General features: G+C 40.5%; 1 protein-coding gene across 2 annotated transcripts; it reads left to right on the forward strand.

The window, feature by feature from the left end:
- The first annotated feature begins 846 nt into the window (after positions 1-846).
- On the forward strand, positions 847-25,459 carry Rsph3 (radial spoke head 3). 2 transcript variants are annotated; one of them, XM_071612874.1, is made up of 9 exons: positions 847-1,211; positions 6,858-6,945; positions 16,098-16,239; positions 17,850-17,995; positions 19,010-19,213; positions 21,595-21,757; positions 23,739-23,825; positions 24,182-24,530; positions 24,878-25,459. In XM_071612874.1, the coding sequence occupies exons 1-8, from the start codon at positions 1,096-1,098 to the stop codon at positions 24,505-24,507; spliced, it is 1,272 nt and encodes a 423-aa protein (XP_071468975.1). In that variant the 5' UTR covers positions 847-1,095; the 3' UTR covers positions 24,508-24,530; positions 24,878-25,459. The 2 variants fall into 2 exon arrangements, with proteins under 2 accessions (XP_071468975.1, XP_027795288.2); XM_027939487.2 differs by having other exon boundaries at positions 848-1,211; positions 24,182-25,459.
- Positions 25,460-72,089: the final 46,630 nt, after the last annotated feature.

Consider the following 72,089-nt stretch of genomic DNA (forward strand, 5'->3'; position numbering starts at 1 on the left):
AACTTCAAATGAGAGGAAAGCGGACATCTAGCAGCCACAGTTCTGAGTAGTTTACCTTCATCAATGTTTTTAATCTTCAAATCGAATCCTAAGAAACCAATCCGATTTTCCCCACTTTGCAGATTAGGAAAATGAAGGAAGACATTAAACTTCCCCGGAGTGTTGCGGGGCTAATACACTCGAGGTGTAAGGTGAAGTCCAAACGCATCCTGGCCACGAGGGCTGCACTGACTGCATTCACCGAGACGCAAGATTTTTAATCGCTGGGGCTAAACCCGAGGCACCTGCGTTTCGGGGCGCAGACCCTCCCTACGTGTCCCGGGGCCTGGCGGACTAAGGGAAGGGAACCGGGCGTTTCTCCTACCCCACACCCGCCCACCCCCTGGCCAACGTTGTGTCTGCGGGGGCCTCGCCGCTCCGAGCACCCACCACGAGCGAAGGCCGGCGGGGAGAAGCGCCCGCTGCGCGGCCCGCGGGGGGCAGGCCCGGAAGCCCCTCTCCGCCCCGGCACGTAACAGAGCCGAGCGCCGGCCAAGGGCGTGTCGGCGCTGGGCTGCAGAGAGCGCCGGGGCGCCGCCGGAGAAGGCCGAGAAGGGCCCTGAAAGAGCAGGTGGGCCCGCGAGAATGGCACTGGCACCAGCCCTGCTTCGCCGCACCCCAACAACGGCCCCGAACCCCTGCCGCGGCACCCCCGGACTCCGCCGAAGCCGCCGTGCCCGCCCCTGGAGCCGCAGGGTCCGCAGCGCGCCGACGGGACGCACGTGGGCGGAGTCAAGAGCCGGAAATGCCCCTAGCGGTGGACCTTCCCGGGAAACCCGCCGGCCGGAACTGTCTGGAGACCCCGCCCCCAAGCGGAACCCCCGGTTGCTGAGCAACCGGAGCCGGCGCCGACGACTGGCTCTGCGCTACCCCGAGCAAGTCGAGTGCAGCTCCCGCCTCCTGGTCCGGCAGCCTCGCGTCGCGCCCACCTCCCGGCCCGCCGCCGCTCCTCGCCTCGTGGAATTCCTGCTCTTGGCACTACCCGCAACTCTCTGGCTCCGTCGCCTCCCTAACGCCCACCTGCTTCACCGAAAGCCGGGCAGCTAGACCCCGGACATGACCTCCGCGCTGACTGACCGCACCTCCGGGGCCATGGGCACCTACACCTACACCAGCAGGCCCCGGGTCCTGCCCTGCCAGCGCCGCCGTTACCGGGACAACCTGTTGCAGCCGTGAGTGCCCAAACCAGCCCCTGTCCGATCACCACTTTCGCCCTGGCAAAAGCTGTCCGTGCTGCTTTCGTTTGCACTCTGCCAAAATAAAATTTCTGAGTAACTCCCGTGGTGTGAAGCAGTGAAGCCGAAAGGGACATGTGTGGACTCTCTTAGTTTACTTTAGTGACTCTAGTTGCTGACACGATCCATAACACGAATACGAATTTCCCTATTTCCCAAACTAATGCTTGTTGAGTCAGTCATGTACCAGACACTTCACTGGGGAAGTGAAGTGAAACATTTTTTGGATGCACGGTGCTGTGAAATTGGTTTCATAACTTCATTATGCAAATGAGGAAACTGAGGTATAAGGGTGACAAACACGATAGCATTTACAAAATCCTTCCCACACCAGTCTTTGGGCAGGACTTAGGTTGTCTTTATATGCAGAACTGCAAATTTATGATGAATTTTTGCAAATATTCAAACAACCGTACATAGAAGAGACCCTAAACTTATAGTTCTATTAAAATTGTTTACATAAGCCTCAAATTTTGGAATCAGCAGAACTTCACACAAATGCAGGCTGCATGGAAGCAGGAATCTGCATCTTTTGTTTATCTAGGACTATTCCTAGCACTAGTAAGCACTCAGTACAAACCGTGAATGCACTATTGAGCATCAGCAATGCAACTCTTGATACTTATTTCATACCCTGAGTCTAAATTTATAATTATCTTTTTTAGGACAAAGATTTCAGTAAAGATTGCTATCACTTAAGAGAAAAATTAAGACAGAAAACATGAATTTGAAGGGAGATATAGATGTTATATAAGGATTCAATATAAAAATGACTCCAAGAACACTTTCTGGTGAATTTAACTGATTTCTCACGAATCATTACTAGTAAATCAAACCAATAAATTAGGACTGAGAGTCAATGTTGGTTTATTAGGGATTATTTTTTATAATTAGTTGATTTATATATTGAAGTAATATGTATCAAAGTAATGCAGAAAGCACAGTAAAATTTTAATTTCATGTAAGTAGTTGCTTTCAGATCTTAATCATTGATATCCTTGTGGATAAGGCTGACATGATATCCTTATGAATAAAATATTGAGAAAGTGTCCAGAAGAATATTGTTAGCTAAATTTGCTGGTGAATGACAAAATGACCATATTTGAAAAGAGTATGCTATTATGTCACTCTTGTCTCTATTCCATAAAATCTTTAGTCCTATTTTGTTCAAAATTTTATGTTGAACTAGGCAATTCGTTCAGTTTTCCGGATGACACATAGCTGAAATGGATATCTTAATAGGCTTGAAGTGAGTTAAGGTTACAAATTATCCAACTGGGTTTATAACTGGGTTGAAACCAAAATATGAAACTTAATTGGATAGGTTTAAAGTTCTGTTTCTTGGGACTTCATGAGACTAACCAAATGCTGACAAAGACAAGTGGGCAGTAAACAAGTGTTAGTGCAATGATTACAACAAGAGAGAAACACAGCATGCAGTGAGAACATACAAGAGGGTCCCTAGCTAGGGGAAGAAGGACATGTCTATAGAGAGACAAGAAGAGCCTTTTTGAGAATATGACATTAAAGTTAAGATCTGAAGATAGGAAAGGATGGGGACAAGAGGAAGGGGAGGGATAGTTTCCAGGAAGAAGAAATAGCATGTATAGAACCCCTCATAGGAAATGAGTCCGGTTTGTTTGAGGACCTTATAAAGTCAATGTGACCAGGGAAGAAACAGACCTATAGGAGAGCAACAGGAGCTAGATACACCACATTCAGGCTTGGTCTTTGTTTTAGTTAGCTTTTTCATCTCTGTAAATACCTGACATGAACTTAGAGGAGGAAAAGTTTAATTGGGGCTTACAGTTTCAGAGGCCTCAGTTCATAGATGATTCAGAGTCCATTGCTCTAGGCCCAGAGTAAAGCAGCTCAACATGGAGGAACGGCCCCGTGGAGGAAAGCTGCTCCCCTCATGTCAGGGTCAGGAAGTAGGGCGGAGGGAGGAGCCATGTGGAAGATGCATCCTTCCAGGGCATACCCCTAGAGACTTATGTCCTCCAGCCAGACCCCATCTGCCTATAGTTACCACCCAGTCCATTCAAACTAAGATGGACTTACTAGGTTACAACTCTCACCATTCAGTCATTTCACCTCTGGATATTTCTGCATTAACAGAGGAATTTTGAGGGGACACCTAATACCTAAAACCCTAACATTCTGCCTCTTACTCCCAAAAGCTCATATCCGTCTCACAGTACAAAATGCATTTAGTTCATCTCCAAGTGTTCCACAGTCTTAACAGTTTTAGCATTGCCCAAGAGTCCACCTCCAAAGTCTCATCTGAAACTCAGGGCAAACTCTTTGTTGTGAGCCCCTGCAAAAATCAAGAGAAAGTTACATATATCCATGTACAGTGTAACAGTGCAAACATTCCTACCCCAAAAGGGAGGAATAGGATCATAGAAAGGCCAAAACAGGACCAAAACCCAGCTGGGGGAACAGGTCCAATAACTCCACATACAGCATCTAGGACACATGGCTATGATATTTTATTTCCAAAGGGGTTAAGTATCCCCCCTGCTCCTTTGGCCTTGCCAGTTGAAGGGCACATGGGCTTTCTTTTAGCCTGGATCTCTGCAGCCAACAGCTTTTCTCCACAGATGGTCCATGTTATTGGAACTCTTAATTCCCAAGATTTCCATTCCAGCTTCATCTTCACAGCTTCATGTGTTGCCCTCTCAGGAGTGGCCCACAAGGACTCTAACGCTGATACACTTTGCCTCGCCTCCTGGGCCTTCCTTTGAAATTCCCATGGAAGCTTCCGTGACCCCCTAACTCCAGCAACTGCATTCCTGCAGAACCTATACCATGTGAATGATGCTGAAATCTGTCACCAGCTCACACAGTACCTACACCACCAGGAAGAATGGCTGCAGTGACCTCTGAGTGCCTGTGCAGTTCATCATGGTGAAACAGTTTCCCAAGACCCCTTATATGAGCAGGGCACGCCCATGATCTCTTAAAAGAATTTTCCCTCCTGTGCCCAGGAGCCTGTTGTGGGTATGGGTGAGCAAATTTCTGAGATGCTCTTTCCTATTGTCTTGTGTAAAGTACTTGTCATCTCTTTAGGGACTATAATATCTTCATTAAGCACAGCTTTCTTGGCCCCAGCTTTACTCATACTTTTCTGGCCTAACAAGTTTTTAAAATACTTCAGCCCTGCTTTCTGCTCCTTATTCTCACAGTAAATCTGACGAAAATCTGCTGGCAACATCCAGCAGATGTTGTGCTGAATGCTGTGCTGCCTTGAAATTTCCTGCACCAGATTAATTAGCCCATCACTTTTAAATTCAGCCTCACACAAAGTCTAAAAACATGGGCAAAATGTAGTCAAGTTCTTTGCCAGAGTATAATATCTAGTCCAGTTCCCAATGGAGTCGTCATTTCCATCTGAAACCTCATGGGCACAGTCCGCATTCTGTCATCATTCTGGTCTTCTGAGCTTACACTAGAATCACCCATTAAACTCTGCTTACAGCATTCTAAAGCTCTTTCAACTTGCATCTCTAAACTTTTCAAAATTTCTCCTGCAAATCATTTCCAAAGGCTTCTGAACCATATGGCCAAATTAGTCACAGCAACAACTCACTTCTCAGTACCAATTTCTGTTTTAGTTAGCTTTTTCATAGCTGGGACCAAAATACGTGACATGAATGACTTAGAGGAGGAAAAGTTTATTTGGGGTTCATGGCTTCAGAAGTCTTAGTCCAAGACAGCTAAATCCATTGCTCTGGGCCTGAGGAGAGGCAGCCTGTCAGGCAGGAAGGGCCCAATGGAGGAGAGCTGCTCAACTCATGGTGGGGACAAGAAGCAAAGAGCAGAGAGCTAAAGAGGCCACAGCAAAGAGGGACCCTTCCAGGGCATGCCCATAGTGGCCCACCTCCAGCCCTGTCACAATTGCAGTTACCACCCAGTCCATTCAAACTAGGATGGACTTATTAGATTACAACTCTTACAGTTCAGTCATTTCACCGCTGAATGTTCCTACAGAAACACAGGCACGTCAAAACCATAACAGTCTTTATTTTAGTTATATTATAGGCTATTGGAAGGAGAGGGAGAGAGAGAGAAAAGAGAGCACATGTTTTCCATTTAAAATTATCTTTATTGATGGTTTTTAATTTATAAAAGTAATATATGTTTCTTGAAGCAAATGAAAAAATAAAAATACAGATAAATAAAAACAGTTAATCATCTCCTGCCTGCCTCTACTCCTGTTTCCCTGCTTTAACCAAACCTAAGTCTTTTTTCTTCTTTTTGTACACACATAAATGAGCACATATGTATATATGGAAGAGGCTTCATTTCTGAAATAAAGTCATACCAGCATATATTATTATGCAATTGGCCTTTCCCATTGTTCAACAATTTCTAATTCCTTTCCCCCCCCCATTTTATCTGCCCTATTTTCTTATGTATACATGCACATACATATTTAATTATATATAAATGGACTCACACTCATGCTTGAGGCCATTATTAGGACAATCTGATACCTCACCCCACTTCCCTTGCAGCCTGCTCACTCACCCCTACCCCAAGGTAAACCATGTTAACAACTATGTAAATTCTTTGGGACTTTGCTCCTTCCCTGAAAGAGTGGCCAGCCGAGCTGAAGTAACACTCAAGTATTTTACAAGTTGGAAAGGAAGAGTTGTGAGCTAAAAATAAAGTTAGTATATTGGTCATAACAGAAACTGCCAATGGAAGAGGTCATCTAAGGACAAGAGAAAGCAGAGCCCTGATGAAATCCTCCAGACCAGAAAGAGCTGCAAACAAAGGTTGAAAAAGAGCAGCCAGAGAAGAAATAGGACATCATTTAAAGAAAATACCCACTGTGTATTCATATTTCTTACTAGTGATCATTCCGACCCCTGAGATTAAAATTGTATTAATTTTAAACCACACCTTTTAAAAATATCTTTAGGTTAAAAGAATAATGAGAAATTGGACTTTTTTTAAAATCCAAAATTTTTTTTTTAACAGAGAGAGAGAGAGAGAGAATTTTTTTTTTTAATATTTATTTTTCAGTTTTCGGCGGACACAACATCTTTGTTTGTATATGGTGCTGAGGATCGAACCCGGGCCACACGCACTCCAGGCGAGCGTGCTACCGCTTGAGCCACACCCTCAGCCCCCAAATTCTTTTATACATATAACTTTTCAGTCCTCAAATCAAACTTTTTTTAGTTCTTCAGAGCAGGCTCTTTTTAAGATGGGCCATTTTCACATTTGTTAAGTAGTCTTACAGATTTACAACTGAAGCTAGCTCTGCCATTTACTAGCAAGGTGACCTTGGGCAGATTCCTTTCTGTTTCCTCTCCTGTCAGATAGAATCATAGTTCCCAACTTGAAGCTTATTGTGAGCAATAAATAAAATAGTACATATGAAAGAATCAGGCATATAGTAAGCTCTATATAAATGGCAGCCATTTGTCTCCTTTTTTATGGGCCATAGTAAAACAGAAATCTGTTTTCTTAAAATGTTTTTATCTTAGTCTAAATACTGTTGACAGTGAATTTATTTCATAGACATCAACACTCTATTAAAATATTTATTTAGAATTTGCTGTTTTACAGAGAAGAAGAACCTATGCGGTATGGAAACATAATGTATGACAGAAGGGTGATCCGAGGCAACACTTACGCACTTCACACAGGGCCGCTGGTAAGCACGATTTGTGTATTGTAACTCAGAGCTCTCAAACTGTGCTGAAGGACAGGTAGCACACTGGAGATGACATTGGAAACAATCAGTGAATTCAAAGACAAATCAACAGAAATTACCCAGTTTAACAACAAAGAGAAAACATACTCCAAAAAGAAAGGCAGCCCTTGAATTTGTTGTTTTTGTTTTTGTTGTTGTTGTTGGTAGGTTGGTTTTTGAGATGGGGTTTTACTGTGCTATACCAGATGGTCTTGAATTCCTGGGCTCACATGATCTTCTTGCTTCAGTCACCTGAATGTTGGCATTACGGTATGTGCCACAGCACCTGGCTGAATCTGGAGTCTTCATTGGTGCTGGGAATTGAACCCAGAGCCTCACATGTGCTAGGCAAGCGCTGTACCACTGAGCTACACCAAGCCTTTCAAGGAGATTTTTTTTTCAGTCCTGAGGCTTAGACCAGGACCTCGCACGCACGTGCTGAGAACATGCTACACAGTGAGCTTCGTTCCCAGCCCCTGAATTTGGATGTTTTTTTGTTTTGTTTTTGTTACCCAGAGGGGTGCTCTACCACTGAGCTGCATCCCCAGTCCTTTTTAGTTTTTATTGAGTCAGAGACAGGGCCTTGCTAAATTGCCCAGACTGGCCTGAAATTTGGGTTTCCCTGATCTCAGCACCCCACCCAGTAGCTAGGAATGATCCCCATACTCAGTTAGATGGGGGATTCAAAGCAAAACCCAGGCTCTTCACACTCCAAAGCTCCTCTGCCTGAGATAGGGATGGTCTTGTGTGTGTGTGTGTGTGTGTGTGTATGATAAATATTTGTAACAAAATTTATCATTCTGACCATTTAAAGTGCAAACTAAGTGCTATTAACTACCATCACAGAATTTCGCAAGCTATCACATCACTATTATTTTTTAGACCAGAATTTATTATATGCTATTGCATTTAGATAATGAAATACAAAATTATATAGAGAACGTTCTGCTGACATTTTATTATGTATTGAGTTTATATAGCAGGGGAAATAAAAGGTTTATTTTATAACTTAAAAGAAAGAAAGAGAACCTTTGGGATCTGAAGAATGATTTAAAAAAAAAAACTACATTCATGTTGTCAAATTTCTAGGAGAGGAGGAACAGTGTGGGATGAAAAAATGTTGGAAGATAAAATGCTTGAAAACTCCACAAATTTAACAAAATGCGTACAGATACAAAAAGCTAAGTGAGCCTCAGTGATAAACCCAAAGAAATTGACACATCAAATTTCTGAAAACTGAAACAAAAACTCTTGGGAGGAATGGCATGTTGACTAAAGAGGAACACTGGTTGAATGACACTGCAGTTTCCATCTGGACATGGAGGCCAGAGGGAGTGACACAGTATTTTTCAATCCTGAGAGCAGAGGACTACCAAGCCCCAATTCTAATCCAGTGAAAATATTCTTACCCAAGACATTCTTAGATGAAGGACTAAAAATTTGTCATAAGCTGACCTACCCTTAAAGAATATCTACAGGAATTTCCCTAACAGAAAAGAAATGGTTACAGCAGGAGACTTGGGACTTCCGAAGGGAAGAAGGAACAAAATTGTAGGTAAAAATAGGGGTAAATGTAACAATTTCTTTCTTATGATTTTTTAAAATTATGTTTGATGGTTCAAGCAGAATTATAACATTAACTGATGTAGTGCTTAAAATACATAGATGAAATATTTAAGATGATTACATTTTTAATTATATATAATTATATTTTAAAGTGGGGATAATAAAAGGATTTTAAATGGGGGTAGTAAAGGGAAGTAAGGTTTCTATACTTCACTTGAAGTCGTAAAATGTTGATAGACTTATATGTTACATATGTATTGTAATACCTGGAAGAGTCATTAAAAAATACACAGATATACATTTAAAATTTTTCCAAATAAATCAAAATGGAATTATAAAAATGTTTACATGTTCGAATGATACTCTGAGTTTCTCTATCAATTTAGCATCCACCAGACACACAAGATCCACCTGCATGAGTCTCTTTGGACAGCCTCACCATCAAGGTTGGACTGCAGGCACAGCTTCAGTGACACAACCACAAATGAAAGTTTAAAACCCCTGGAAAGTCAGCACTGTATGTCTGTACACACAGAGGGAAAGAGAAAGAGAAAGGGCCCTTATACCTATACTTCCTTTTTGATCTCCCTCAGTAGTGAAGATTGAACCCAGGGACACTACCACTAAGCTACATCCCCAGAACCCTTTTTAAATTGTTGCCCATGATTACCTCAAACTTGCAATCCTCCTGCCTCCGTCTCCCAAGTAGCTGGAATACAGGCTTATACCACCATGCCTAGCAGGCCAGTGCCTTTATGGGGTCCAGGGCATTATCCAAACAGTTTTCCCAAGGGGAGCTTTAATTAATCAGTTTAGAGCATTTTAGTTGATGGGTTTAAGCCACTAATTCCAGTAGGTCATGCTGTGACTAAGAGCTGGTCACTTTAAATTCAGGGCAAATGTTTGAATGGTCTGTTTAAGTAAAGCAGCAGGAAAGCAGGGAGTCTCCCTTCCCTTGCCAGCTAGACAGGAGAGATGCCTCTATGTTTATCTCTAGTCACTGGATGGAACCATTCAGGTAGGGTATAATGTTAGACATTGTACCAAGGTTTGTCACTGGACAGGGGTCCAAGGAGGGCCCTCCAAGTGGACAGTGAGAGGTAAATTGGGCATGGACAGGTTCTTGTGCCACTGAAATTAATTTCAGGACACATGGAAAACAAGGCACAAGCAAATGTTTATTAAAAGACAGCAAAGCAAAGATAAACAGACCCCAACACACACCAGCAGCAGGTGCAGGTGCTCCTTGACTCACAGAGGATAGAAGGCTAATGACACAACCAGGGTCCAGTCCCCTGACTACATATAGGATTTTTCTAGGAAGAAAAGTACAGGTTCCCAGGCAAGCTTTTGTGAAAATTGAATCTTATCTCAATCAGTTCATACTTGAGGTTCACAATGTCTCTTCGTGGTTAAGCAGTCTAGCCATAAATCAATTCTGGGAACATTGTATAGGTCCTTGAATCTGGTGACATTTAAATAGATTGTTTTTGTTCTAGTTGATCTGATACAAGAATATGCTGGAGGTTTTGTCTACTTAACTAAAGAGACAAGCATGACTGGTCATGCTCATAAATGTGGCTCTCCCTCCCTCCTCTAAAGGTCTCTTCTCTCTCCCTGAGAGTTCATCTATCTCAGGGTGATTGAGCACTGCTTCAGGTATAAGAAAATTATAATTAAAACGGGGCACCAATTCATTCCTGGATTTTGGCAAACACATACACAAAAAAAAATTTGGATGCCAAGGCAAAATAAAATTATATGTACTCACCATGCCCACAGGAAGGCAGGAAAAAGAATATACAGAAATGAGGGTGAGGTTGTAGCTCAGTGGTAGAGTGCTTGTCTCACATGTGCAAAGTCCTAGTTGTGATCCCCAGCCCTGCAAATAAAATAAAGTTGCATACAATTTCTGTGTGCGGCTTTTGTCCTGGGAGCTTAAGCATTCAGACCTTTTGTCCGCCCAGGGACGCCAATTGCTTGGTTGCTCGTGGCTAAAACACTCAGGGGTCACTCCAGGGGAACTGGGCTGATTGGGCTGTGCAAAGTAACCACACAAGGACAGAAATACCTTTTCCTTTGGGGTTGCTCCTCTGACCTTAAGGGTCTGCAGAAAGAGAGAGAACATGCTGACCCCTTTTATTGAGGAGAAGCTATTCAAATGAGGCAAAGGGTCAGGTTTCAGGGGGCTGAGTCTAGCTAGCTTCAAGATGTCTGCTGTCAACAGGTTGACTGACATCTAGGTAGACCACACCCAAGGGCACAGTAAGATAAGGGATCACACAAAAAGCATTTCCATGAAACATTCTATCCCAAACAGGGCAAGGGGTAATATTACAAAGGAATAGCAGGTGAGCTTAGCTCCACCCATGGGGCTGTAGGATGACACGCCCATGCACGAAGACACTGTCCCAAGAACCCAAGAAAGGTGGGGCAGTCTAGTGGCATTTCTGCTACCCAACCCTCAATCACTCAGCCAGGAAGTGACTCAGTCACATGCGAGGTTGGTCTCCCACATCTGTGTGAATAGTGAGGCCTATGTTCATTAAAAGAGAGATGAAAAACAAGAACAAACAGAAAACAAAAAGTAAGATGGCAGACTAAGCCCTAATATATCAGTAATTACTTTAAATGTAAATAGTCTAAATAATTAAAAGATAAAAGTTGGCAGAGGGAAAAAATAGTGACCTACCTATATCGGTCTGTAAGAATTATCATTTCAATTCTGACGTTTTAAGTTGACTGAAGGCAAAAGGATGGAAGATACATCATGAAAACATGAATTTTGAAAAGGTAGTTTGAAGAATCATAGAAAAGAAATTAAAAATAGGTACAAAAGACAAAAGGAAAGGCAAGAAAGTAAAACTTAACTCTAGAAACTTTGTGCTGAAGTCCTTCAGGTTTTGGACCATCATTCCTAAGCCAGTTCTGTTGCTTGTTCCTCCCTTGCCCAAATTTCCCCAAAATCTTCACTCACAATCTTAAAGTTACTGGAAATTCACCTGTTTATGAAAATTGCCCTGTGTGCTGTAAATTAGTCCACTAATACATGTATTTTAAAACAGATTGGGCAAAAGGAGACATTTATGATATCTATGATATATGACACTTTCTAATGTTATCTACTAACCAGATAATAGAGACCACATCAGCCTAACATCCTCAGAATTGCCGGACCGCCATGAATCATCTTGTGATACCAGACTGATGTCATCCCAACATAACCTCCCAAGTTCCTAGAACCAAGTCTCCTTTAAAATAAGAGACTAAGAACCTCTAGATGGTTTGCGTTCTCTCTTGAAACTGTCTCTGCTTTCATAGTAAATCTGTGTGTCTCTAACTGATGTGTTCTTAAATTCATTTCTGTGATTTTGTCAAGAACCCTACTCATCCTGAATTGTGGTCCCCCTCTCCAGGAACTCCTCAGACCTCCTCTGGTGATAGTTGTGGCTATATTAGCATCAGAGAAAGCATACTTCAGAGCAAACAAGACTATGAAAGACAAAGACATTATAGAATGATAAAAGGAACACAATTAAACCAAGATGATGTAGCAGTCCTAAATTTGGATGTCTCAAAACAAGATGTATGTTTGAAATACATTCAGTAAAAACTAATAGAACTGAAAAGAGAAATACAGATATCCACAATTTTAGTTTCTCTTAGAAAAAAAACAGCAAGATTATTGGAGATTGGACAATATCATCAACCAATCAACAGGTCATAGCAGTCAGGAAGATGTTCTGTAAATGTGAACAGCAGAATATGAATGGCTCTCAAGCACCCGGCAATAGCTGCATGACATATCTACCATATGCCCCATGAACACCTGTGAGAGAACTAAAATCACACAGAGTATGCTTCTCTGACCATAACAGAAAAACTAGAAATCAGAAACAGAAGATAACAGGAAGATGCTTAAAAACAGGAAAACAACCAGAAAGTAAAACAGATTTCTGAATAATCCATAGGTTAAAGAAGAATGTCAAAGGAAAATTTAAAAGAACACTTATAACTGAAAAAAATATAGCACATCAAAATTTATGGGATGGAGGCAAAACAGTGCCAAGAGGGAAAGAAGAAAGGCTTTGAATCAATAATTAAGTTCCTACCTCAATAAACTAGATAAAAAGAACAAAATAAACCCAGAGTAGGAGAAGGAGGAAAATAAAAGATAAAAGCCAAAATCATAAACAACAGTGAAAAATCAGTGAAACCAAAGTTGGTTCTCTGAAAAGATCAATAACATTGATGAACCTCTAAAGACTGACAGGAGAGAAAACATAAATTGCAAATATTAATAATGAATATCAGAGGATGTAACTACAGGTACTGTAGCCGTTGAAAGATTGAAAGGATGATAATGGTATTCAAAAGTGCTTTTGTCTACTATCTCCTCTCATGCTCAACACAGTGCTTTACTTCTGTGGCCCCAAATGTTACTGGAATTGAATATCCATACTGCCCACTGCTCTGAGTGACCAAATATTTGGGAGCAGAAGTTGGTGGAAAGAATTCTTTTTATTGAAAGCTGGCCCTGAAGAAAATAGAGGGGGCTTTTTGTCTCAAGTCTCTATCTTAGAGGGCTTCAAAGCACAAAGACCTTTTATAGGAGAAAAAGCGGTACAGCAAGACAATGGACAAGAAATCCATACCTCTCTAGAGGAGCAGGTCTCCTTTTCTTCCTTCCCAGAATTTAGCAACAATGGACCTTGACCTCCTGGGATCAGCACCTGCATTTTCTTTTCAGACAGACATATTACTTTTCTGCAAGTTAATCCATATGCTTTACCCATAGTGGATAATACAACAAATACTGTGTACCATGGAACTGAAGAAGGGGGCAGTGCGTTACAGAGGCCTTTCTTTAGAATTTAGAATACCAGAGAAAGGGATGGGACCTTAAGGATTAGGTAGGCCAATAATTCTAAGAACAGCTTCCCCAGTGAGCTGTTGTTACACAGATATGTCTGGGGTGGATGGGTGTGGATTTCTACACACATCAACCAAGTAATTCTCCACATTTTGCAGAGTGTCCTCTACTTCCACCAAATTCCAAAACTATCCCTCTGAGGATTGCATCAGATTCAATAGGTTAAGGCTCAGTCCCACAGGGCGGCCTCCCCTTCAAATGCCAATCTCAAGCACAGGTTGTGGCCTGTACTTCTGACCAATTGCTATGAATTAAGATTCCCCTGACCCTCTCCTTGAGTTTGATTAATTTGTTATTGCCACTCAAAACTCAGAGAATCAGAAACTCAGAGAATCACTCTGTTACACTTACTGGTTTATTATAAAGGGTATTGCAAAGGATACAGTTGAGCAGCCTGACTGGAAGAGATTCACAGGGCAAGGTGCATGAGAAGGGGTATAGAGCTTCCATACCCTCTCCTGTGTGCCACTGTCCTGGAACCTCACTTGTTCAGCTATCAGGAAGCCCATCTGAACCCTGCTCCCTTGGGGTTTTATGGATGCTTCATTATGTAGGTATGACTGATTACATCATGGGGCATTGGTGATCTATTTAACCTTCAGCCTCTCTCTTCTTCCCTGGGATTGAAGGGTGAAGCAGAAAGTTCCAACACTCTAATGCCACATTGGTCTTTCTGGTGACCAACGCCATCCTGAAGCTATTTAGGGACCTTTATTCACCACCCATTTCATTAGCATACAAAAGATATTCTTATCACTCCAGAAATTCCAAAGGTTTAGGAGTTATATGCCAAGAAATGAAGATAAAAGACCAAATATATTATTTTAAATGAACCACAGTATTACAAATACAAACAAATATACACATGTAAATTCAGCAACATAGATGAAAAGGACCAGTTCCTCAAACTACAAAATTCACTAACGTGAAATAGAACTTCTGAATTCTCATAACTCCTAAAGAAACAATTTCATATTTAAAAACAATTTCATATCTAAAAAGAAAAAAGAAATCTTCAGGTCCAGATAGTCTCACTAGAGAATTCTTCCAAGCATTGAAAGAAGAATTAGCAACAATTCTAAACAATCTCTTCCAGGAAATAAGAGAGAAAGGAGCATTTCTCAACTTGTTCTATGAGGCCAGCGTTATTGTCACAGGAGAGTAGAGAGATGAAGTTCCAAACCTTTGGCCTTGCGTCCCAACAAAAGAAAGTTTAAAGTCAGACATGAAAAGCAAAGCAAGAGAATTCTATTATGAGTGAAAGTAAAGTCTGGCTCAAACAGAGAATGACTGTGGGAGAGAATGGGTTGTCTCCAGGCAGAGAACAAGGAAGGAAACAGGCTACTTCCAAATTTATTGCTGTTTGGTGTTTGCCAGGAGAACGGGGTTCCACCGCCTGCAGTCTATACCAATCACATTTTTGACTCCTCCCACCTGGGAGTTTTTGACATTGGTCCTCATGGGAATGGTCATGGTTACCATCCCATTCAGGGGGGGTCTTCATCTACAAGTCAATCCTATGTCAGTGCTGATGCTGGGTTCAGTGACTGGGTAGACTTAGCGCCCCTGAGCTTTAATGAAATTTCCCTTTGAAATACACAAGAAACCTATGGCATAAATCCTAACTTTACAGTGACTTCAGTAGAACCTGTTGGAGTTAGTCTCAATGATCTTTCTTGATAATTTCTTAACTGGCTCCTTTTGTTTCTACCTGTTTATTCTCAGTATTAGTGTACCCATTGTTGTTCTATAAGTTACTTAATTGTTTATTAAAGGCAATTCAAGTAAACCCTGTGATCCTGCTAGGTTCTTGGTTCACAATTCACTGCTCATTACTACTACCTAAAATTATCACCCTGTTACCTAAAACAAATAAAGACAATACAGGACAAATAAAGAAAAAAGAGAGCCATGTTACCACTGGAGGTGCCGAACTGCTGGGAGCAATTAATCCACTTGTTCACCTGGAGAGACTTCATTTGGACTTAGAATGTTTTCTTTGTGAGCTAATGAAATTTTTAAGGAAATTCTGTTCAAATGAAATTTAGATTTTAAAAAATCATAGTGCTTTTCAGTTTCTTAACCATACATTAAAATTTATTGTAACAAGAATAGTTAAATCAGTTTTATGGAGCACCCAAGGAAAGGTGTGTTATTCCACAGGATTCTGCACCCATTTGTTCTAGTTAGCAGGCAGACTTGGAAGGTCCTTTTGTGCTTTGTCAGATACCTTTTTTGAAAGGTGTATTACTCAACAAAGTAACAATAAAAATCTTCATTATCAAGTCACTGATAATCAAGAAGCACTATTATGGGATGCATGCTTTTTATACTATGCAGAAATCACTTTCATTTTTTGGTTTGGTTTGGTTTGGTTTGACTTGGTACTGTGTATTGATTCAGAAGTGCTCCACCACTGAACTACATACATCTCCAGCTCCCCACACCACCCCACACCACCCTCACCTTTTTTTTTTCTTTGCAAAATAGGGTCTTGCTAAATTGCTCAAGCTGCCCTTGAACTTAGAAGCATCCTGCCTCAGCCTAGGAATCACTTTTGGAATGCCTTGAGAGGTATTTTCTAACTTTTAGAAGCTTTTTCTTTCTCTCCCAGTCTGGGCAGACTGATCCTCTAGAGCTTCAGAGAGCACAGGCAGCTAAAAGGAGGGCTCTTGCCAGGAAACGAGCCCAAGAGCAGCTCAGACCACGGACACCAGAACCTGTGGAAGGCAGGAAGCACGTGAATGTGCAGACAGGTATGTGACCATGCCATTGACACCAGGGCTCCTTTGTTCACTTAGCGGTCTGTGTCAGTTCGTTTTTACTTGGTCTTTATATCATGTATGTATCTTCTGTGCTCACCAGTCCTTCCCAATCAGATGTAAGGAAGCCCATTCGTTAAGCAAAGACATATCTGTACTATTATCATATTGGACATGGGTGGAAGTGTGGGTTGGGATTTTTTTAAGACAAAAAGGGGATGGATTGTGGCTCAGTGGTGGAGTGCTTGCCTTGCATGTGTGAGGCACTGGATTCGATCCTCAGCACAACATAAAAATAAATAAATAAATTAAAGATATGGTGTCCATCTATAACTAAAAAATTTTTTTTAAAGTTTTATGATCAAACTAATTCTCTCTTAGCCCTTTTCACATATTTTATTTTAACCTCTTAGCCCAACATGAATCACAGTTCTTTTCATGAGGAATTAATACTATAGGACAGCAATGTAGTCCTGCTTGGCCTTTTATCTATCTTTTGAGAAGACAAAGCCCACTCATATCTGATCCTCTGCCTTCCATACCAGCCTCTTTTGCTGTCTCCTTCTTTTCTCCCTTCACTTTTCATTGCCTCCAGAGCCACACAGATCTTCTGAGGCAGGTGCCAGGATTTTCTACTTGTCTCACTGTTACCTGGACCCAGAGGGTTTGGCTGTCAACAGTATCTTGGTGATCTGACAGTACCTGGCATCTTCCTTGGGCTAATGTGACTTCTTAAAGATTCATCTTGTACCCTGCCAAAATGGGGAGCAGATTCATTCAGATTGTTTTTGTAGTAAAGATTAAAGGAAGAGATCCATTCACACTTTTCCCCCTACCTCCAAGCCAAATCTGGCCTAGATTTGAACCAGTGATCAGTCAATATAGTCTAGATTCTATGGTAGCAGAGATAAGGTGTTGGTTTGTACCACCAAAATATTAAGTGATATAATAGCCCCTTTTCCTCAGGGACTACACAAGTCCCATACCTGTGGATCTCCTCTATTATTGCAGAGATTCCATATGACAGTAATTATGATTCCTTTTACATATGAAGAAACTGAGGATCCAGAAGATATATCTTGGCTAGGTCCTGTGTTCTGGCTAGTGCTCATGTGCTTCACATGGTACCACATTGTCCCTGTTTCATATAAGTTATTTCTAACTTAAAATTTGTTTTCATACATGTGTTTGTAATCTGTAGGATAGAGAACATTAAATAACATGGTGATTTGATTCATGATTTATAATATCTTGGAATTTTCAAATCTTTATACATCGACTGTGTAGGAACTCAGTTGCACCTACACTTTATCAACACACCATCCCCTATTACACTTTGCATCTTATACACACCTGTGGTCTCATATTCTTCAATTCCATTACCTAGTACTTGTAAATAGTCCAGCCTTACTGACTCTGTGATCTTCCAGATACATAAAACTCTTAATCCAGTGTGTAAATCAAAGCCCACATTGGCACTTTCATTCCAGGACTTATTTTCTAAACCATTTAATTCTGTTTTGAAGGAGATAAAGTTTCAAATATATATGTATGCTTGAAATGTACCAGAATTTCAAATTTAGTGTATATGGTATTCTTCTTAGAATTGTACCTTGAAGAAATTGCTGATCGTGTAATAGAAGTTGATATGGAATGCCAAACAGATGCGTTTTTGGACAAACCACCGACACCACTCTTCATTCCTGCCAAGACTGGCAGGGATGTGGCCACCCAAATACTAGAAGGAGAGGTACAGTATATTCTTTCAGCTTCCCTCTAACATCTTATAAATGATATAAATTTAGGTTTAGGTAAGGCATAACATAGACCAGAACCACTTTCACATTAAGAAGGATTCTGCTTTTTGGATTGCTCTCCCAGATGTGTCTAAAATAGTTTGTCCTATAAGTACCCAGAAATATTTTTAAATAATATATTCTGACTTATCCTCTTATCAGAAATAAAATCATCAGAAATATTTTAGAATACTTATAATTTGGTTTCATTTGTTTATATATGTGCTTAATGTATGTACTTAAGACAGATTTGCACCAAATAAGGAAGACGAATATTCCCGATAGAAGAGATTCTACTCTTAACTTGTGGATTATATACATTTTAAGAAGATACTCTCCCTGTTTAGAAGAGTCTTAATTACATTTTCACATCAATGTGGAATGCATAAGTAGACCAGTTTATGATACTGAAGAAAAGAAGGCAATGATTATATGCATAAATGAGATTTAAGACTTGAAGGAACTTGAAAGAACTGTCACTGACAGTGGGAAATAAATAAGTCTTCAGAAGCTACAGAGGAGGGTGTTTTTGCCTCCAAACCCTAAACATTAATTACTTAAAATATTCATATTCTTATTCCTTTGTTCATCAGTTTTAATGAAAAACAGCCAGGAAAAAATGAGCAGGAAAGGCAAAGAATAAGGACAGGATAGAATATTCCCTTTGGCTCCAGGACAGAATATTTCCTTTTGGCTTTGATCTTAAAGTTACTGAGTATCAGGGTTTACATTGATGAATGTATACTTTTTTCATAATTTGACTTACTAGATTTTTGCCTATTAGCACAATGCTGTGTACCTTAAGGGTTATTCTGAGAATTAGAAATCACAAGTACCAGCACTCTGGCACACGGACAGCATGACAATAATACCCTGTTGTTAATATTTTTTTATATTTTCATGATGCATTTAGTTAGTAACTACAATTTTGTTTACTTTTTGTGTGTGTGTGTGTGTGTATGTTTAAGCTTTTTGACTTTGACCTTGAAGTTAAACCAATGTTAGAAGTTTTGGTGGGGAAGACAATTGAGCAGGCCCTTCTGGAAGTGATGGAAGAAGAAGAGTTGGCCAACCTGCAGGCCAGTCAGCATGCATATGAAGAAATACGGAATGTGGAACTGGCCGAAGTTCAGCGACTGGAAGAGCAAGAGAGACGACACCGAGAAGAAAAAGTATGGAATTCTATTTTTCTTTGTTAGCCAGTTGTGTGTGTGTGTGTGTGTGTGTGTACTAAAGCAAGGGCCCAAGGGCCTTGCACATGTTAGGTGCATCCTCTACCTTTGTGCTATGCCCCCAGCCACTCTTAATCTTTTGACTCTTTAATGTATTATGTTCAAAATTACATGTGGCATGTTACAAAGCTAAAGACATTTAAATATATTTTTTAAAAATCTATAGTATTTGTTGCTCAAGTCTTTCCTTTAGATCATAAATATTTCTTGAACTGACATTTTAAAATTTCAGTTTACATAAATGTATCTAAATTGAGATTCTAGAAGTTCCCAAATTAATTGAAAGTTCATAAATTAAATGTGTCTGAACTGGAAGGTACTCTTAAATATCAGGAGTCAGAAAGATATTGATTTGCCGTAAGTCTATGAATTCTGGGTCTTTTTCTCAGTGGTCAGTCCTTCTCTGTATCCCCAGGGATATTCCAGAATTACTTGGATCCTTACTGAATATTTTGCAAATTATAACTTTAATAAAAGAAATTCTACAACCCAGTTTTTTAAAATGTACCAATAGCCTGCTATTAGGTAACTCTAGATTTAGTAATCTTTACGTGTCTGTCCGATTCTGACAATAATTTTATACTTATGAACACCTTCTATTGTATATTAATGAACAAATTAAAAAGCAGTGCCCGAGTACCTAAACCAGTTAAAATAACTTCCCAAAGGGCCCAGTTTACGATGAAGAACAGTTTGTTGGGAAATTCTTCTCAGTAGTTAATCAGCTGGACCTCAAGTTTTCCTCCAAAATGCATAATTGCTAACAGAGCACACAGTTTATGGTAAGGATCGTGCAAATGCAAAACTTTTCTTATAAATAAAATAACACTGACAGAAAAAAACCTTTATGGAATTAATTAGTGAAATCTTTCTCAAAAATTTTTATTTATTATTAGGAAGTGTATTATGGAAAAATCAAGAACATAAATCATCTAGATCTATAATTGCTGAAACTTTGGAAATAAACTTAATTAGAAAACATATTATTGCTCCCACTCCCACCTGGGAGTAGAGAAGTGTGTTCGCTGGTTTTACAGATGGTATATGATCTAAAGAAAGTAACAACAAAAAAAAGAGGCTTTCAAGTTCAGAACATTTTAGCTTTGTGGATTGAATTTTTACACATGAGTTTATTCATTGATCTATGATATTTAATTTAAAATTATAAGCAATTATAATTTTCCTGTCAGTGTTATTCTATAATACTAATTAAAAATATAGCCAGGTGTGAGGCATGGTGGCACACACCTGTAATCCCAGCAGCTCAGGAGGCTGAGGCAGGAGGATCACAAGTTCAAAGCCAGCCTCAGAAACTTAGTGAGGCCCTAAACAACTTAATGAGACCCCGCCTCAAAATAAAAAATAAAAAGGGCTGAGAATGTGGTTCAGTGGTTAAGTGCCCCTGGGTTCAATCCCTGGTATCAAAAGAAGAAAGAAAAAGAAATATAGCCAGGTACTATGTAATCCAAGCAACTGGGGAGGGCTGAGACTGAGGATTACAAGTTTTAGGCCAGCCTAGTCAACTTAATGAGACACTGTCTCAAAGTAAAAAATAAAAAGGGCTGGGGATATAGCTCAGTTGTAGAGTCCCATTGGGTTCAATCCCCAGTACTATAAAAAATTAATATCATTTTGATAGCATCTGTACAGTCAAGCAAGTTTATTGTTTTGTTAGCTTTCATGCTATGACCTAAATATTTGGCAAGAACAACTTAGAGCAGGAAAAGTTTATTTTGGGCTCGGGGTTTCAGAGGCTTAATCTGTAGTCAGTAGACCTCATGGCGCTGAGGTGGTGGAACATGGCTGAAAGGTTGGGGGGAGGAAAGCTGCTCAGCTCCTGGTGGCCAGAAGCAGGAGAGAGATCAAGGGGTTGGGGAGGGAATGTCCCCAGGGACCCACTCCTCAGAGTAAGTCTCACTGGGCCAGAGTTACCACCAGCACAGGAGCCCTTCCAAATTAGGATGGATTGATTAGGCCACAGATCTTATAACGTGATCATTTTACCTCCAAATATTTCTGCGTTAACACAGGAAATCTGGGGGGCATCTCATAGCCAAACCAGAACCATCATGAAATTATTTTACTTGAATAAAATAATCATAATCAGGAAATGAGTTTTACTCCGTCTTTCATATCTTTCTGAACTCAGTACCCACTAGTTGAAACTCATTAAAATCTTGATGAAAGATCTTTAATAGATACCCTGCTGTCCACTTTTTGGTAAGTCCAAATTCTTTCACTTATTGATTTCACTAAATTCAATGTCTCGGGAAGACAGAATGCCTAAATAACCATCTTTGATGATGTTTTTCTCTTGACAGGAACGTCGTAAGCAGCAGCAGTGGGAAATAATAAACAAACATAACGAGACAGCACAAAAGATTTCTGCCCGTGCATTTGCACAGCGTTATCTGGCCGACCTTCTCCCATCTGTTTTTGGCAGTCTCAGGGATAGTGGCTACTTTTATGATCCTATCGAAAGAGGTTTGTGAAGATTTTTGTTAGATTAACTCTGTTTTAATAAGCATCCTCTTAATGGTTCAAATTTATTTCATGCCCATTTTTTATTTTGAATTAGGATCTATTTCTGAAACAAAAATGTTAATTATAGTTGTTTTAAGTGAGCATTATTACTGATAAGAGGTGTATTATAGTACCATGCAATTAAGTAAAATTATGTATCAAAAATTAAAATAAGCCATCTTAAAAAAGGTGTACTATAAAGATCTTTATTGTAGAGTGTTAGCACTTCTTTTTTTATATATTTATTTTTTAGTTATAGGTGGACACAATATCTTTATTTTATTTTTATGTGGTGCTGAAGATGGAACCCAGTGCCTCACGCATGCTAGGCGAGCGCTCTACTTCTGAGCCACAACCCCAGCCCTAGGACTTCTTTATTAAGAAGCAACATTGTATAGTAGAAATGTGGACTTGATGTCAAAAATTTAAATCCCAGGTTCATCATTAACTACCTCCATGACTTGAAATGAGGACCTTTCAGGAATTATATCATAAAGTATATGAAACTTTGTGTAAACTATAAAGCACTACATATGTGCAAATAGTTTTTATTATTAACTTTTTCCCAGCTGATTCCCTATTCCAATCAGAAACCCTTTGGGGGCCGCTACAGAAGACACCCTTTCATTTAATTAGGTGCTTGCATTGCACTGTTTTAGGTATTGGAGACAAAATAAAAAAGTAACAGGAACTCCAGTCTCTGGCTTTCAGAGCCTATAGTGTGTGGGCCATCTGTTGGCCTGTCCTCAGAGCCTACTGTCCTATACAGTCCTGCCTCGGAGAGATACGGCAGATATAATGGCCATTTCTCAGAAGTACAGATGGAAGCTCAGGAAAGATAAAGCCTTGTTCCTGGGAGCTTACTATGGCTCTCACACTGGCCTGAAACTCCAACTCCGACCCACTGTTCTCTCTGTGCTGCCGTCCTGCCTTTTGGGCTCATGTCAGGCCTCCTACTATTAGTCACAAAAAACAGTAGCTTTTTTTCCCTATCATGGGTTGCCGTAAACGTCGGGTAAAATTTGCAAATGAAATTCATGCCTGAGATTTCAATTATTTATAATAGCAAATATAATAGTCTAACAAACTCTCCACTGTCATACTATTGAAAAATACCAATTAAATGCCTGCCTCCCAAAAAAGCTGTTTTCAAGGTTTAACATGCATATTATAATGGACCATATTTTTGAAATGCTTACACAGTATATTTCAATTTCAGTCAGAACAAACATATTATTAATGCAAACACCTAATTTCTTACCCATTTCTAGATGGCTGCCCTCTGACCTGCATCCTCTGAGTTCAATCAGCTTCCATTATGCCAGGAGTCTCAACTGGGGGCATTTGTTTTACTGGCAATGCTCAATCCCAGATGTGCATCACATTTCACTGGATTCTGCCAAAACCACATTTTCCTGTGCCTCCTTGATCTGTCTGACATTGCACCTATTAAGCAAAGTTTAAATTATGTGACTCCAAGAAAGGCCTCATAGTTTTTAAAATATAACTTCCACTTTGATAGAAAGGAAACTGACCAAAACACATAGCCTTTGCAAAAGTTATGCTGTATAAGTCTATTTAATATTTTCTATTGAGAAAACAATGGTGATAAATCTGTTACATTAGGGGAAAAGCACTTTCTTCCTATTTATAATGATCCATAAGGCTGAGGAAGAACAGAGTTACTTTAGGTAGAGGGGAGCAAAGAGAGGGGGAGGGGTTATGGGGTAGGATGGATAGTAAAATGAGTCAGACATTATTACCCTATGTACATATATAACTATAGGATTGGTGGGATTCTGCATCATGTACAACCAGAAGAATGAGAAATCATACTCCATCTATGTATGATGTATCAAAGTGCATTTTACTGTCATGTATAACTAATGAGAACAAATTTTTAAAATTTTTAAAATGACTTCATGCAATTTCCTTTTTACAGATATTGAAATAGGATTTCTCCCATGGCTAATGAATGAAGTTGAAAAAACCATGGAATATAGCATGGTGGGAAGAACAGTGCTTGACAGTAAGTTCTTTTATTGTTTTTATGAGTCATCTCTAAAATTTTCAGTGGACAAACAAATGAAAGAAATATTCTAATTTTATATTACTTAAACTTTAAATCTATTCATTATATTAACAAAGGCCCAATTTTTGCCCTTAATTTTTTGTGTGTAATTTTATTAGTATTAATATCTCCTGTTGTCACTGTTTTATAAGTGGTGTTCTGTTAAAACAAGCAAAGAATATAACTTATATTCAGTATATAAAATGGTGAGGAAGTTAAGACTTTAAAGGTTATGATATAGGAAGGAGGGGGCCTGGTGAATGTTTTATACTCATCAAAAATATAAAAATCATAATGACTTCTGAACTTTGCAGTGTTGATCCGGGAAGTGGTTGAAAGGAGACTGAATACTTATGAGCAGAAAGACAACAGATATCCTTCTCTAAGATCAGAGGGATTTTATGATCCTAGAGTAATGGGAGAAACCCTGGGGAGTTATGATCCAAACATACCACAGACCCAGGAGCCATTGCTGGGCACAGACTACCTACAAGGAACACAGTATGGAAGAAGGTCCTATTCCCAGGAAAGGAGGTTTATGGAAGAAGGAGTGCTCTTGGAGCCGGAGGAAGACACAGAAATGAGGAAAACCTTAGGGAAGGAAGACCCATCAGCAGCAGGGGGAGGTTGGGAGCCATGAAGCAAGTCAACAATAACAATCAGGTAATGATGCACAGGCCCCTCGGGAACTAGAAATTACGTTGTATTTAGTCAACATGTCTTTTTGTCTAATGAACTGAGCAAGTGAATTGTGATAAAATAATAAAACAAGTAAAGATAACACTTTAACTCATTTATTTAATAGAATATTCAAAGGCTATATTGTAATCCTTGATTACTAGTTTCCCGTTACCACTATATGTATCGAAAGAATCTATTTTTCCTTAATCCTTCTAACTTGCGGGGGGTGGGGGGGTAGTATGCTATCTAATGTGTAATATTAGATATCTAGATCATAGATTCTAACTACATATCAGTGCTTTCACCATTGAGTTTTTCCTTCTCTATAGGGAAACTATTTCACCCATTCTATGAAAGAATAACTAAATGTGGTGATACTGAAGACAAAAGTACTTCCTCCCTGCAAGAACAAAAACTCTCTCCCTATTTGTATTAAATTAAGCAGATCATTACCCTTTATATATTAGGGGATTCTCTGGATGGGTGATATGTTCTCATCTGTCTTTTTTCTCATTCCTACTATGAGAAAATTCAGGCAGCACCAATAAAGCAAAAGTCCTTGTTTACCCTTATGCAGTTCATTCCCCTCTCCAGAAGAAAACCACTGTTATTAGTTAGGTGAGTATCATTAAGGCCTTTTCCAAGTATTTATATACATCTATGTTATATACAAATTTATAGGTTAATTTTTCTTTTTATATATATATATATACATTAATACATGTAAATTGCTTATCTTTTAAAAACAGGGTATGATGTTACATATTATGGCTGTTATAGGGAATTCACATTTGACTTTTTTATCTGAATTTGTTTAGAGAATTTGCCTGTGGTATTGAAAAATCACATATTATTTTATTTCCAAAATCTTGTTGATATAAAGCAATAAAGGTATTCTTCTGATCCTTTAAGTGGCCTACTTTTTAGAATATTTATTGCCATATTATCTGTAGTGATTTGAAATAATTTATGATTATTAAAATTATCAAGTAACTTTCAATTATTAACACATTTACTTCTTAAAATTTCTTAAATTAGGTACCAAGGATATAAATGTGGAGAGTGTACCCATTTCCCCAAATATCACTCTATCATTTAAGACCTCCATGGTCTTCCAGGGCATGTGTGATAGTGCTCACATTTTCACTTTCTAATGTTAGTGCAGTCGGCCAGTAGACGTCAGTGGAGGGCCTGCCATGTCGGGAACTGGCAGGAGGCTGCAGGTGAAGTGGGCACCAGACCTGAATGCTACATGCACGTTTTTTACAGCCCAGCAGTGGAGCCAAACAAAATAAATGATATACATGGAGAACTCAAAGCTCAGGAATTTTAAGTGATTTGCAGTAGGTGACTAGCCTAGAAAGTTAACAGGACTAACACTGTAATACAAATCTTCTTATCTGTAATCCAATGTACTTTCTTCTAACCAACCTGCTGTCCTTGTGAGGTACAAAGAATGATTTTAAATAAATTATTGCATTAATGGCATTTTAAAAATTGGAATTACACCTGTTATCTATTACTGGGATAGTTCCATCTTGTTAAACAGTGTTTATGCTGAGCGTGGTGATGCATGACTGTGATCCCAGAAACTCAGGAGGCTGAGGCAGGAGGATCACAAATTCAAGACCAACCTTGCTCAGCAACTTAGCAAGACCTCATCTCAAAATAAAAATAAAAAGAACTAAGAATGTAGCTTAGTGGTAAAAACACCCCAGGTTCAATCCTTAATATGAAAGGAAGGAAGAAGAAGGAAAGAAAAAGTTTTATGATCATTCTAAAATTTATAAGATACTAATTATTTTTTTTTTTATTTTTGGTACTAGGAATTGAACCCGGGGGCAGTTAACCACTGAGCCACATCCCCATCCTTTTTTTAAAAAAATATTTTTTATTTAGAGACAAGGTCTCGCTGAGTCGCTTAGGCCTTGTTAAGTTGCTGAGGCTGGCTTTACACTTGCAATCCTCCTGCCTCAGTCTCTGGAGTCACTGGGATTATAGATGTGTGCCACAGTGCCCAGCTACAAAATATTAATTTTGGCAAGAAGATTAAATAAGGGTTGTCACTAATTATTATTATTACTTATTTAAAAAAATCTACAACCAATTTTTGGAAACCTTAAAATGGATTTGAGACTGATATCCTCTATGATTCTAATTATTCTTTATAATTATCCAGTCGACTAAACATTTTTCAGATATTTGCTAAGCATCTAAATCTATGTTCTGTACTTCCATAAATTAATTCAATTTATTAAATATGTAGAAATCTGTAGACCCCACATTGAAACTGATTAAACAAAAATAATTGGAAGATTAAGGTATTGCCGTGTGAGAAAACTCCGAGAAACTGGTTTTATATTATTTGGAAAAAAGAATATTAAATGGAAATTTTGAATTTTCTTAAAATTTATGAAGAATTTCTTCAGGCACATGAAGAATTTATGATAAATTATAAGGCAATATGCCTAAGTTTCCTGTGTCTAGAAGACTTTTGGTAACCGCAAGCAACTTTGCAAATGAGTTGGATGTATAAAAATCTTCAAATTGCAATTGGGTTTGCCTACATTCACTAACATTCTTCTCATGAATTCTATTCCTTTCCATTGTTTAACCTTAAGCTGACAGAAGCTAAATAATAAAATGAATAATGTAATAAATACATATATTGTAATTCTTGCCATATTTGCCTATCACTAAAATAGATGAAAGAAGCAGAATGTCATCTTCTCTGACACAGGCATCATTGCATTTGAGCCATCTGAGGGTTGTTGACAGGGCCTGTGGAGTCCTCTGAGCAGCACAGGGTGGAGATTGAAAGCATGAACTGAAAGCCAGATCTGCAAGGAGACAGTCTTCACAGAGAAGGTGGTTTGCCATTCTCAAGGCTTTCCTTTTCTTATTTTAACTGGGAAAAGGAACTGGTTTTCTTCTATTTTTAAACCATATGTTCCATATGGTGGGGGGCTGTAGAAGGAAAATTATTTGAAGTGTATAATCCCTTTCAAAGTCACAATCATAATGAGAGAAGCAGTATTTTGTATATTATGTCAAAATGTTTCTTCTCTCCTGGTAAGGTTTTGTTTTGTTTTGTTTTGTTTCAGTGATGGGATAAGACCCATCAGGTCCTTGTGCATGGTAGGCAGGTACTGTACCACTGAGCTACAACCCCAGTCCCAAGTTTCACTTTCTGTATTGTTAAAACATATCAACCACATCAACTGATTTTTTTTTGCATCTAGCCTTAATATTAATACGCTTTACTTGCTGTGAAAAATTTGACACATTCTACCTTACTCTTTTTTCTACAAGTAAATCAGAAAGTGTGTGTGTGTGTGTGTGTGTGTGTGTGTGTGTGTGTAATGGCTCAATAGCCAAGGCTATTTATCTCAACTTATTTAGCATACAGGCATTCTGAAGAGACCCAAACATGGGCCTAATCCCCCCATTGACTGGCTTGCACCTATTGTTTCTTAAACATAGTGCCTGGGTCTAACCAGAATCAGCCTTCTCCAATCTTGTTCAGAGATCCAAACAAGAATGTCACAAAAAGGGTGTCACCATTGTGAAAACACAGCACTCATAGAGTTGGATTGGTATTTGTAATTCTCCCTTATATTTAGAGAATATGTTTCAGTGATATCAACTTACATCATTAAACTTTAATAAACTGATAACTTAGATGCTGTTTTTCTTATTAACCTACCAAGAAAAGTAGAATAACTGAAGGGAGTTAAAAAAATAAGGTAATTTAGTTTAGATTATAAATAAAATCAATTATTCAAGATATTGAAGAGTTTGAAGTTTCAGGATAAAATTATTTTAAGGATAAAATAGGATATAAGGATTCAGGATGGTGAAATAGAGAAGGTAGAGTGAAACTAAGAAAGCAGACAGTCAGCTTCTCAGCAAAGTGGGTAAAAAGAGTTGGTGGGGGGCTTTACCAGGATTTAATACTAGATACTCAAAGCAGATTGGGGACTCAGGAGGCTGGATGTAATAAAATAAGGAAGAAATCCCAAGTGCCACCGCCACTACCGTGGCCAGAGACACCAGCCAGAGCAGCCCCACCACAAGCAAACTCGAGGGATAAGGGAATTAAAGGAACCCACATTTTTAGGAGGCCTGAGGAGTGTCTGGGTAAGGAGAGATCAGAGATCAAAGACACTACCCAACCAAACTGAAAAGCATTCTGCACAATATCTTTGTGCAGGAAAGAAGATGCATCTCTCCCGAGTGCTTTCAGAGGACACAGGAAGGAACCACTTTGTAGCCACAGCATGGGGGCCAGCAGCTGGAGAAGCCAATTCATGGCAAACCCAAATTTGGCCCAAAATACAGACCTGGCAAATGCACTGCCAACATAGAGTGTGCCTAAGTGACCAGGTGAAGATCAAACATGGAGAGGGATTTACTTAAGAGACTACTAGTCATGGAAGCCCAACTGGTTCTCCCCGTCCCTCTCCAACCCAGCTGCTTGTAGGAGCGACTGGGAGAGATGCACCTGGCTGGGAATTCAAAAGGGTGTCAGGGGAGAGATTGAGTTTGGAGACTAAACCTGAGACCAGAAAATGTGGGGTCCACAGGTGATAGAGTGAACTAGGAATTGGCTCCTCCACCACAGGAGTGGAACCCAGGAGAGGTCCCTGGGTGAAGTCTTCTAGCATGGACTGGCAATTCCTGGGCCCTGGAGGTGCGCTGATTTAGAATCTTCAGACCAACCAATTGACCTTCAACAAAGAACCAAGAACCTGGAGCCTACCTAAGCCAAAACCCTACCTCCAGGAGTTCTGCCTACAGGATCACCTCTCTCACTCCAGCAACCCCATCAGGAGGGTGGAGCAAGCATCACACTTCAGACCACCTCACCTAATACTTCTGAGAAGGAAAACTGAGAATCATTTGAACTTCAGTGGAAACAATTCTTTAACTTTTCATTGAGATTTTATTTTCTTTTCTCTGTTCAATTGTGTCCTTACAGAACATGGACATTTATACATATTCATAGATGAGTTGTTTTTTTTCTCTCATTTCTAGTATTCTTGAAGCCAGTACTTTGAGGACCAGGATGTTTGATTAGTGTATTTCAATTTTGTTTTTGTATTCTTTTATTTTTTTTTTAATTTTTACTTTATATATTTTTTCCTCTCACTTATTTGTTTTCCTTGGTTCTCTCTTTTCTATAGCCAATCCATATTGTTCTTTCACTCTAACTATAACTTCTTACTTTTATCTTCTCTCCTCTTCCCTCATAATCATCACATCCTACATCACTTCTGTTCTCTCCCTGACCACCACTCAAAATTGTAAACACTTTTGAAAACTTACTGTTTTTACTGCAGGCAATAACTGATCATATCACTTCTGTTTATTGTGACAATTAACATTGTAGATGCCATAGCAAGAACTATTTGGTTTAATGTTGTAGATTGTTTGCATTGGTTTTGTTATTACTTAAACACTGGAAATCTTCAGGGATGCTATAAGTCCACAGGGTAGAAACTCTCCTGCCCCAGATCTATACTGTTACATAGGTAGACATACAAACAACATGAAAAAGCAAGGGAACAAATAACCCCAAATAAACTAAGACACTTCAATAACAGCACCCATCAACACCACAGTGGAGGAAATGTCAGAGAATGAGTTTAAAATGTATGTAGATAAACAGTCTAGAAGGTAAAGGACAATGTAAGGAGTGAAATCAGAGAGAAAATCAGGAAATGAAAGATCACTTCAGTAAAGAGAGATTCTGAAAAAAAAAATCAAGCAGAAATTCTTGAAATGAAAGATTCAATAAACCAAATTAAAAATCCAATGGAAAACATCACTAACAGACTAGACACTTTGAAGACAGAGTTTCAGGTAATGAAGACAATATATAACCTTGAAAATAAAGTTGACCATGGAGAAAAGATGTTAAGAGACCATGAATAGAACTTCTAATAAATATGGGATAACCTGAAAAGACCAAATTTATTTGAATATTGGAATAAATACAAACCAAAGGAATACACAAACTTTCTAATGAAATAATGTCAGAAATTTTCCCAAACCTAAAGAATGAAATGGAAAATCAAATACAGGAGGCTTGTAGAACCCCAAATATACAAAATTACAACAGACCCGCACCAAGGCACATTGTTATGAAAAATGCCTAACATACAGAATCCAGATAGAACTTTAAAGGCTTCCAGAGAAAAACGACAGATTACATTTAGAGGGAAACCAATTAGGATCTCAGCTGATTTCTCAACCCAGAACCCTCAAAGCTAGGAGGTCTTGGAATAATATATATCAAGTTCTGACAGAAAATGGATGCCAGCCAAGAATTCTATACCCAGCAAAATTCAGAACTGATGATGAAATAAAAACCTTCCATGATAACAAATGTTAAAAAGAATTTACAAACTAGAAAGCCTGCACTATAAAATATACTCAATAAAATATTTCATGAAGAAGAAATGAAAAATAAAAGTGAAAACTAGCAAAGGGAGGAACTACACTAGAAGAATGGTCAATCAAAGGAGAAACTAATTCAAATTAAAAACCATAAATGAGTCAAAAGGACAGGGAATAAAAATCATTTCTCAATGATAACATTGACTATAAATGACCTAAACTCATCAATCAAAAGACAAAGACTGGCAAATTTGATTAAAAAACAAAATCCTACAATATGCTGTCTCTCAGAGACTCACTTCATAGGCAATGACATCTACAGACTGAGAGTGAAAGGAGGGATTAAAAACTGATCACTCACATGGATCTCATAAACAAGCAGTGGTTTCCATTCTAATATCATATAAAGTAGATTTCAAGCCATAGTTAGTCCCAGAAGGGTCAGAGAAGAACATTTCATATGGCTTGAGGAAAATATGCATCAACAAACAATGGAGCATCTACATACATCAAACAAAACTTTCTCAATTTCATGAATCAAAGAGACCACAACACAATAATACTGGGTGACTTTAACATGCCTCTCTCACCACTTGATAGATCCTCAAAAACTAAATAAACTCTATAACTAAAAAAAAATTAATAATTTAGACTTAACAGATATACATAGAATATTTTATCCATCAATGACTGAAAACACTTTCTTCTCAGCAGCACACATTCCTTTTCTAAAATAGACCATATCATAGGCCACTAAGCAACTCTTAGCAAATATTTTTTTTAAAAAAGATAATACCTTGCATTCTATCACATCATAATGAAATGAAATTAGACATCAACGATAAAAAAAAATAGAAGTTCTCTAACACCTGGAGACTAAATAATATGCTGTTGGATGACCAATAAATCAGGGATGAAATAAAAAACTACATGGGATAAATAAAAATAGTGACACAACAAATCAAAATCTCTGGGACACTATGAAGGCATTTCAAAGAGGAAAGTTAATTGCATTGAGCTCATTGATTAAAAGAAATAACCTAAAATTACCTCTCAAAATCCTAGAAAAAGAGGAACAAATCAACACCAAAAGCAGTAGAAGACTGGAAATAATTAAAATCAGAGCCAAAATCAATGAAACAAACCAAAAAAAATTAATCAATGAAATAAAAAGTTGATTCTTTGAAAAAATAAATAAAATTGATAAACCATTAGTCAAGCTAATGAAGAGAAAGAGAGAAAACTCAAATTACTAAAATTCATGATGAAAAAGGAAATTATAATGGACACTACTGAAATACAGACTATAAAAAACTGTTTTGAAAATATATACTCTAATAAAATAGAAAATCTTGAAGACATTGACAAATTTCTAGAGACATATGACCTACACAAATTAAATCAGAAAGACACATAAAATGTAAATAGATCAATTTCAAGCAATGAAACTAAAGTCACCATCAAAAGCCCAGGACCAGACAGATTCTCAGCTGAGTTCTACCAGACCTTCTAAGAACGCCAGTCCTCCTCAAATTATTCCATGAAATAGAAAAGTAGGGAACCCTTCCAAACTCATTCTATGAAGCTGTCACTCTGCTACCAAAAGCAGACAAAGATGCATCAAGGAAAGAAAACTTCAGACCAATGTCCCTCATGAACATAGATACAAATATTATTAATAAAATACTGGCAAATCACATACAAAAACATATTTAAAGGTTAATGCACCATGATCAAGTGGGGTTCATCCCAGTAGTACCAGGTTGGTTCAACATACAGAAATCAATAAATGTAATTCATCTTATCAATAGACTTAAAGACAAGAATCACATGATTATCCAATAGATGCAGAAAAAGCATTTGACAAAATATAGTGTCCATTCGTGTTCAAAACACTAGAAAAACGAGGGAATATAACTCAACATTGTAAAAGCTCTATATGTTAAACCGAAGACCAACATCATTATAAATGGTGAAAATTTGAAAATATTTCCTAAAATCTGGAACAAGACAAGGATGCCCTCACCACTTCTCTTCATCAAAGAAACTCTAGCTGGAGCAATTAGACCAAAGAAAGGAACTAAAGAGATAGGAATAGGAAAAGAAGAGCTCAAACTATGCCCACAACATGATTCTATATTTAGAAGACACTCCCCCAAAATAAAAAACTCCACCAGAAAACTTGTAGAACTCATAAATGAATTCAGCAAACTAACAGGATATAAAATTAACACCAATATATCAATTGTGTTTTATACATTAATGATGAATCAACTGAAAGAAAAATTAGGAAAACTATCCCATTCACAATAGCCTCAAAAGAATAAAATATTTGGGGATCTAACAAAAGAGGTAAAAGACCTCTACATTGAAAACTATAGAACACTAAGGAAAGAAATTAAAGAAGAACTTAGAAGATGGAAAGATCTCCCATGTTCTCGGATAGGCAGAATTAATATTGTCAAAATGGCCATGCTACCAAAATTGCTATACAGAGTTAATGCAATTCCTATTAAAAATCCAATAACATTCTTCATAGAAATAGCAAAAACAGTCATTAAATTCATTTGGAAAAACAAATGGCCCAGAATAGTTTTCAACAGGTCCTAAATGCACCATTATATTAAGGCACAATACAGAAATCAATGTGTTTGGAGAAAACACTTCTAGGATGGTAGAATAAAGGCCTCTGAAAATCTGCTCTCCCATAATAGCAATCCTCAGTGAGAAAAGTGAAGCAGGAGGCATCACAATACCAGACCTTAAATTATTCTACAGAACTATAGTAACAAAAACAGCATGGTATTGGCACCAAAACAGACATGAAGACCAATGGTACAGAATAGAAGACACTGAGGCAGACCCACATAAATACAATCATCTCATACTAGACAAAGGCGCCATAAACATACATTGGAGAAAAGACAGCCTCTCAAAAGACATTTCTATTCAACATAGAAACTTTAGCCAGAGCACTATCAAAAAAAGTGCTGGAAAAACTGGAAATCCATACATAGCAAAAAGAAATTAAACCTTTATCTCTCACCCTGCACAAGACTCAACTTTTTGAGGATCAAGGACCTAGGCATTAGAACAGAGAAACTGTGCCTACTAGAAGAAAATGTAGGCCCAACTCCTTAGGAAGCAACTTCCTCAACAAGACTCCTAAAGCACAACAAGAAATGGGATGGTATCAAACTAAAAAGCTTCTTCACAGCAAATGAAACAAGAACATGAAGAGGCATTTCACAGAAAAGAAATACAAGTGGTAAACAAATATATGAAAAAATTTTCAACATCTCTAGCAATTAGAGAAATGCAAACTAAAACTACACTGAGATCTCATCTCATTCCAATCAGAATGGCAACAATCAAGAATACAAGCAGCAATAGGGCTGGGGATGTGGCTCAAGCAGTAGCGCGCTCGCCTGGCATGCGTGCAGCCCGGGTTCAATCCTCAGCACCACATACCAACAAAGATGTTGTGTCTGCCAATAACTAAAAAATAAATAATAAAAAAAAATTCTCTCAGAAAAAAAAAGACTTCATTGGAGCTTTCAGCATTAGCTCCATCTTTAAAAAAAAAAAAAGAATACAAGCAGCAATAAATATTGATGAGGATATGTGGGGGAAAGGTACACTCAAACGTGGCTGGTGAGACTGCAGATTAATACAATCATTATGGAAAGCAGTGTGGAGTTTCCTCAGAACTTAGAATGGAACCACCATTTGACCCAGTTATCCCACTCCTGGGGATATACCCAAAGGACATAAAGTCAGCATACTACAGTAACAGCCATATCAATGTTTGCAGCAACTCAATTCACAATAGCTAAGCTATGGAACCAACCTAGATTCTCTTCAGCAGATGAATAGATAAAAAAAAAAGTACTATATATACACACAGTGGAATATTACTTAGCCATAGAGAAGAATGAAATTATGTCATATGCTGGTAAATGGATGGAACTGGAGAATATCATACTAAGTTAAATAAGCCAATTCCCCCCAAAATAAAGGTGAAATGTTCTCTCTGATATGCAGATGCTAATACAATAAGGAAGGAGGGGAGGAAAAATAAAAATTTATTGGATTAGACAAAGGGGAATAAAGGGGTGGGGGATGGGAATAAGAAAGACAGTAGAATGAATCAGCTATACCTTCCCTATGTTCGTATATGAATGCATGACTAGTATAACTCTACATCGTGTACAATCTCAAGAATGGGAAGTTATACTCCATGTATATATAATATGTCAAAATACACTCTGCTGTCATGTATATCTAAAAATAATTTTTAAAAAATATAAAATAAAATTTAACAATTTTAACTCCTTTTTGAAAGTGGAATTCAAAACAAGTAAATTTTTATCACTATATTCATGATTTTTATAAAATAAAAATTTTATTATTCTTTTTAGATTATATCAATATTCATACTTACCACTAGGTGTCAGTCAAACGCTATGGCATAGCTAACTGGTCATCAACTTCACATTTTTTAAAATTTTTTTTTAGTTGGACACAATACCTTTATTTTATTTTTATGTGATGCTGAGGATCAAACCCAGTGCATTCCACATGTGAGGTGATCACTCTACCACTAAGCTACAAAACATATGTTTTTAATGACCAAAAGAGATCTTGATAGGTAGAGTTCAAAAATATAGGGTTGGGGTATAACTCAGTGGTAGAGCACCTGCCTAACATGCATAAGACCCTAGGTTTGATCCCCAGCACCATAAAAGAGACTCCAAACTCTCACTGAATATTTTGTCCTAACATTTTGATAGGTCTGGGAGACTGGGGACAGGGGTCCCCAGACTCTTAAAAAATGTTTGCTTTGGAGTGAACTTTAACTGTAATATGCTTTGATATTCTCCTATCTAAATCTGGATTCTTAAAAGATGGTCACCTAGCCTTTCTTTAATCACTCTGAGGGTGCAACTTTTACAAGCTGTTCTAGTAGTGATTCTCTTATTCAGTTTTGTTTCCTCAGCCCTAGGTGATAGTAAATACTTGGCCTATTACATTGCTGAACAGTTGTCATTATTACTGAATCAAAAGCTGTCCAGTTTGTGTTCTAGGCCTGTCAGTCATAATCATGGAAGCATGTTTGTGACAAAGTCCATGCACTGTGCAGTGGCCCCTCGTAGCCCACTCTAACATATTGCTAACCAATTTGGCTACTGGTTATTATAGCACTCTAGGAAAAAATTGAGCTTTCAACAGGTCCTAAATGCACCATTATATTAAGGCACAATAAAGAAATCAATGTGTTTGGAGAAAACACTTCTAGGATGGTAGAATAAAGGCCTCTGAAAATCTGCTCTCCCATAAAAGCAATGGAAAGTAGACCAAAATTGCCCAAATAAACATGTTTAAAAACAGCTCTAGAAACCAGCCAAACCCTCAACAATGAGGAGCTTTAGTAATGCAAAATGGCTGAGCCCAGTAAGAAGAGCCAGCTCCAGCATCACAAGGCACCCTGCCCGCATCCTGCTCTCCTCAGCTCCAGGAAAGACTTGGAAACCTGCAGACTCTAAACCACAAAACAGAAAAACCGCAGCCTAGCAGCCACTGATGGGAACAAAACAGGCTTGATGCTCCCCCAAAAAAACCACATTCCAGAGACAATTGTCATTATTTTACTATTTGGCAGTTGCCTGGAAAAAGCACATTTACGGGGCTTGTCTTTATTTGACTTGACTCAGAGCTTGCTCATTGACAAAGTCCTAACCAGAGGGCACTAGGTGTCTGTCTGTTTGTTTGTTTGTTTGATTTTTGGTGCCAGGGGTACTAACCACTGAGCTACATCCACAGCCCTTTTTATTCCTATCTTGAGACAGAATCTCACTAAGTTGCTTAGGGCCTCACTAAGTTGCTGAGACTGGCTTTGAACTGGTGATCCTTCTGCCTCAGCCTCCCCAGCTGTCAGGGCACTATTGTTAAATTAATAAGCACAATTTTTAAAAGCAGGAGCAATTATTTAACATTACAGCTACCTGAGATGGTGACATCAGTTGTAGCAAAAAAGAAACTGGTGGGGGCAGGGGGTGGGGAATGGAAGATCTAGGAAATGAGATGTCCAAGGGGGGTTTGGAAAACTTTGACATACTCCTGGGAATCTCTAAATTAGGGTGCATTTGTAGGACTGTGCATGTGCCCAGGAAAGACCCAAGAAGGCCTCAATTTCTCCTCTCACTTGCCGAGAGGATCTGCAGAATCAGAAATTGTAGACTAAGGCAGAATTGTAAACTGCCAAAGTATTGAAGGCATGTCTCAACCCCTATGGAGCCCTTCAGCAAAGGATGGAAGACTTAGTGGTTAGGGCATTTAAAGAAATCTCTGTCTAATCACCACCTAACCACTAACCGAGCAAAGTCTGCAAAAGAATAAAAATTTTACAGAATTTTTTCCTTTAAACAAAGAGCAACAATAAAAAATCAATCAATTAATTAATTTTTTAAAAAAACAGCAACAAAAACCTAGCTTGGAACAATAATCTAACTTCTAGAATTAAATGTTTTATAATTTGACTAAAATGTCCCATTTTCAGTCAAATTATAAAACATGCAAAAATAAAAAAATGATAACACTTGCAGAAGAAAAAAAAAGTAGTCAATACAAACTTTCTGAAGAAACCCAGATTTTGAACAGAAAAAAGACATTTGCCAGGTATTATATGTTCAAATAACTAAAGGAAACCATGTCTGAAAAATTTAAAGAAAAGTCTGAGAATGCAGTCTCACCAGATAGTGAATTAAGAAATAGAAATCACGAAAAAGAAAAAGAACCAAAGAAGCCAACATGAAAAAAATCACTTCAGGGCCTCAATAACAGATTTGATCTGGCAGAAGGAAGAATCCCTAAAATTAAAATTAAGTCAAACAAGATAATCCAGGGCTGGGGATGTGGCTCAAGCGGTAGCGCGCTCGCCTGGCATGCGTGCGGCCCGGATTCTATCCTCAGCACCACATACAAACAAAGATGTTGTGTCCGCCAAAAACTAAAAAAATAAATAAATATTAAAAATTCTCTCCCTCCCTCCCTCCCTCTCTCACTCTATCTTTAAAAAAAAAAAAAAAAGGTAATCCACTCTGAGAACAGAAAGGAAAATGAGTAAAGAAAAACAAACAGAATCTCAGAGACTGTGAGGCACCTTCAAGCTGCCAATATGCACAGAATAGCAATCTCAGGAGGGGGAAGAGAAAGAGGCCGAAAGAATATTTGAAGAGACATGACTACAAGCTTACTACATTTGATTTTTTTAGATTTTATTTTAATATTTTTTATTTAGTCCAATATACCCAAAATATTCAACATGTAAGCAATATTTTTTTAAATGGAGCTACTTTAACTACATTTGATTTTTAAAAACTAACAATACTGATTTTCTTATCCTAGGGATCCAGTGAATTCCACATAAGATAATTTCAAGAGAACCATTATCTAAATACATCACAATCAGCCAAGAAACAAAGTCAAATAGAATCTTGAAAATAGCAAGACAAAAATGACTCATCAACTGCAGGTACTCCTCGACAAAATGATTTGCTGAGCCCAGGCATGGTAACACACGCCTGTAATCCCAGCAACTCAAGAGGCTGAGGCAGGAGAATTGCAAGCTCAAAACCTGCCTCAGCAACTTAGCAAGCCCTAAGTAAGTTAGCAAGACCCTGTCTCAAAATAAAAAATAAAAAGGCTGAGGATGTAGCTCAGTGGTAAAGTGCCCCTGAGTTCAGCCCTCAGTACTGGAAAAAAAATAATATTTTGCTGATTTACAGACACCATGGAGGCTAGAAGGCAATGGTATGATATATTCAAAATGCTGAAAGAAAAGGCCCCATTCAAGAATTCTATATCCAGCAAAACTGTTCTTTAAAATTAAGGAAAAAATAAAACATTCCCAGATAATCAAAAATTGATCAATCCTCAGAACAACAACAACAAAAAAAAAAAAGAGAATTTGTCATTTGTCATAGGCAGGCCTGTTCTACAAAAAATACTAAAAGGAGTCTTTCATGCTTAAATAAAAGCACTAGACAGTAACTCAAATCCATAAGAAGAAATAAAAGTACTAAAAGATATATTTGTAAGTGTGTGTGTGTGTATATATTATATGTATATAATATATACACACGACATAAAGGTGCTTTTCTTTGTAACTTTTCTCCTGTCATTTAAGACAACTGCATCATAAAACAATCATTAGAAAATTGTATTAATGAACTTCTAATGTATGAAGATGTGATTTGTATTGCAGTAATAGTACAAAGAAGGAGGAAGCCACAGAATGACACTAGAGAATAAACGTTATAGGCTGTTGAAATTAAATCGTATTACTCTGAAGAAGATTATATTCAATTAAGATGTTAATTATAGGGCTGGGGTTGTGGCTCAGCATTAGAGTGCTCATCTAGCATGTGTGAGGCCCTGGGTTCCATCCTCAGCACCACATAAAAACAAATAAATAAAATAAATGTATTGTGTCCAACTACTTTAAAAAAAAAAAAAAGATGTTAATTGTACTTCCCAGAGAAAATAGCTTTAAAAATAGAACATGAAACAAGTGTATTAAATGTATATACTAGAAGATCTCCATTTAATGCAAAAGAGGGCAATAATTGAGGAATAGTGGCACAAAAAAAACTCAGACATGTAAAATGCATAGCAAAACAGTGGGTGGAAATCCTAACCTATAGGTATTTATATTAAAAATAAATGGTTTAAAGACTCCATCCAAAAGGCAAAGATTAGCAGAATGACCTTGAAATAAAATGATTCGCCAATACTATCTACAAGAGACATACTTTAGATTCAAAGATAAATAGAAAATAGAGGACAGAAAAGACAATAACATGTCAACATTGACCAAAAAGGAGCTAGAGCAGCAATACTGACATCAAACAAGAGGTGAAGACAAAGATGGGCACAAGAGAAAGAAATGCATTTTATGATGATGAGAAAGTCATAAATGTATATGCACCAAGTAATAGAGCTCCAACATACATGAAGCAAATACTGAAAGAACAAAGGGGGAAATTAGGAAACTATTAAAAACAACAGTTGGAGCCTGATATGGTGACACACACCCGTAATCCCAGTGATTCGGGAGGCTGGGGCAGGAGGATCGCAAGTTCAAGGGTAGCCAGCTCAATGGCAGAGCACTTGACTAGCAAGCATGAGCCCCTGGATTCAATTCCCAGTACTGCAAATAAATAACTGAATGAATAAATAAAATAACTAGTGTTGGCAGGGATGGGGGAAAAAGGGAAACTTTATGTATTGTAGGCAGAAATGTAAATTAGTACAGCCATTATAGAAAAAGTACCTGGAAAAATTAAAAATAGAACTACCATATGATCCAGCAATTCCACTACTGGGTATTAATCCAAAAGAAATGAAACCAGTATGTTGAAGAAACATTTGCACCCAATGCTTATTGTAGCACTATTCTCAATAGCCAGGATTTGGAATCAACCTAGGATGAGTGGAGAAAGAAAATGCACTGTATATACACAATGGAGTGTTATTTATTTCTTTGGGAAAAAAATGAAATTTTGTTATTTGCAGCACATGAATGGAACAGGAGGATATGTTAATAAGCCAGGCACAGAAAGACAGATATATGTTCTCATTTATAATGTGGAAGCTAAAACTTTGGTCTCCTAGACATAAAGATTAGAATAGTGATCACTAGAGGGGAGGAATGAGGTAGAGGGGCAGAGAAAGGTTGGATATTGGGCATCAAAACAATAGAGCTTTAGCATTCTATAGTACTGTAGGGTGACAGTTTGCAGCCACTTCTATATTTTTAAATAACTAGAAGAGTTTGAAGGTTCCCAGCATAAATAAATTATAAATGTATGAGGAACTAGAAAAGCTACTCACTCTGCTTTGATCATCACACATTGTGTACATGTATCAAATTATCACACTATGCCCCTAAATATGTACAATTATGTGCCAATTAAAAATAAACTTACCTGTCATGTAAAGAACCAAAAAGGAACATATTCTCAAGAGAAAAATCAACTGCATCTAGTGCCACTATGTAGCAGATGCTGGAACTAACAATAATTTTTAAACAACTATCAGAAGTCTCCTTGTTGAGGTAAAACAAAATGGGTGGGTTGTTTGTTTTGCTTTTGGTACTGGGAACTGAGTCCAAGGGTGCTGTACTACTGAGCTATATCCCCAGCTCTTTTAACTTTTTATTTTGACAGGGTCCCACTAAGTTGCTATGGGCCTGACTAGGTTGCTAAGGGTGTCCTCAAACTTGTGATCCTCTTGCTTAAGCCTACCAAGCTGCTGAGATTACAGGCATGTGCACCAAACCTGGCCAAAATATTTTCAATGAATGAAAAATAAGATATATCATGAGGGAAATATAAATGATGAAACAACCAAAAGATGGCTGGGGAGGCTGAGGCAAGAAGATCTCAAGTTCAAAGCCAGTCTCAGCAACTTGGTGAGGTCCTAAGCAACTTATAAAAAAATAAAAAGCGCTTGGGGTTGCTCAGTAGTAAAGCGCCTCTGGGTTCAATCTCCAGTACCAAATAAATAAATAAACAAAAAAAAAGACAAATAACATCAGCAAATATTATTCTAGAACTGAAAAATATAATATCTCATATACTGTCCACATCTCTGCCCTCCACCACACACACACACACACACACACACACACACACACACATCATTAGTTTGCTTTTAGGAAACTTTCCTTCTTCAAATATTCAGCTCAAGGGTTCCCAATTTCTGAAGCTTTCCTGGGACTCCATCGCCCTGGTAGACATGCACCGGGCCTAGGCAGTACTATGGAGGAGAACTTGGGGAGAAAGGAGTACTTGCAGGTACAGGGTTTCCCCACTGCCTGTCACAGTCAGGAGACTGTGATTGAGCAGAGCTGGACATTGGACTCCAGGAAAGGAATTTCAGCCCAGTGTTCTTACATGCACATGATCTGCTACAAACTAGGGGAAGTACCAGGCACCCCCCCCCCACGTACACACCAGTATGCTCAGGGCTTGGGAGTCAGGGTTTTAGTTGCTGCTGTGTGATCTAAGCGCATCAGTGGCTTCCAGTCCTCATCTGCCACTCAGCATCCCACCAGGCTGAACTGCACCAGGAGTTAGAAAGACATAGAAACAAAAGAGTTGAGCTTGTTGTCGCAGCTCCTCTAGCCCCTGCCTTAAGCACTTGGCTACCGTCAGGGTCTGTGGAGCAGGGTGCAGATCCTAGTGTGGTACTCCACAGAGGCCAGCTTCATTTTTGGAAGGCCCGTCCACAGAGGGAGAGTCCTGGCCAAGTTGACTTCCACTTCACAGTTCAACCCCTAAATTCAGAGGGTGCCTCGTTCCACATTCCATCCTCATCTATACTGTTTCAACTGTAAGGACGAAGAGGGCTGTCACTCACATAGCTCTACAGAGGCACAGTGGGACAGACAAGAGGCGACGTGCCCTGTTACAGCAAGCTCGGCTCTTGTTTTCTGTCCTTCTAACTCCTTGATTTGCAGATATCCGGATTATAACTCATTGCATTTCATAATGCACATTTTTTTAGTTTTTGAACAATAGTTCCCCAAATGACCAACAGTTAGTTTACTTTTCCACACAGCTTGTAATATTTTTATGTTAACATGGGTCAGAGCCGTTGTCATAGATATGAGACCTGTGTGGCCACACAGGACCCAGTGTTTTATAAGGGCTCCAAACTTGATTCAATGCTTTGCTGTGCCTCGTAAAATTCTAAATTTTTAAATAAAGAGCTCCACACTTGCATTTTGCACTGGGTCCCACAGGTTATATAGGGGTTGTTTCTGGGTGTTTCTGGGAGCAGCATGAACAATCATCTTTCTTGTTCTCATACTTGGGAGACTGATTATTCTACCTTACCACCAGCATTGGCCCATATCCAACATGATGTGTTGGCCAGGGGCAGACACATCCTTGACCAGCCAAGAGAGTCAGGAGCAATCCTCTTAATCAAGAACAGCTCTGGCCAAAGAGGCAGGCCAATCCATTGAGTCTCAATCTGCTTGGGAAATCTGGCTCCTAGATCAAAGGTAGCTGACAGATTGGTATCATTAGTCAGCTCAATTGCCATCTCCTATGCTCCCCCAGAATAGTCCACCCTTCCACAGAAGGTTGCTATTCATACCGTGGCCAGGGGATAGTTGTCAGGATAGTGCCATGTACGATCACAGGGTTCAGTCAGTCAGCGGCCATCTTTTCTTTTACTAAGTGACACAGCATCATGGGAAGCTGGACACAGGTGGCATCCCCAAGGTCTGTGAGAATAGCCACCTAGGTCTGCAGCCTTGCCCTTGAGTGTTCTCTGATGGCATCCTGACAGCATGAGCATGGGACCTCAGGCCCTGCTCAGCTTCAGTTTAAGACCTGTCACATGATAGTATCACTGTTTATCTGCCAGTTTCTACCACTAGTCGGTGAGCTCCTGAGGACCAGGATGTATTTTGTGTTTGAATTCCCAGTACTACATAGCAGGGATCAACAAATATTTGTTGAATGAATAAACTAAGGAAGGCTTAGCCAGATAATGTTGACCTGGTTTAGACTTTAACAGAGCTATTATATCAAGTTCAATCATTTCATTGTTTTCTGTGTTTTTCTAACTCCTTGATTTGCAGATACCAGGCTTATAACTCACCTGGTTTCATAAATCACATGTTTAGTTTACAAATATTGGTTGCCCAAATGACCAACATTAGTTTACCTTTGTCATATAACTTGTAATATTTTTGTGTCAAACTGGTTTCCAGGTCTTTCCCATGTCTCTACTTTCCCTGAATTTGTTTTCCACTTGTTTTTTGAGATGAGTTAATAAGATGTACAATTTCAGATATTGTTATTAACGTCACCTAGAAAACTTCTTTCAAAAGGAATTTTATCAATCAAGTCAGCGAATGCCTCATTTTTGTTAACGACCTTGTTGGAATAAAGCAAGTTGCTCAGTGCTTGAAAGGTACGTTGAGATGACTTCTGGGTTTAGTTGTCTTTGTTCTGTGTGACACGGCAAGTCTCAGGGTATTTAAGTGGGACTCCTTTCTCAGAGATTAGGCCACAGCCCCAGAAGCTAGGAGAGCCACGCAGCAGCGCCTGGCACTGCTGCATCCTGCCAGCCGGAAGGCGCCGGCTGCAGAGGCCTCCCCAAGCCAGAGGCAACAGAAGAGGAAGGGAGAGCAGGGCAAGGCGGTTCTGGAATGGCTGGTGTGCTGTGCAGTGTCCAGACACCAAAAAGACTTCAAGGACAGCACTTGGGAGTCTGACCTGTGTTCCCTGGAGTTGGAGTTAATTGCCCTTGAAAGAGCTTACTGCGCATTCTAAAGTGCCACCAAGCAATAAATAATGCCTTCATAAACCAGCAATAAAGGACAAGCCCCAGAGCAAGAGCCTTCCGAATCCCTCAGGACTTCACAGGGGACTGCTCAGCCTCTTGCCCACACAACTAACCTTCATTTCCTGTGTTTCCACTGACCCCACAGCCCAGCAGCCCCGAGACTGGGCATCTCTAGGGTGACCACACCACCAGTGGCGCAGTGGCACAACATCACAGCATCAAATACTTCAACACCATCCCTGAGAGCCTAGGGGACAAGCCATTCCCAGCCACTATGTCAGCACCTTTTAAATCCGTGTGTGGCTTCTGAAGAAAGGCAGCCGGCTACATCCCAGGATCTTTGGTGAACCCGGAAAGTTCCCTCTGAGAAGACAACCCAGGCTTGCATACACTCAGAGGGCACTAAGGGTGGATGACAGCTGCACCCCCCCCCCCAGCAGATTCCCTCTCCCTGGCCCACCCCCTCTGACACAGGGTCAGAAACAACAGGCAGCAGCAGCAGGGGGCAGAGACTGGGAGGAAAGAGGGAAGCCTGGCGCATCCCGCCTGGAGCCGGCTGCAAGGGGAAAGGAAGCGCTCCCAACTCGATAAGAGTTGTCGTGACAGTCACCCTTTATTAAAATCACCGATTCACTTACATGAGGTATGGGAAGTGTCGGATTCCTGAGGACAGAAATTAGGATGATGGAAATTATGCAAAACATAATTTTTTTGAAAAAAATCCCATTTTCCTAATTAGGACAGAAATTAGGAGTTGCCAGGGGCCGGAAGGGAGGGATGATGGGAGTCTAATTATGGGCGGAGATCTTCAAATTGGCAAAATGTGATAGTTGAGATGGTTGGCACAAGGATGTGAATGTGCCTAACACCACTCATCTAAACTCTTGGCAGTGGCTTAGATGGTCAAGTTCATGGCACGCTTTTTTTTTTTAACCAAGATTTTTTTTTAAGTAGCCAGAAAATCTATGGAATCTGCCCAGGATTTCATCTCAGAGGCAAGGAGAAACAAGTCCACAGACTGGGCTTCCAGAGCCCCATGGGAGGGAGAAGAGAGCTGCCCCTGCCTGCCCCTCCCCTGCCTGCTGTCTCAAGTCCAGCTGGTTCACAGCCATGAAGAGTGTTTCAATTAAATGCGACCAACGTGGAATTCTCCTAGACCGCTGCCCTGTTTCATTTCTTTTGTTCTTTGTTTCACAGTCATTCTTTCTCTCAACATAACATGGAGGGAGGGCAAACCAACATTCACAGAGTTTCTCAGCAGACAGTATGGCCAGGCGGCAATGGCAGCCAGCAGCATCTCAGCAGGTCTCTGAATCGCGACTGAAGCCAATATAACAAATAGAAAATACGAAGTGGTGACTTCAGGCGCTTTTTACTGATTCCTTTTAGGAAGGATCTTTAGAAGTTTAAAAGCTTCCCAGCATAACAGGAATTCATAGCATTTTACACCAGTCTGAATTGAATTAATTAGTTGAGCAATTCCTAAGAATTTGTCCTTGCCGAGCTACGTTTGGTGATCTTGTTTTTAAAATTCTAATGGAAAGTGAGTGTGGGATTTTATAAACACAAAATGAAAAGGCCCTCCCAAAAAGAATAGTACTGTAAGTCTAAGTTCTTTAGCAGCGGAACATAAGAGAATTACATTAAATATGTTCACAAGTTCAGATGAGACACAGGACTGGCCATCTCCACACTGGGTTTGACAGTAGAGTCTCAAGAGTTCGCATCTGTGTGCTTAACCACTGATCCACATCCCCAGCCCTTTTTATCTTTTATTTTGAGACGGGGTCTCACTAAACTGCTTAGGGCCTCACTAAGTCGCTGAAGCTGGCCTGGAACTTGCAATCCTCTTGCCTCAACCTCCTGAGTCGCTGGGAACTTGTTTACTTCTTATAGTCAGTAATATATATAAAGACAATGTCAAAAATCCTCTGCCATTTTCATCTGTGATCCTCCACTCAAATCTCAAATGCAACCTCCCCACCCCTCACCCTTGCCTTTTTTTTTTTTTTTTTTTTTTTGGTACTGATGATGGAACCCAGAGTCTCACACATCCTCAGCATGCGCTTTACCACTGTGCTGCAACCCTATTCCCGAATGCCCACTTTTTAAAGTCAATGCAAATGTCACATAACTCCAGTCTCCTAAACATCCTCCAAGATGCCTCCTTGCAGGGCTTGGACTGTGAGTGCAGCAGGACACTGGCCACATCAAATGTGACAAGACTCTTGGCCTCTGCAGTCAGCATCTGTACCAAACACTCAGGTGCCCAAAAAGCCCAGAACTGTGTAAACCAACATAGAGGCAGCCTTGTCCAGTGTGGACAGAGGCTCACGGCCACTGCCATCCTCACTCTGCTCTGTCCCTGGGAGAAAGACACTGAGGCTAAGCAATTTACCCCGAGCTAGCAGAGGTGGGGCCAGGATGACACCCCATCACCTGTTCCTGATACTCCCACCCTCACACTTCTGGGTGCTCCACAGTTGCCCTCTAAGTGAATTAGGAAAATAGAAAATTTATTCACAGAAGCTGTGGTTCACATGTTAATTTTCAAGAGATCTTCCAATGCATACAAAATATATACCAGAACTTTGGTTTTCAGATTATCTCTGATGTGGATTTGCTGACCATTTTTAGATGGAACAGAATGCCAAGAGGTTTATATTACTTGAAAATTAGAAGTGACTGTGTTCACATTTTTTTTTTTTTTTTTTGCGTTCACATATTTCACACAGGATTTAATTAGCTCTGGAGCTACCTCCACATTAGTACAGAAAATGAAGTCACAGTTTACATGATACTGGAACATGATAGTCTTCCCAGAATATCAAGAAAAAACAAGGTGTGACTCTTGTTTTAACATTTTTAGCCAATAAGTTGCTATGCTTGGATTTTTCCTAGAAGTATTTATAAACAAAAATGTCCCTAATGCTAATATAAATTTATCAATTCAAACATTGTTTCAGTTTTCTATTTTTTAATTTTAAAGGCAACAAAATATTCCTGAAATGGCTCATGTACTTCTTTCTTTGTGGAACTAGGGATTGAACCCAGGGGCACTTTGCCACTGAACCACATCTCCAGTCCTTTTCTTAAAATATATATATATATTTAGTTGTCAATGGACCTTTACTTTATTTATTTATATGCAGTGCTGAGAATTGAATCTAGTTCCTCACACATGCTAGGCAAGTGCTCAACCACTGAGCTACAACCCCAGCCTCCCCAGCCCCCCTAGCATGTTTTGATTTTTATTTTGAGACAGGATCTTACCAAGTTGCCCAGGCTGGCCTTGAACTTGTGATCCTCCTGCCTTAGCCTCCCAAGTCGCTGGGATCACAGGCATGCACCACCACGCTCTGCTCCATTCATCTACTTCTGATCATTATATTCTGATCACACACCTATTATGTCCTCTTTTGGGGAAAATTAATTTTAATGATAAATAAAATTATAGCACCTAACAAGCAAACTATACAAAGAATTCATCTATACTTAAATTCGTTATTTCTAACACTTTTTACTTCTTGTGTAGAACCTGCTAATATTATTCCTAACAAAATCAGTTAATGAAATATGTTTATGTGACATCATTATTATACAATAATTGTAGCAGACCCACAGATTACAGACTTAGAATTGCTTCAATATTATTTTTGTAAAGTATTAGTCATTAATAATATTCATGTAAGATCCTGGAGTATCAGGTACTTCCCCCGATTGTAGTATATTGGCTTGAATTCCAGCTGGATGCCTCTTCTGTTTCTGAAAAGTGGGACTCATGGAAAATCAAGTCATTGGTTAGCATTTTAGATTTCTCCAAGGAGATAACGGCCTGTGTTAGGTGTGAATTTTACATGTTGTCTCTGTATTTTCACAGAAGACCAACTTTCTCTAAGATCATTTTTCATCCTTTGCATTAAGAAGATCCTGACCACAACATTTTGAATAATTTGGGTTTTTATAAGAAAATATTTTGTTTTATTAATCATAGTAAAGTTATGCATAACATCATATGGAAAAATAAATTCGATTTTGTAAATAATAGTTAAATAAAAAATATTTAAATAGATAAGTAGATACATCTGTATGGAAGTAAATGCCTTCAGATTTAAATGCATGTTGCCTAAACTGAAAACTGAAATCACTGAATTCATGTATCCATTAGAGAGGAAATAAGGGTCTTTGAAATGGTAGAACTTGTGGAAGCATGATCAGGTGTATTTGTCAGTGAGAATCATTTCCCTGTTGGTCCAGGTCTCATTCCCTGTTCCTTAGTCTTTCCTGCAAGTTTGCTGATGAAGAGAAGGATTTCATGATTTCTTCTCTGACAACCTCCCAATCAGTATTCATTTTTTAAATTAGGTGGGGTGGATAAACGAAAGTTCGAAGATTTCTATTTTGTGGTTAATCTCTCTATTCAAATTATAGATCATTCATTAAAACCTCTCTTAAATATATCATTTTTTTTATAAAAAACATAAAGCACCATCTGATATTTATAAAATGAAGAAACATGAACCCAAAAGTCTAGCATTTAATAAGAAAAGGCGTATTGAATGTGGCCTGTCAAACATGAGGGTTTGCTAGTAGGTCAGCAACCTGCAGCACTTTTGGAGGAAGTGCCCAGAGTGCACTCCATACCATGAGAAAGAGGAAAGGCTGGATTTTCACACTTGATTCAACAAAAATTTTATTTAGTGCCTACTGTTTGCCAGGGCCTATTTTTGTGACCGAGCATGCAATCGTGAACAAGTGAGGTTGTTGCCTTGACTTTTACATCTCCTGAAATTCATGGAGTCCTGCCTCCTCCACCCAAACCCAGGCAAGCATCTTCAGTCTCCTATGATCACTGTGAGATGCAGCTGACCGTTTGGTGTTTGTTTGGGTGCAGCTGTGGCAGGAGGGTTGAGCCCAAGGCCACACACATGTAAGCACGGGCACTACTACTGAGCTGCAACCCTGACCCCTAAAAGTACTTTTAAAAGCAATACTGTTTTCCAGTAAATACAAATTGTGATCCATGAGGTCTGGAGCAGGGTCTGAACTTCTTTGTTTTAAAGCTCCCCGGCTTAGTGGGATAAGCAGCCAGAGTTACAAAATTGAAAATCTCTGAGCATGGTTTCTTCTCTGGGCTCTTTCAATCTTGTTTTCATTTGACCCAGAATATAGTTCCCAATGTTACAGAGAAGTAGAAATTAGGCCCAGTGAATTGCAGGATGCAACCAGACCCTAGCAATCCCTGCCAATCCCTCAACCCCACAGAGCGGAGCTGAAGGTGGCGTGGGCCATGTGCTTGACCCACAGAGGACTGCGTTACCAACTCTGGCCTTCCCTAGCCATCTGCTACATTAGTGTTCTGTTAGGAGTTTGTATGCGAGTCCATGCCAGAAATGGGACTTATTTATAATTAGAATAACCACAATCAAATTGTACTTTATTTTCTTTTTCTAAAAGTTAAAAAAAAAATCCATAAAAACATCAGACCCTTTTTATTCAGAAATTCAGGACATACCTTGATTTTAAGAATACAGTCAAGGGTTTATTCTCAGATAATAATGACCAACACAATATTGTAATGGTAAAAGTATTATATACTGCCAGGCATGGTGGTGTAAACCTATCATCCCAGCAGCTCAGGAGGCTGAGGCAGGAGGATTGTGAGTTCAAAGTCAGCCTCAGCAAAAGCAAGGCACTAAGCAACTCAGTGAGACCCCGTCTCTAAATTAAAAAAAAAATTAAATTACATACTAAATATCTTGACACATTAAAACTTTAAGCTTTTTTGAGGGGGGTTTTGTTTTTGTTTTTTGTTTGTTTGTTTTGTGGTTCAGGGGATTGAACCCGGGGCACTCTATCATTGAGCTATATCCCCAGCCTTTTTTATTTTTTGAGACAAGGTCTTGCTAAGTTACTCTGGCTGACCTTGAATTTGTCATCCTCCTACTTCAGCCTCCCAAATTGCTGGGATTACAAGCATGTACCACTGCATCCCACAAAACCTTAAGAGTTATCTGTTTTATTGATCAGTTTTGAATACACACACACACATATGTATATTGTTCCTATAGTGCTTTTATGTTTAATAACTTCCTTTGGTTGAAAATGTAATTTTAATAAAAGGTAGTTTATGAGTTTTTAAGTTGATTGCACCATAAATTATAATGAATCTGGCAGAATAGAAAAATTACTACGTATAATTAAATTATAATTTGGCCTGAACAATCCTGTCATTCAGCTTAGTGACTGAAACTTCAAAGCATGCTCTTTTTAAATTATTTCTTAAGCACCAAATCATACTCAGTGCAGAACATAGTACTTTTAAAGGTAGACTCTACGCTCCTAGGGCTTCCAAATTAAACAAAAATGAGTTCACTTTGAAATTATGTCTGGAAGAAGAAAGGCAAGGATGCAAGTCTTAATAAAAATCATTTGTTCCTCTGAAATCAGTTGGAATTTGTTCAGAGATACTAATAAATTACTTTTCTCATTCATTCCATCATTAAATATTTATTGTGCTCTGAGGCTTTAATGGTACAGCGAAGAAGACTAACAAGGTCCTTGTCAGCTCAGACAACTGGGACTTGTAGTCAGACCTCAGAAGAAGCCCAGGGTCTGCACAAATGCCATCATCAGACACAGATGGGGATTTAGCTGATACCTAGCATCAAGAACTAGATTAACAACTGTGGAGAGTTTTGATTCAGTAGTAATCTTAAAGTATATCCTTCTGGAGGCAGAAAAAAAAAGGAAAGTCTTTTTGTAAAATCCACATCATACTGCTGAAATACCCAGCACTAGCATTTACAAGTAACCGTGCTTAGGAAGGAGGAGCCATTGCTGAGGCCCAGTACTTCGTAGTATGTAAACAGGTCCAGGAACATATTCCTCCAGACGCTTAGGAGAGTGTGGCTGCTGACCGCATTGCCCACAGCCCTGATTCTTCCCCAGAACCCAGCCTGCACAGGCATTGTGTTTCACGGGTGCTCTCCTGCCAGCTTCAGTTAGTTTACTGACTGGAGAATCAATGTTGAGAGGCAGTGGAAACTATCTGCTGAAATACGCTGAATCTTTCTTAAAACTGGCATCTGGCACCACAGGCCCTGCAGGATCCAATCGGGTCAGCACAGCAGTGTCTGGAAGCAGCTCAACCCAAACCCCTCTCAGGGTCCCTGAGATTCTGGGAAAGAAGCCACAGACAGTTTATTCAATTAAATTCAATGTCATCCACAGGCAAGGTTAACAAAAGAACAAGTATAAGTTACAGCTTCATCACAGAGAATATTAGCCAAAGGGTCCCAGTACACTGAAATAGAGGGAACGTGGATAACTGATCATTGTGCTGCTACAATTTGATCTTCAGCACCAAAGTTTCTAAAATTACCTAACAATACTCTGATAAATATTCAAGATCTTACAGATTTAAAAACAATCAAATTCGTTTGACTGATTCATCAAGTCTAATCCACAACTCCATTTTATAGTGACTTGGTAAATCAATCTCTCTCTCTCTCTCTCTCTCTCTCTCTCTCTCTCTCTCTCTCAGACACACACACACACACACACACACACGCTGTCATATGCTATACACAGGAAGTTTGGGTTCTTACTGTTTTATTGTTTTCTGGTACTTAAAAAATATATAGTCAGTTGATGCCAGTAGAGAGAATGGTTTGTTAGCATCCTCAACTGAAACCAGAAGTAAATTGTCCCAAAAATGTAACTAAAATGTTAGTTTTTTACACTTGAGGCTTGAAGACTCTCAACCCTCAGCCCTTCCCCTGCCTTAGTGGTAATGCACATTCTTGGGAAATAATGTAAGAATATTAGAAAATATCACTTTGTAATTCTGAATTGTTAATGGACATGTTTTTTACTCCAATCACTTATAACAGATGAAAGAAAACTAAGATAGGAATATGTAGGTTCCTTGACCACACTTTTATACTGTAAAGACACTGTTGTCCCAGAATGACACACACAAAAAAAATGATTTTTTTTCTTACTTGGATTATAATTAATTTAATGTTGCTAAGGTCCTAGGGAAAAAATGTTCTTTTCTAATAACAAAGTTATCATGAGTTTTCTGTTTCTCAGAAAAGATAATAGCCCACATTTATGAAATGTGGTTATAGTATGCACACAAAATCATTGATTTATATATATTTATCAACTATATGACAATAGTCAAATAAAATGAGCTTGCTACCCCTGAAAGAGGATTCACTTGACTTTTTAAGTTTCAGAAATTTAGTTTCCTTCTACTCATACATATAGTGCCAGGTTTTCATTGTTTTTATACACACTATTACTTTTTTAATTGCATTTGTGAACTTGACTTTGATTTCCCATATGTAGCCATATTTACTTTTTTATTAATTATTGGTTTACTATGCACAAGCAGTGTAGGGGAGATCAATAATCATTTTTTAAATATTCTTTTTTAGTTGTAGATGGACACGGTACCTTTGTTTATTTTTATGTGTTGCTGAGGATTGAACCCAGTGCCTCACATGTGCAAGGCAAGCGCTCTGCCACTGAGCCACAACCCCAGCCCAATAATCGTTTTTAAATTATTGTAAAGGTTCTAAACTGAGTTGATTTGGGATGAACACTCCCACCAAAAACAATTGGAAAATAAATATAGTAACATTTGATTTGAAAGTATCAGCAATCTACCAAAGCAGTATCTTTCAGTCCAAAATATAAAATAGATGCAAAGTCAAGGAAAGTAAGCCCAACATTTGGGATCACTTTTCCCCTTGAAGCAATTGTCAACTTAGAAAGCAAAAGCAGTACTGGACAGGTTTAGAAGGAACAGAGATTCTGGTCACCTCAAAGGCTGGGAGAATAAAGTTAGACTTCTGGGTCCACCCAAGAGAAAGGGCACCCACAAACACCTAACACTGTTGGTTGGAACATGTAATTGCTAACCTCTTAGAAGAAAGGTGAACCAAAATTAGACAAGCTTTAAAAGACCAAAGCCCAGCTATATAAGTCATTTCAATCTCTGACAAAAATAAGGTGATCTGTCCCTAGCCCATCCATCTGCCAAAAGCAAAATTAAATCTCCTCTGGAAGAAGATAACATCATGCAAAGCTTCAGATTATCACTAAAAAACTTTTACACATAATGCATAAAACAAATCCAAAAATAACTAAGGCATAGGGGAAATCTCAAATTCTACTTTAATTATGTGATCAAAACAAACATCACTGGAATGGGACTATTTGATTTTGTGTACCTTCTGATGTGATGCACTAAGAAGGACACAAATCAGACAGTTATTTCTGTCAAACAAAACCTGACTCTAATCAGAAGGAAATAAACCCAAATTGAGAAACCTTTTGATCTGTATTTATCAAAATCATCGATGACATGAAAAACAAAGGAAAGCTAAGGACATGTTTCAAAGTAAAGAAAACTAAAGAGACAAGGCAACTTAGTGCAAGACGTGATTCTGGGTGAATGTAGGATAAGGTGAAAAAAGTCATAAGGAAGGACCTTAACAGGAAAATTGGTGAAATTAGTATATAGAGTATTTTAGATATAAAAATATATATCACAATTAAATATCCTGCATTTACTAATTGTGCTGTAGTTATAAAGAGACTATCTTTGTTCTTAAGATACATGTGCTGAAGTATTTAGAGGTTGAAAACAAGTCATCATGTCAGCAATATATTCTCAAATCTACTATCTTGCATTACTAGCAAGAATGCAGAAAGGGAGAAAGAGAAGCAGAACAGACTATAGCAAAATTAAGTGAAGGGTTCCTGAGTATCTTACAACTTTCCTGAAAACTTGGGATTTTTCAGCATACAAGTCTGAGTGCACATAAGCTAACTGAATCAAACGATGCAAATTAAATAACTGTTTTTAAAACCCATGGATCAAAGAATAAAATAAAAAGAAACTTAGAAAATATCTTGAGGTTACAATGGAATTGAATAAAAAGAAAATGAAAACAATGGAAGACAGGAAGGAGAAAAAAAGTAAATGAAACTGAAGTTTGGTTCTTCAGGGAAAAAATAATAAAACTTATAAATCTTTAATTAGACTGTTTAGGAAAAAAGTACAACATTAGAAGAAAAAATAAAGAGGATATATTACTACAGACCTTACAGTTATTGAAAGGCTAAAGAATATTACTGAATGATTTAAAGTATAATAAAGGGGGGCTGGGTTGTGGCTTAGCAGTAGATGCTCGCCTAGCAGGTGCGAGGCCCTGGGTTTGATCCTCAGCACCACATAAAAATAAATAAAATGAAGGTATTGTATCCAATTATAACTAAAAAATAAATATTAAAAATTACAAGAGAATGTTATGAACACTTTATATCAATAAATTTAACAAATCAGATGGAACAAGCAAATTCTTGGAAAGACGCAGAATACTGAAAAAGAAATTTAAAAGCCTAAATAGATCATAAGTAAAGAATTTGGCATTTAAAGAATAGCAAGGCCAGTGTGACTGGAACAGAGAGGGAAGGGAGGAGAAAATTAAAGAAGTGAGAGGACCTTATCATGTTGAGCCTCAAGGGTTACTTTAGAGACTCCATTTGCTTTCCCTTGGTTGAAATGCAGAGTTTTTGCAAGATCTTAAGTAGAGGAATTATTTCAGTGACATGTCAGTAATATCAACTCCTTAACAGAATATTGACATTAGGGTTACTAAGGAAAAAATAAAAACAAATCCTCTACATTGGCTTGCTCTTAGTTGACTTTAAACAATCACTAAATTTGGAAGTCACACAATCTTCTACCAGCTTTGCTACAGATACTACCTATAATATGTAGGTTATGGTAACAATATTGCCTAGATTACTTTTCAGAGATGTGAAGACCACTTTTGCTGAAAACACTGACCCTTCAGTTGGGCCTTCAGGGGTCTGACAGGTGACTGGAGCAGCCTGAAAAGGAGTGACGTCTCTGTGTCTATGTTGTATAAGTCTCTGTTGGCAGCCTTAACCCATCAGCTCTGCATGTAGACATGTTGCACACTGAGAGAGATTTTGTTTGGAACTATAACACAGGGTTATCTTGACCTAGACTTGCCCAGCTCCTCTCTACCCACTTCAAGGCTAAAGACACCTATCAGCCACATGACAGGAAACACCAAACCATGAAAGGAGGTAAAAGAGGAAGCCCCTTAGTTGCTGAAAGATCTCTGCTTATTCCAAAAAAGAGATGAATATTCCTCCCCTCTGTTAGTCTCTCTCTCTCCCCCTCATTCCTCCTTTATCTGTAACCCTCTAATCCTGGAGTTGAGAAGTGGATTTTCAAGCAGATTCTTCTTCTCTGTTCTTTGGTCCTGAATGGAGCCCTCTCCTTTCCCTCCCCCTTCCTATATGCATCTCTCAGACATTCATTGTTTTGTCCACTGGGACGAACTTCCAGACCTGGGTTTGGTTAACGCCAGGACTAAATTCCTACCAGGTGTCAGCAGAAAAGAATAAAACCTGGTTGCAGAAGTTGAATTTCAGTATATGCTCCTCTTCCTGCCATAGGAGCAACTTGGGGACTAAAGCAGGAAGAAGGGATGAGGCTTCAGCTTTCAGCTCTCTTCTGAGCTGGTCACCAGCCCATACATACTCATGACACATTGCAGGGAGCAGTGGCTTTGCCATGGGAATGGCCCTAAGGCTGCCCCCCTCTGATTGGCCCCTGCAGTCTGCTCACAGAACAAGAGTGCAACAGGCAATGGCACCATAAGAAAGTACCAGGGGAATGCTTGGTTAGAGCTGTCAGGGAAGGCTTCCTGAAGACAGGCGACCTGAACCAGACCCGGGAAGCAGTGGAGAGGCTTCCGAAGACCTGGCTGGAGCAGCCTGAGCAAAAGCCACAAGGGAAAGCGGTCAAGGGGGAAAAAATATCCCTGTACCTCATGAAATTTAAGGTCGGCTGGAGAAAATAAGTATTAACAACCAGAGAAAGAGAGTCTCTAGGGAGAGTCCTGGAGGTTGGGAGGCCATCTAACTGATGTATGAGCTGTGGGAGCTTCCAGTGTCAGCAGCGCTCTACAATGCAAGATGAGATATCAGGAAGGACAGGCTCAGGCTCACTAGGACTGGGTGAGGCCAAGACTGCACTTCCACAGCCAAGAATTCAAACCAGCATACAATAGCTATACAAGCATGCCCATGTTCATGGAGTGCAATTTACAATAGCAAGTTATGGAACCAGACTAGATATCCATCAATAGATGAAGGGGGTGATGGTACACACCTGTAATTCCAGCAATATGGAAGGCTGAGACAATAGGATCTCAAGTTCAAGACCAGTCTCAGCAGCTTAGTGAAGCCCTAAGAAACTTAGCAAGACTCTGGCTCAAAAAATAAATAAAAAGAGCTGGGGATGGGGCCCAGTGGTCAAACATGCCTGGGTTAAGTTTCCAGTATCAAAAAAAAAATTATGTATATATATATACCACGTGGTATATACACATATTGAAGTTTTACTAAGCCAAAGAAGAACAAAACTGTGTTATTTGCAAGAAAATGGATGGAACTGGAGACGATTATGTTAAGGGAAATAAACCAAACTCAGAAAGTCACAGGTTGAATGTTTTCTCTCATTCGTGGAAGCTAGAGAGGCAACAGGGAGGAAAAGAGGGAGAGGGATCCTCATGAAAATAGAAGGGAGATAAGTTGAGTAGAGGAAGGGGGCCGAGGGGGACAAAGGGGAGGGGAAATGGGGGTTCAGAGGAATTAGGTTGTCCAATTTGTGCATGTAGGAATATGTCACATTGAGACCCACTATAATGCACCGATTTAAAAGAAAGAGAGAGAGAGCGTGAAACTGCACTTGGATTAAGAGCACAGGTGCTGCTGCAGGCGGTCGTTGGTCCACTCCGCGGGCGGGGAGCTGAGTAGGGGGTGGGGGTGACAATGCAGGGTGGGGCGGGGCATCGCGGGCAGAAGGAAACAGCGGAGCGGAGCCAGCAGGAGTCCGAGGCCGAGGCGCGCAGGGCGTGGCTCGGTGAATGGAAGTGGTGGCTGAGAGAGGGACCGGGAATGACCGGCCCGGGGCCCCGGGAGCGCACACAGTTGGAGTAGGTTAACGGGGCGAGAAGTCGTGGAAGGGAGATGGTGGAGCCCCTAGTTCAACTCTGGAAATGTCCCCACAGGGGAGGAGAAAACTTTTTGAGCGGGAACCGATGTGAACAATGCGCAATCTGTGACTCAACCGGGACCTGAACGGGGGGAAGCAGCTAGCGGACTCCGCAGTAGGCAGGGAGGCGGCCCGAGAGTCTGCTCAGGGGGGGCTTCCAACTGGGTGTAACTGGGTTTGCCACCCACGTGGAGACGGTCCCCTTCAGTGCTTACTGTGTGTATCCCAACATCAGGGGCTTCAGTTCCAGGAAGGGGCATATAGGTTTTTCAAATTAATTAATAAGCTGCGGCTCACTTTATGATGGACAGACAGACAGCCTGGCGCCTGCGGCAGGCGGTGAAGTTTTAGACGGAGGGGCCAGGGGACCACCGACAGGCGCCATCTCTGCCCGGTGGACCTAAGGAGACCCCAGAGCCGTGCAAAGAGCAGCTTTCCAAGCAGAGGGGACTGTGGGGAGGCCCTGAATGGGGACAGGTGAATGCATCCGATGACAGACCGCCACGCGGGAGAACCAGGGAAGAGCCGCCTGCCAGCCGGCGCCAGGATGGACTTCGGACAGACAAGCGCAGAGTCGGGCCCAGACCCCGCGCCCGGGCAGCGGACTCGAGAAAGCCCGGGAGGAGGCAGGGCCGCTGGGAGCGCAGGCCTGCAGAGCCCGGCAGGACCCCGCCGGGCGGAGGAGGCGGCTCTGGAAGGCCCCAGGCGCCCGGGGCGCACGTTGGGTGCGACCACAGCCGGGAATCCCCGGCGGGCGCCCCACTCACCCCCACCCCCCGGGTGCGGCTGTCCCCGAGGCAGCGCAGGCCTGCGGTGTAGTCCCGGAACTGGGGAGGTGTGATGCAAAGTCGCACTGACCCAAAGAGATCTTGGTCAGCGAGGAGGAAGGGAAGGACGTCGCCAAGTACCAAGGGTGACTCAGGTTTTGGATTATGATTGGAATCCAATACGATTACGTATTCCATTTAGAGGAAGGGGAGACACTACAAAACAATAAAACTCTGTACCCAAGCACGTCAGGGGCTGGAATCAGAGAAGAGAAAACAGAAATGAGGCCGCTCGGGACGGAAACTCCAGTGCTGGTGGGGCACTGACGGTGGGAGGCCCCTCGCACCCGCCCACGTTCAGCAGGAACCTAGCTGCCTGGAAGGCGACTGCCACCTGGCTGAGCTGGCGCTTGCTGCCCCCTACCCCCCCCCCCCCACCTGCCTCCCATCTGCCTCTCGGCCCCTTCCCAACAAGCATCCCCTCTGCCCCCACCAGCACTTCTGCCTTCGTGGGAGCCCCCACCCCAAGTCAAGCCTAACCCAAAGGTCCCAGCTGAATCCCGCCCCCCTCTAACTTGGTGCCTGGTCTCTGAGACGGGAAGTTAAGGCATGTTGCTCCTCTTCACAGCCTCTGAGTAGATGCACAAGGTGCTGAGACCAGGGAAGAATGAAAGGAAGGAAAATCTGAGTCTAGGACAAAGCGGAAGTCCTGATGGAAATGAGAAGCAGGGGGCTGAGCTGGGGTGCTCAACGACAGTGGAAAGGCCAAGGCTACAGGCAAAGACTTGAAAGTCAGGAAAATGCAGGGAGCACTGAGCATGAAGAATGTCCTTGGGGCTAACCCCCGGGAGCAGGCAACTTCTCAGCCCTCCTCAACACCCGTGTGGCAGCTGTGTGAGCCCCTGTCCCCGGCCCATGAGAGGACAAGTGACCCAAGGTAAACATGTCAGGTCACATTCTCTCACACAGGAAGCTGGGGTTTTGAAGAGAGACAGAAAGGAACAGACTGGCAATTGTTAGCACAAGTCGGTCAAGGGCAGTGCACCAAAGAAAAGGCCCACGATTGTTCAGGTCTGTACTGCCTTCTTACGTCCTGCCCTTTTCAGATGCCCTGAAATGCCCGGGCCTCCTTCCAATAAATTCCCTTTTCATTCAAAATAATTAGAGTTGGTTTCTGAAACTTGAAACCAGACAACCTTAGCAATTACAAGCAGATTACTCCTAAGCTAAAAAACATGAAATGCAATGAATACAGAAATATACTGGGAAGAGTGATGTCATGGTTGGTTGTAATAATGGCTTAAATAATTATCTAATGATCTTCCAACTCCTGCCATTATCTTCCCAGGCAGAAACGGTTTAGTAATCCCCTTTGTAAAGTTGAAAAAAATATTCAAACATATTTTCTCCTCCTGGTTGTACTTTTGCAGTGTGTGTTGACGGACCTTTTAAAGGAAATGTTTTTTAAAGGAAATGTTTTTTAACATTTTTTACCATTTCTTAGGAATGGTAGTCCTGCTTCTGCACATCCCCATAAATGAGAGGAAAATCTATTCTTGTTCTGTTGTGCAGCTGGTCAAGAAATCATAATATCATGGGCCTCTCTCCAGCTCTAACAAAAGAAAAAGCCCTACTATGGAGGTGCTTAGCTACACTTACTGGATAAGAAACCTGAATTAGAACATTCTATCCAAAATGCACTGGTTTTAGCATCCTAGGTTTTCATAAATTATGGCTGATTATCGCTTTATAGATCCCCACCCACTAAATAGAATTTGTGCCAGCCCAGTTCTTTTGAATATTCAGCATGTTAAGTTCTGAAACATTTAAAAGCAAAAATACCATTTGTTTTAACAGCATTATTTTTGAATTTTTCACACAGAGAAAACACTACTCTCATATTTTCCAAGACAGTTACCAGTAGACCACACCTCAGTAAAGAGGGAATTCCAGCCCTTTCCTAACTTCCCCATGGTGAGAATTATCTGGTTGTTATTAACCACACAGTTGACCAGTTGATTCTGATTTAATTGGTCTGGGATGGAGCCAGGGACTGTGTGTGTGTGTGTGTGTGTGTGTGTGTGGCTGGTGGTGGGGGGTGTTGGGGGACTGAATCCAGGGGTGCTCTACTACCTAGCCCTTTTTATTTTTTATTCTGAGATCAGCCCTCAGCTTGAGACCCTCCTGCCTCAGCTTCCTGGTTAGCTGTAATTACAGGTGTGCACCATTGCTGCTGGCTAGGAACTTTTATTTTAACAAGTACCCAGGTGGTTGCCAGGAGCAAAGCTAGGGTCCACCATTGCTGTGTCCCTCTCTGTGGCTCCTCATGCTGTGGCTGTTGAGTGCTGTGTTCTGTAGTTTACCTGTGGTAGGCAATGCGGAGTTCTCTTTATTGTCCTTTGGGGGTTCCCCCAACCATCTTAGATCTATACATGATGTTTGTCAGCAAATTTCAGGGCTTGGGACCATTGTTTCTTTGAAAAAAATTGTCTATCATTGTCTCTACTTCTGGGATTTTAATTACGTGTATATTAGGCTACTGGAAATTGCCCCATAAGTCAACAAATCACTGCTTGTTTTTTTTTTTTAATAAATTTTCTCTTTCTTCAGAGTTGGTTCTTTCTTTCTTTCTATGTGGTGCTGGCCTTTGAACCAAGGGCCTCACACATGCTAGACAACTGAGCTATATCCCTAGCCAGATTTGATCATTTCATTTGTTCTATTTTCTGATTCACTAATCCTTTCTTCTGCAGTGAAACTTTCATTTTACCACTTAGTTCTAGGATCTCCATTTGGTTCTTTTTTATAGTCCCATTTCTCTACTGATATTCTTTATATTTTAATTCATGAGGACAATATTTTCCTTTAAGTCTTTGGATATTTTTATATTAGCTGTTCTAAGTACTGGTCTGCTACATTCAACATCTAGCTCAATTTGGTGTCTCTTTTTATTGACTAGTTTTCGTGTGTGTGTGTGTGTGTGTGTGTGTTTATGTGTTTATAGGGATCAAACCAAGGGTCTTGCTCATGCTGAGCAATTTTGAGACAGAACATCACTATGTTGCTCAGGCTGACCTCAAATTCAGAATTTTCTGACTCAGCCTTCCAAGTAGCTGGAATTAGAGATGTTTACCCCCACGTCCATCCCCCAAAGTAATTTTTGCAAATTCTACAGGTGACTTGAAGGTACAGCCAAGGTCAAGAAGTAGTCTAAGTACATCACAATGTTTCTACTTGACTTCTTACTTTTATAAATTTGGGGATGTTCTTATTGGATGCAAAATAACCCCCAGAATCACTCTGACCTTCTTAAATCAGCCCACAATGAAGATTTTGGTTTATGCTTTTTTGTGGTACTGGGGACTGAACCCAGGACCTCATGCATGCTAGGGAAGAACTCCACTACTGAGCTACAGCCCCATCTCTTTTTATTTTGAGACAGGCTCTCACTAAGTTTCCCAGACTGGCCTTGAACTTGCAGTCCTCCTGTCTCAGTTTCCTAAGTAGCTGGGATTGCAGGTATGCCTTCCTGAAGAAGGTTTTGATGGCTGCTTTTATGGCTTCTTTTATGTCCTCTGTAATAAGATTTCTTGTCTTCTGTGATCAGCTGCACTAGAGTCCCAGAGTCTGCTTTCCAGACTGTTAGTCAGCTTTGCATCACTGTGACCAAAATACCTGATAAGAGCAACTTAGAGGAAGAAAAGTGTGTTTGGGACTCATGGTTTCAGAGATCTCAGTTCATAGCTGGCCAACTGTATCATGCTGGGCCCAAGGTGAGGCAGCACCTCATGTGAGAAGGTCCCAACACAGGAAAGCTTCTCAGCTCATGGCAGGGCCAGGCAGCAGAAAGGAGAGGGGAGAAGGGGTCACAAGGAAGATGCACCCTTCCAGGGAACACCCTCTGTGATCCCCTCCTCCACACCCCACCTGCCTCCAGTTACCACCTAGCTAGTCTGTTCAAACTGGGACGGACTGACTGGATTACAGCTCCCACAATCATTTCACCTCTGAACATTCCTGCATGAACCCAGGAGATTTGGGGGAACAACTTACATCCACACCATAGGCAGAGAACCCCCTGACTTGATTGATAATTTACAGTCATCATGAGTGTTACCTGGTTTTGGAGTCCATTTAATTAAACAGCTGCTGACATTCTCCTAATTAAACTATAGCCTAACCACATATTCTAACACAAGGTCCAAATGTGATTACTGATTGTTTTAGAGCCTCTGTGGTCCTGAGACTGCTCTCATTATCCCAGGCCAGCACACTGAATTTGAATATCATAATCCATCTTTAGAATAAGACTGGGTTCAAGCATCAAGCCAGACCAATTCCCATGAATCCTGGTCACTAGTTGTAGGGGGAGGGCAGCACCCAGTGGGTGGGAAGGTGGCCACCGAGTGAGAGCATCTTTAGAAATATCCCTAGAATAGAGCTTTCAAATTTGTTTACTCTTTGTTTTGTAAGTCAGGGTTTCCCTGTGTTACCCAGGCTGACCTCAAAAACTTGGGTTCAAATGATCTTCCTACCCCAGCCTCCGAGTCACTGGGACTCCAGGCTTGCACCACCACACTTAGCTAAAACTTATTATGTTTTTGTCTTGAACACATTCGTACATTAGTGTGCTTTCTAAAATAATACTCTATTTTATTTTATTTATTAATGATACCAAAAACCTTTTCATTATCATTATGAATAGTAATATTTTAGCCCAATATGGTGGCTTAGGTCTGTCATCCAGCTACTCCAGATGCTGAAATAAGAGGATCATAAGTTCAAGGCCAGCCTGGGAAACTTGGAAAGACCCTGTCTCAAAAGAAAAATTAAAAGGGTTGAGGATGTAGCTCACTAGTAGATCACCCTGAGTTCAATCCCCAGTACTGGAAAAAAAAATAGTAATATTTTATATACAGGTTGAGTAGCCCTTATCCAAAATGCTTGGGGCCAGAGTGTTCCAGATTTCAATTTTTTTCAGATTTTGGAATATTTGTGTATACATAACGAGATATCTTGGGGATGGGGCTTAAATATAAACATGAAATTCATTGGTTTCATATACACCTAATACCTATAGCCTGAAGGTAATTTTATACCACATTTTTAGTGTGCTTGCGAGCAATTGCCACCTGTCACGGGAGGTCAAGTGTGGGATTTTCTACTTGTGACATGGTGTCAGTGTTCAAAGCTTTAGATTTCAGAGCATTTAAGATTGTAGATTTTCAGATTAAGTATGCTCAACCTGTATAATAAATTCATTGTACAAATGTATACATATATTAATATTTTAGAGAGAGTAGTATGATTTAAAATGTCACATAATTTTTTAAATATTAGTTTAATACTTTGTGATAGAGCAATTTGAAGCTCTGGCTTTAAAGTCATTTTGTTTCATTACTTGGTTTAATGGTGCCTTAGCTGAAAATGGTGGCTCACAAAGATGAGTAGAGCCAAATGGAAGAAAGATACCACTAGCTGTGTTTGCTAAATTCCACTACACACTTACCAATCTCATTCACCAGTTTCACAAGATCTTCTTATGGACAACCAGCAAATCCATTAACAAATTTAAATCCTCTCAGATGCCAATAAGTTATTCTTGCAAAGTAAGCAAATAGTGCTGTATTTTATAATTTTAATAATAGATCGAATGCATCAAATTTAATTTACAACATTTTAAACAAGTTAGATAATTTTGCTTCCAACTTTTGAAGGGAGAAAATAGGAAATTTTAAAAATAGTAACATCATTTTCAATAACAAAATCACATAATAATAAGAAATAGTTCTGCATACTCATTTTTTAAATGCTCTATCTAAAGTTTCTTTTACAAACAGCTGCTGACACTCTCAATGTTAAAATGTCTCCTTTAACCATGAGGAATGATACTGTGCTTTTTTGTTTTGTTTTATTCAATGCAGAGCACTTTACTGATGAGCTACATCCCCAGCCTTTTTAATTTTTTGAGACAGGGTCTTGCTAAGTTCCTGAGGCTGGTCTGGAATCTACAACTCTCCTGCCTCAGCCTTGTGGCTCACTGGGATTACAGGCTGCACCACTGTGCCCAGCCAAGGTTGTGCATTTTCTGTTATACTTTTGGTTTTCAAAACTATCTGCCAGGAATTGTGTCTCTAAGAACAACTTGCCATGTCAGAAAATGTCAGCAAATTTGAAAATTGGTTTTGTTTTTTTAACATTAGAAAATGGGGTAATTCATGTTTAAGTTCAGTAACTCTTTTGAAAGACCTTCCCATGAGAACTAATGAACAATCTGTATGGTACAAAATATTTGATTTTGTGGACATTTCCCATCTCTTATTAAAATTCATTGCAGTGGTTCATGACTGTTATCCCAGTCAGGCTGAGGCAGAAGGGCCTCAAATTTCAGGCCAGCCTGGGCAGCTTAGTGAGACTGTCTCAAAATGAAAAACAAAAAGGGCTGGGGATGGAACTCAATGGTAAAGAGCACCTGGATTCAATCCCCAGGATAAAATATATATATATTGCAGATTACCCTAGTTTAGATATTCTTCTTATTTGCCTTTATTGAGGTGTGGTTGATATGCAAAACATCATTAAGGTCTGCAATTTGATACATTTGGGCATATGTATACACTCATGAAACCAACTCCACAATCAAGATACAAACATATCCATGACCCTCAAAAGTTTCCTCATGCGCCTTTGTAGTCCACACCCACCACCCAGCCCCAGGCAACTGATGATTTGCTTTCTGACACAGTAGATAAGTTTGCATCATTTGAAATCAGAAGTTGAATAATACTATATATATCTGGCTTATTTCACTCAGCAAAATTATTTTGAGATTCATCCATGTTCTGTGTATAATGATTTGTTCCTTTTTTGCTGAACACTATTCCATTATACGGTTAGACCTTAGTTTGTTGACCTATTTGCCATCTGAGGGACCTGGGTATACCCCCAAATTTGTATGTGGAAACTTACTACCCAAAATGATAGTATAGGAGGTGGGTCTTTGGGAAGTGACAAAGTCATGAAGGCCCACCCCTATAAGTGGGATTAGGGACCTCAAGAGAGGTTCCAAGGAGCTTCCTGTCCCTCCTTCCATGTGGGACACTGCAATAGGTGCCATCTCTGGAGCAGAGTAAACCCTCACCAGACACCTGATCTGCCAACACCTTGATCTTGGACTGCTCTGCCTCCAGAACTGTGAGCAATAAATCCCTGTTATTCCTAAATTATCTAGGCTAAGGTATTTTGTCACAGCAGCCAAAATGGACTGAGACGCATGGTCTCTTGGCCCAGTCCTGACCTGAGAGGGGAGCTTCTTATTCCTACAAGCCTCTCTGCTATGGGGGGATGCCCTTATTGAAGACGGGAGACAGGGGACATGCCAACCTTTAGAGCTGGTATCAAGTGTGGCATAATGTACCTAGAGACTCTTCACATCAGCAAGAACCCTGGCAGGAACAAGCAGCCCGGAGAGTCCTGCGTGAAGGAGAATGTGCTCTAGGAATAGAGGAGCTATCTTGTGTTCGTCACTGACCCCCATAGCTCAGGCGTGAATTCCTCTGGTCCTCTGAAACTGAGCTTTTATTTCCTCTAAAACATAGAGTGGCAGATAATAGATAGATGATTGACAGATAAGAAAAGATAGATTATACTGTCATCTCTTGGTATCCAGTGGGCACTGTTTCCCGGTTGCCCTGCAGATACTAAAATCCTGGGCCGCTCAAATGCTCTGTATAAAAATGGCATAGCATTTGCCAGAAACTTTAAATCGTTTCTAGATGATTGTAATATCTAATACAAAGTAAATACTGTGTAAGTCATTGGGTTCAGTACAGATGTAAGTTTTTCAGTATTTTCAATCTGCATTTGGTTAAATCTGCAGATGCAGATCCTGTAGAATGAGGGCTATGTGTGTGTGCACACGCATGCGCTTCCTGAGATTATTATCAAGAAACAGCTGGCAAAGTTCGCATGAAAATGTCCTTGGCCATTTTGCTTCACTTGTCATGCAGTAACCACTGGGCCTCATGTACCTAGGCTGGGGGGGCAGCAGCACTTGGGTTCATAATCCCAGGGGGTAATGTGAGGCAGCTGCTCACTGGCGGCCATAACTGGAGAGTCATCAGAAGGGCCCTAAAGGTATTTCCAGCACTGACCCTTACCCTAGCAGTTACACCCACATGATTCCTCCAGGACAAGTAAAATTAGAAGCTGGTAAACTCCCCTTTTGTTTCAACTTCTCTGATCTAAAATGAATCTTTTTAGCAAAATTCTGGTGGGCAAAGCCATAGTTGTCCTTCCCCTGGGCAATAATATAGCATTTCTGTAATGGGCACTTTCAAAGCCCATGATTCCTGGCCATTCTCTGCCCAGGGGGACGGGGAGAAGGAGGAGAGAGAGGGAGGAAAGGAGAGGGGGAGGGAAGAGCTTCAACCAGCTCTCTACCCTGTTTCTTTGGCCACAACTTTAGTTGAAAAGAATTTGAGGTCTCACTGAGTCTGGGTTTCAGGTTCCTGTAGCTTTGCCTGGTTAGCCGTGCTGGGGCGGGGGGAGCCTTTCCACTTTAAGCACTGATCTGAACAACTCAGATCTCTGCCTGTGGGCCTCTCTGAGCCATCTGAGGAGGACGTCCTTTCTCAGCCTGAGATATCCTCAGGTTTCTGAAAAACCAGGGGCCTGGCGGGAGGACTAGTGAGCCCCCTTCCTGACATCACGTTCTGCTCCCTAAGCTGAGAGACTGGGGAGAACAAACAATCTGCACAGACATTCTTTCTAAAATCACTCAGTATTTGTTCAATTTCCATCTTGAAGTCCAAACACAGAATATGTCATCAAACTCTATTCTCGTTGGACACGAGGCTTAGCATCCCAACAGATGTCCTGGGCTGTCATGCTTCTCGGTATGTCCCCGTGACCTCACACAGCACCTGGCACTAAGGAAGGAATCAACAGCAGATATTGAATGAGCAACTGAAGACACTTGCAGATTGGCTGGACAGATGGACACACAGAGTCTGGTGCCAGGATCAGGAGGTAGACTAACTCAGGATGACGGTGAGGTCTATTCCCTGGAAGCTGAGAGAAGGCTGCTAGGTGCACATTAAAGGCATTCAAGAGAGAGTTTGGCCAAGGGACCATACTGCAGCTTCTCTGTCACAACCGCTGCTGATCCCCCTCGCCAGCTCTGGATTTCTAATTCAGTGGCCTGTGGACTGCCTGTCTGTCCATTTCCCCCACAGGAGGCAGTCTGCACTGTAGCTACTTGCATTGTCCGCCCACCTGTTATGAAGTCCAGTAGCTGAGGAGTGAGTACATTGAGGGCAAGTTCACTCTGCAGGGGTGACAGCAGTCACTTCCTGACTCACCCCACGTTCTGAGGCATGGAGAGGCCACATGTCTTGCAAAGAGGCTTTGGTGTGACTCATGAAAATAATGACTATTGAAGGCTCTGCAGGGAAAAGAGCTGAGTTGGAGGAAGCAGCCACCAGGGCCAGGCCAGCTCTGTCACCGATAAGCCACCGCTCCTGCCTCTGGGTGCCTGTGTCCCCACAGTGGGGTGGACTTTAGTGACAGTACTCCTCCCAGGACCTTTATGAGGATCAAATAAATCAAAGAATAGTGCTGGGTCCCACGAAGTACCGCAGACACACTGTGTACTAGCACCAGTATGCAGCCTCTGATTGGCTGGAGTTGTGTGCAGTTACGAGGTGAAAGGAGACCAGCACTAGATTCCATCAGCACACGGACCAGACAGGTGGCTTAGCCCTCAGAGACATCCAAATGGGCTCACTTCTTGCCAACCCCAAGGGGTCTGCAGGAAACCTCTCCTCTGACCCGTGAAGGTGCTGACAGCCACACCTTTCCTGCAGAAGGCTGGTACCATGAACCAAACCTCAAGTACAGCCATCGAGTCCCCAAAAAAATCCTCACTGGGGTGATAAATTTGAGTCAATATCTCATCTCTGTAGGATAAGTTTTTCCCAGTCCCATTTTTCTCTGGTAACACCTCTTCTGGCCATCACTGCCCCGGGCTGCAGCCTCCCTAGGGTCAGGGCTGGGCTCCAATTGGAGGAACAAGAGGTCCGTGAGTTGCTGTTCTATGAACGCATCTCAGATCAGGACCCCGTGGGGGCAGTGGCTGTGTCCTCTGGAGCCAGTTTCTCCTGTCTGGCCCTGCTCCGTCACTAAGGACTCCTTGTCGCACCAGGGCCAACATTCTTACACAGAAGCTATTCTTAAAGTCAAGCACAGCCTCGAAGGGAAACAAGGACAGACCAAGAAAGGACAGCATGGGTCAGGTGGGGGGGGTGGGTACTAATCCCGTTGGTGGGGTGGTCGCGAGTCAGCCCCTGTGGGCTGCAGAAAAGGCCATCAGGGTCACTGGACCTTCAAGCACATGGGTTTGGTATTGCTCCTCTCCAAGAATATGCAGCATATTCCAAAATTAATAATTAATAAGGTCTAACTACAAAGATGCTCAGCCCAGTATAAAACTAGAGACTAGACAATTTATTTAAACAATTTTTGACAGACAGATATTTTATAAGACAGAAAAGGTGTTCACTACATGATGACTTTTTTAAGAGGAAAAATGGTAGCTGAGCATGATGGCACATGCCTATAATCCCAGCAACTTTGGAGAGTGAGGTAGGAGGAATGCAAGTTCAAGGCCAGCCTCAGCAACTTAGTGAGGCCCAAAGCAACTTAGCAAGACCCTGTCTCTAAATAAAATATAAATAGGGTTAGGGATTAGCTCAGTGGTTAAGCACTCCTAGGTTTAATCCCTGGTACCAAAAACAAAAGGTGGGGGGCAGAGAGGATAAAAATGTGTATATCATACAACACCACTTTTTATAAATGGAAGCAAAACTTTCTCCCTCCCTCTCTTTCTCCCTCCTTCTCTCTCTCTCTCTCTCTCTCTCTCTCTCTCTCTCTCTCTCTCCCTTTCTCTCTCTCTCTCTCTCTCTCTCTCTCTCTCTCTCTCTCTCTCTCTCACACACACACACACACACACATTTCCAAAGAGAACAAGTCAAAGGAATTCATTTTTTTAAACATTTTTTGAGTTGTAGATGGACACAATATCTTTATTTGTTTAATGTGGTGCTGAGGATGGAACCCAGGGCTTCATGCATGTGAGGCAAGCGCTCGACCACTGAGCTAAAACCCCAGCCCAAGGAATTCATTTTTAGTAGAAGAATTTGAAAACAGAAATCTTTTCTTTTCCTCCAAGCTCGCTCAGAAGCCCAGATGTCATCTTGGAGAGACCTGTTGCAACCATGTCCCAGCCTGGAGTCCTCTGGTCACCCTGAGAGCCCCGTGGGAGCTGGTACACTATTCCACCACCTCTGCACTCTGCAGCCAGCTGGCGTTCCGACTGCTAAGAGGCAACACCTTATAAAACATAAACACAAGGAGAAAAAAAAATGCACTTGGGTGACGTCCAATAGTGACGTGGAGAAAGAGCCCATCCTGGAAAAGCTGCCTCCGCAGGCATCTGATACTAACCTTGATCTGTCACACACATCATGGAGGGTAGCGCGGAGGGCATGTGTCAGCTTTAATTAATAGCTAACCATCCCATAGTGGAGGCGGGTTCTCTCCTTCACTGGAATTTTCCATTAGACTTGCTAATGATATTTTATGTCAAGTAAGTTATAAATTGAACTGAAAAGTCAAGGTTGTGAGAGCGTCAGAAAGGAAGGCCAGACGGAAGGCGGAAGGCACTCGGCTTAACACAATATTAGCATCCCCTGTGTAATCAATGACCAAGATGTTCCTTAAACATCTCTGAAGCTCAGGATTCAAGGAAAGACGTGCTCTTCGTCCTTGCTGAGCTGTGACATCTGAGGAGAACAAACCCAACCACCAAGAGGCCGCACCCTCAAATTCAGTTCCAATGAAACTTTCCACGGCCCTAAATTTAAACAGCTGGATTATCATTCACAAACTGTCTGCTCAGCCTTTTGGAAATGAGAGACTCCTGATGAGAGATGTGCATTTCATTTTTTGAACAGGACACAGTGTTCTGGACCTCGTTTATGCTCCATGTAAATAGTCTTTTTTGAGAAGTGTGTGTTTATCATATGCTACTGACACAGGTCACAGTAAACTCATTTCCATCATGGGAGGTTTCCAGTGTGCAGAGGAGGTTCAGAAGAATACAAGCCTTATAACAAAACAACTCTGCTTCCAAGTTTTAAATTCAAGTCATGAAAAATGTGGTGTGAAAGCATTGCTAAATTCCATTTTAAACATCTGAAGCTCATAGGACAAACTTGGTCAAGGGAAGAGGAAGTGTATAAAATGAGTGAGCCGAGAGTAGTGGCCTGTCATCCACGCCACTCAGGAGGCTGAGGCAAGAGGGTCACAAGTTCGGGGTTAGTCTCAGCAACTTAGTGAAACCCTGTATCAAAATAAAATCTAAAAAGGTCAGGGGCTGTAGATCAGTGGTAGAATGCTCCAGGGTTCAATCCCCAGTAGTGCAATCAATAAAACCAAGTGTGTCAGATATCAGGACTCAAGTCAGCGGCGTTTTTGCAGAGGAAACCACGCACCTGGATGATTTCCTAAATTCTGTCTCAATCAGGGAAAGCCATGTGGAACCTGAAAACCTTGGATTTGCAACAACTGCAGTATTTGGGGAGAAGGTGACATCTTTGCATCCCAAACCCTACTCTCAGCTTCAAGGTCTTCAGAACCCTCAGGCTGAAGGTCCCAACCTGGAGATACCAAGCACAGGGATATATGCTGACATACAAAGATACCCAGAACATTTTTACATCTCTCTTTTTTTATAAAGTCGATTAAATAAGGCTTGCTTCAGGTGCTAACCTGGTAGAAGATCCAGTCTGAGCCATGTTTTGGGGGATCCTTTCTCTGCTCCCCTTTGGTCTCATGCAGGCAGTCCTGGGCCAAGGCAGTTCAGAGACCCAGAGGAAGGGTCTGTGGTGCCCACCACTGGCCCAGGTGGCCCTCCCCAAGGTGGGGTGCAATGCTTCTTCCTGACAGAGGCTCAGCTGCAGATCTGAGCCGAAGAGCTCAGGTTTTCAGGTAGAGCTGGCAGCTCTCCGGGACACATGTCCCGAGTGCCTGATCCCAGATCTGTCAGGCACACAGCATGCAATGACACCCCCACCCTATGGAAACGCCCAAAGGCCCAAACCCCAGTCACCACCCCGTCTCCAGTCAGCACCACTGGCCTCTTCCCGTCCACAGCAGCCTCCTGCCTTCCTCGGGGCGCCAGCGGGAGCTGGGGAGCAACCCAGCCTGCGAGCTGCCCTCCCAACCAGAGGTAGCAGAGCCCTAGCCCAGGCTGTGCCAACCAGATGCCCGAGGCCAAGCTGAGTCATTTCAGCCCAGCTCTTGTCTGTTTTCTTTACCTACTTGCCAAGGCTTAAAAAAAAAAAAAATCTAGCAATTTCAACTAAAATCCAGTTTCCCACCTTCTAGTGAAAAATAAAACCCAAAGCTATCCAATCCCAGGCCTGCATTCTCATGTGTCGTGACTGTTAGAGCTGACTAGTGTTCCCTGCTTCGCCACAGTCTCCACTGCTCCCCACCGTGGCACAGGGACCCTTCACAGACTCTCTTAGTTGTAGTTGGACACAATATCTTTATTTTATCGTTTATTTTTATGTGGTGCTGAGGACTGAACCCAGGGCCTGGAGCATGCTAGGCAAGCCCTCTACTGCTGAGCTCAGCCCCAGCCCGGACCTACTTGATCTTTGTGAGAGTTGGACTTTGCCATCCTCCATCTTGGCCTTAAACGTTGGCTGCCTTTAAGAGATCGGGAAAAGAAACAATTGCCTTTCATTCCTATAAGTTTCTCAAAGCACAAGGCAAAATTGACATTCTAATAGCTCATCCTCTCGTTCACACCCAGAAGCCCTG

Source organism: Marmota flaviventris, chromosome 6 (genome assembly GCF_047511675.1).
Source record: "Marmota flaviventris isolate mMarFla1 chromosome 6, mMarFla1.hap1, whole genome shotgun sequence".
Taxonomy (NCBI): Eukaryota; Metazoa; Chordata; class Mammalia; order Rodentia; family Sciuridae; genus Marmota; species Marmota flaviventris.

What these genes read in the sequence shown, in the direction of transcription:
- Rsph3 (XM_071612874.1), top strand. Translation starts at nt 1,096, where the DNA reads ATGACCTCCGCGCTGACTGACCGCACCTCCGGGGCCATGGGCACCTAC. An exon ending in GCACGTGAATGTGCAGACAG is followed by an intron (nt 16,240 to 17,849) that starts GTATGTGACCAT and finishes TATTCTTCTTAG; the next exon opens with AATTGTACCTTGAAGAAATT. An exon ending in CCCAAATACTAGAAGGAGAG is followed by an intron (nt 17,996 to 19,009) that starts GTACAGTATATT and finishes TGTATGTTTAAG; the next exon opens with CTTTTTGACTTTGACCTTGA.